The sequence below is a fragment of the Lutra lutra genome, chromosome 12 (genome assembly GCF_902655055.1).
Source record: "Lutra lutra chromosome 12, mLutLut1.2, whole genome shotgun sequence".
NCBI classification, from domain to species: Eukaryota; Metazoa; Chordata; class Mammalia; order Carnivora; family Mustelidae; genus Lutra; species Lutra lutra.
Window position 1 is genome coordinate 69,924,602 of NC_062289.1, and position 72,089 is coordinate 69,996,690.

The following is a 72,089-nucleotide window of genomic DNA, read 5'->3' on the forward strand; positions in this document are numbered from 1 at the left end:
AGAGGGAGGGCGTCTGGGTCAGCACAGGCTGGGACAGGGAACCTGCAAGCACAGACATCAGAATGAAGAGAAGTGTTAGGGTGCATGTGGTTGAGGAGCTGGGCCAGAGGGATCTATTAGGTTGGGGTGCCACCCTCTTGCCCTGGGGCCTGTCCCTACCTGTGCAGTGACAGAAGAGCACAAGGAGAACAGAGCTCCAGGCCATGATGACACAGCCTCTTCTTAGCTCACAGAGCTGAGATTGGCTGCCCTGTTTTGTCTTATCCCCTGTCCAAAAGGAGGGCCTGCTCATGCAAATGAGACCTACCCCTGTTTCTCCCTCCTGTGCATTTCCAGTTCTATGGGCCTTTGATAGGGAGAATTCCTGATGTACTAGATTTCCCCTGGTGGGCCTGGAGGAAGCAGCTTCTGGGACCTAACAGGCCCTGGTCCGAGGACTTATCCAGACTCAAGGAGACTACACCAGCCTGTCCCCACTAAAAACTAGAGATCCAGCCTTCAGGTCTCCTGTCAGTGGAAGACTGCCCTGCTGCGAGAAGCTCTCCTGCAGAAACCCTCAGACAGTCACACAGCGCCCCTTGTTGGTCTCTGGGAGAATCTCTTCTTCATTCCCATAGATGACCACCCTCTCCTTCACCTGCTTCTGTGAAACCTGTGTTCCCACCATGTGACATTGACCCTCCAAGGAAGGACAAATGTCCTGGTGCGCTGTCCGTGATCAAGCTTCGTCCATGAACTGGAGTCTAGCAGGAGGTATAAGTGCAGTCCTGACCCAGGAAAGCCTGTGAATCTCTGTGGAGCTGAGGACAAGACACAGGGATCAGAGAGAAGAAGGAATCTGTCCCCACAGGAGGGTTCAGAGGAGGTGGCCTGGATCTGGGTGCTGAGTGTAAACAAGAGCTTGCAGAGAGGACACAAATCTTCACAGAGGAGGACACCCAGTGTGAGAATGTTGAGCCCTTCCCGAGCAACACTGACAGGACACACAGGGGCTGTGGGGACAGAGCAGGGCCTGGGTATCCAGCAGGAACAATGGAGGGACCATTCTCTGACCTCCCCTCCATTTGCTGTGAGACCAGAAGCTGGGCTTCTAGTCAGTGCTGGTCATTAGGGATTTAGCTCTGTAGGAAGTTCTAGGACAGAACCTGGGACATGGAAGGGAACACCAGGAAGGTGGGTGGAAGAAGCAGACAGCAGAGGAAAAAGGGAAGGGAGAAATGTCGCATGTCTCCAGGTGTGACACAGGGAGTTAACCATATGGACCCTGGGCTGTGAGAGAAGGAGAGATGATCCAGAGTGTCAGGGTGATGGAGGGTGATTCCCATCTTGATGGGGATGCCCAGACTGACACAGGTGAGGTGAGGTAAGAGAGCAGTTGGGGCCTGCTGATAGTGTGTTGTCCCTCTGTCATATAGCGACCATGGTGTGACTGTGGAGAGGTGTGGAAACACCTCCTTTCCCCCCTAACCAGCACCCCAATGCCCTGGATAGCACAGTCTGACAGGGCCCTTGAAGGAAAGCTGGAGGCTATAAGGTGACAGACAGAATGAGGCTTTGTTTGGAAGCAAAGTAGGGCAAATGCTTCTCCCACCCCAGAATATTTTTCTCTTCAGGCCTAAAGGGGACTCCTTGTCTATGAGGGAGGAGGTGATAGAAGAAACAGGGCAGGACAGAGAAGCCCCAGAGTTTTGCTGGCTGAGGCCACACTTTTGGCATCCCCCCTCCCCTGCCCACAGATGTCTTGCTCTAGACACAGGTAGCATGGCAGGTGAGTTATTTTCATGATGCAACTTCTCCAGGTGTGGGCCTTTCCGTGTCAGTCTGAGCACCAGCCTGGGCAAGGATGCCTTGGGGTGAAGAATGAGGCAGGTAGGAGGGAGTGAGTCAGAACTGAGCCCCCATGCAGCTGTGGGGACACAGGGGCTGCAGTCACACTTCAGTGAAGACACTGCCTGCCAAGTGTGCAAGAATTATTAGAGTATTTCTCCAGTTACCTTGGACCAGAAGCTTGTCCTCACCAGCCCAGTCCTACAGCGGTACCTGCTGGGCTGAGACACCAAGTTCTCCAGGGCCTCTGACACCTGCCAGTGCTCCTGGAAAGATGTCTAGACTTTTGTAATTGGATGTAGAATGATGTCACTGCCCAGGGCAACAAAGTGAAGAAGTGTCCTCTGTGGTGTTCGAGCTGACAGTTTTTTGTTTTTGTTTTTGTTTTTTTAAACCAGGTCAGTAATGATCTCTGCATGGTTAAATACATGGTGCATTTCACACTGCTTATGTTAGCAGATATTTCAGGATTACCTGACATTGGGGTTTACCTCTTCCAGGAGCTTGGGTCATAATCAGTCTACCATCATCTTGAACCATGTAAAAGGCTAAACCTTTTCAGAGTACCAAGATGGTTCACATCTTGTAGTAATTCTACAAGGACTCATCTTCCAGTTTGACAGTTGTTGCTGTTGTTGTGGGTTAGATTCTCCTGTGAGGTCCCCTGAGCCTGCACTGCAAGGACTTAGGATGCCAGTCTCTGCCATGAGAATAGAATGGTGCCGGGGAAGTGGTTCTTCTGCTCCTGCTGACTTTTCTGGGTTCAAAGTTTCCTTGAAATTTAGCCTGAAAGATGCTTATATATATGACTCTCTTATTAATTCTTTTTAAATCAATTTTATAAATTTGATTAATATGAAGATTGGTATACACAGAACATTTCTGTAAAGGGAGCCCTCCTCAGTTGAGGGGTTCTTTTATCTCTCCTACACTGAAAACCCTCATGGACTAATGTGGAACTCATGGGGATTGAGTGTCTAATATCTGAATCCAAAGAACAGACATTTATTCAAAACCCTCCAACAAGCAGGGGGTGAGCAGTAGACATTTTGGGATTACACTGGGGGCAACCAGCTCATGGAAGGACAGAACTGAATGGAGATGGATTTGTGTGGTATTGGTTACGTGTTCACAATATTAAGTCATCCAACTGATGGATGTGGGCTCCTCTCACTTACTTAAATCTTCTTAGTATTTTCACCAATCCTTTGCACTTTTCAGCTTACAGGTTTTTTGCCTACTTGGTTAAGTTGACTCCTAAAAGTTCTATTCTTTTTTATGTTACCTTAAATTGAATTGGTTGTTGTTGTTGATGATGATGATGATGATGTTGTTTAATATCCTTGGGAGCTTCTTCACTGTCAATGTAGAGAAAATCACCTGGTTGTTGTGGGGAATTTACTACGTGAACTCCTGTAGTTGATGCTAAACAGATACAGCTTATGAGTGATAATAGAACTTGTTCCCTCTTTTGGAAGAGTAGGAACATGTAACCTAGCAGGCGGGACTATGAGAAGAAAGCTCTCAATCCATGAGCATGAAATGAGCTATCTCTGAATCACTCTGAAAACAGACTCTGAACCAGACTCTGAAAACAGGATGAGTGTAAAAACTAAACTGAAACTGCACTGCCTACAATACTTATGGATAAATCAGAAATGCGTAAAGTTTGTTTTTTTTTTTTTTTAATTTTTAGTTTCAGAAATAACTCATTAATATGTTCTAGAACTTACGTAGTTATTTGTGAAACATATTTTGGAAGCAGCATTTTCTGACTGGTGCAGGTAAAGAAGTAATAACGAAGCTCAGGAAGAAGTCCACTCTGTGTCTGATAGCCATTTGTATATCTTCATTGGAGAAGTGTCTGTTCATATCTTATGCCCAATTTTTGATATGATTATCTGTTTTGTGTGTGTTGAGTTTGAGGAGTTCTTTATAGATCCTGGATATCAACCTTTTGTCTGTACTGTCATTTGCAAATATCTTCTCCCATTCCGTGGGTTGCCTCTTTGTTTTCTTGACTGTTTCCTTTGCTGTGCAGAAGCTTTTGATTTTGATGAAGTCCCAAAAGTTTATTTTGGCTTTTGTTTCCTTTGCCTTTGGAGACATATCTTGAAAGAAGTTGCTGTGGTTGATATCGAAGAGATTAATGCCTATGTCCTCCTCTAGGATTCTGATGGATTCCTGTCTCATGTTGAGGTCTTTTATCCATTTCGAGTTTATCTTTGTTTATGGTGTAAGAGAATGGTCAAGTTTCATTCTTCCACATATAGCTGTCCACTTCTCTAATGAAGACATACAAATGGCTATCAGACGCATGAAAAAATGTTCATCAACACTAGCCATCAGGGAGATCCAAATTAAAACCACATTGAGATATCACCTTACACCAGTTAGAATGGCCAAAATTAGCAAGACAGGAAACAACATGTGTTGGAGGGGATGTGGAGAAAGGGGAACACTCTTACACTGTTGGTGGGAATGCAAGTTGGTTCAGGCACTTTGGAGAACAGTGTGGAGATTCCTGAAGAAATTAAAAATAGAGCTTCCCTATGACCCTGCAATTTCACTACTGGTGCAGTGAAAAGAAGGGCCATCTGTACCCCAATGTTTATAGCAGCAATGGCCACGGTCGCCAAACTGTGGAAAGAACCAAGATGCCCTTCAATGGACGAATGGATAAGGAAGATGTTGTCCCTATACACTATGGAGTATTATGCCTCCATCAGAAAGGATGAATACCCAACTTTTGTATCAACATGGATGGGACTGGAAGAGATTATGCTGAGTGAAATAAGTCAAGCAGAGAGAGTCAATTATCATATGGTTTCACTTATTTGTGGAACATAACAAATAGCATGGAGGACAAGGGGAGTTAAAGAGGAGAAGGGAGTGGGGGAAATTGGAAGGGGAGGTGAACTATGAGAGACTATGGACTCTGAAAAACAATATGAGGGGTTTGAAGGGGTGGGGGGTAGGAAGTTGGGGGAACCAGGTGGTAGGTATTAGAGAGGGCACAGATTGCATGGAGCATTGGGTGTGGTGCAAAAACAATGAATAATGTTATGCTGAAAATAAATTAAAAAAGAAAAAAGAAGTCCACTCTGTGCTTCTAAACCAGTGATTCTGTCAGGACAGAGAGGAGAGCTCTGCTTCCATCTCTCTGCCTCCTCAGGCTGTGGTCCCTTGGAGAGGACACAAACCTCCCCACACCCAGGCCCTCTCTGCTGGTTGACCAGCTCCCCACTCCCCACTCCAGCCTCCATCATCTCCAACTAACTTCCCCGTGGACCCAGACTCCTCTTTTTCTGAGAGTCAGTGACATCCAAAGATAACCTCTCAAGCTTTGACACCCACCATAGACAGTTGGATTATGTGAAGATGAAGGAAAAAAAATGTATTCCACTCCGGTGATTCAACATTATATTTACATTGGGACTGTGCAGTTAAAAGTATATACAATGCTTAGTATACATTATTTGAAGATAATTATACTTTTATTTTATTGATTCATATACTCCAAACCTGAGACTTTCTCAGTTATTTTTTAAATTTATACAAATATAGTGCATTTATTCTCTATAGTGAGAGCCAGATATTCATAAATACATCATTTCTACATGTAATATCAATAATTTGGCCAACATAAAAAATAAATAGATATTAGTAGGATCTGACATGTGCATGACCAAAGTTCAGGGATGCTTGCTAGAGGGTAATTCATGTTGAGGGGATGGGGATCATTGAAGTGAATCCTTAGGTGAGGAGATTGCCAAAAACCATCAGTCCTCCCCCAGATCTGTGTGTCTGGCCCACCTCTGAGATCCCCATGTGAGGAAGCAACTGAATGAGGACACTCAGGAAGACACATGGATCTTCTTCAGAACATTGGCCCCCATGGGATGATGCATCTTCTCTGTATAGGGTAGTTGTTTGTGACCAAATATCATTCCACATGTGGGTCCCATATGTGCTTCTCATCATGGGGAAGGGTAGGTATGAAAAGGGGAAGGTGGAAAAAGAAATAAGGAACAGATTCTCAGAAGGGATCGAGAGGAACATGGTACAGGGAAGATCTATGACTCAAATTGTTGGCAAAAGGGAAGATAGGTCCCTCAAGGAATTCCAAGTGAAGGTAGGATCACCCTGCTCCATCCATTGAGAAACAGAGTGGGATAGGGACTGTTCAATTCTCTTTGGGGTAGGCTATCAGAGTTTTAGGAATGCCATGGCACAGTAAGAAGGATCTAAGGAGGGAGGAGGATCTAAGGCATAAAGAAAGGACTCGCTCTGCCTAACTCGATTGCAGGTTCCCAGCATATAGTACCTGCTTCTCCAGAGAGGATTTGTCTGAGGAATCTGTGGAATGTGGTGGAATGACTGGCTGAGGGCATGAGGAAGCTGGACAGGCAGAGAGAACCAGCCAGAAAATTGATCTAGTCACTGGGACACCTGGGAATCTCAGTCAGTTAACTGTGCGACATGTGATTTTGGCTCAGGCCCTGACTTCAGGCTTGACCTCACCTCCAGTCTCTCTAAATAGTTAAATAAATAAATAAGAATAAATCTAAAGAAGAAGTAGAAGTAGGAGGAGGAGCAGGAAGAGGAGGAGGAGGAGGAGGAGGAGGAGATTGATCCAGGCACTGGTCAGGAAATTGTCAGCTCAGAGATGCCCTTGTGAGTTGAGCAAATTGTCATGTGTCACACACCTTGTGTCTTCCATTTTGTGGGAGTTCCACCCCCTTACTCCTCTCCAGACACCCCACAGCACTTCTCCCCATCAGAAGAACCTTGTTCCCACTGTACTCCCTGATATTTTGTCAGCTGGGCAGGGATCTCAATTGTGCTGAGTTGGGTGTTCCTGCTGCTCCAGACACCAAGGAGGGAGCAGGTGACTCTTCTGGAATCCCACATCAGGTAGGACTCAGATGACACCACCGCCTGCAGCTGAGGGAAGGTACTCTTCAATGAGCTGCATTTGGGTAACAGAGTGATCTCATGCAGACTGTATGTTGCAAAGGAACATGGAGACATGCAGGAAACATAATGCCACAGCTTCCTGAGGCCTACTCTGGGACTGGGAACACCAAGTTTCAGTCATTCTTCTCCTTTGTTCTTAGGAATATCTGTTGATGCAGCTATGCTTCTGCCAGCCCCCATGTCTAATCCCTGCATCACTCTGGGCTGGTGATGGTTCTAGTCACAGGAAGAAGGAGGTGGTGACTTGGCTTCCTCAGGTACTGAGGGAGACCAGCATCCAGTTTCTCCAGGGGGTTAAAGGCTCACAGTGGAGGAAAGTCACACACTTAGAAAGATCATTGCTCCCAGTCCTGCCAGAGCAGGCTAGGACCCTTCCAAGTGGAAGAGAGGGGAACATCAGTCTTCTCCCTTGTTGGTTCCTCTCCTCTTGATCTTCTCTCTCTGCTCATGTCCCCACTGCTTGTCTGAGACTGAGTATTAGTACAGGGAAAACCTGGGAGGGCTCTCTGACTACTGCTGGTACCAGTACATCATATAGCTGCCAACACTGATGCCCCTGTTCAGGGTGCTGATGAGTCTGACCTTTGTTCCTAGAGATGCCGAGAAGGAGGGTGGCTGGATCAGCACAGGCTGGGACAGAGAGACTGCAAAGGCAGTCACTCATTGGTGATGGTGCATTTATGCTGGAAGTTTCTGACGCATAGGCATTAATAGTATCTGGGAGTCTCCCTGAGAAGTCAGATGATGTCCCTACCTGAGCAGAGAGAGAAGATCAAGAGGAGGAAAGGAGTCCTAGTCATGGTGACACAGCCCCTAGAACCCACAGTGGAGCTGGCCTGTCACAGGCTTGTCTTATCCTCCCTACTCTTCCGAGGGAAATGAAAATGTTTTTTACGCAAATTTGCATCCCTTTCCAGACCCTCTCAGACTCCACTTGATTAGTGATTCAGTAGCAGAGATAGGACCTGAGGACAAGAAGTCTCAGGGAAGGGCCTGCTGTGAGTGGGATCCAGGAGAGGATGGAGGGAGCAACTGTGGGGACACCCACAGAATCATGCACAGGAGCCTCCACCAGGCCCTGAGGGACCAGGCTGGTGGTTCTCATCAGGGACCACAGGAGAGAGCTCAGCCACTGCCCAGCCCTGAAGCCAGGGGCTCCCGCAGCTGGGAGGGTCCCCTTTCAGTGCCCAGGGAGATTCACAACGCCCCCTGCTGGTTGCATTCCTAGCTGCAGCAGCTTCAGTGTCTGGAGTCCCTGACATCCAGAGCTGTTAAACAGCCATTCAACAATGACCCGAACAACTGTGTGAAACACTATTTTGGGTGTGATTGAAAGAACATGAGTACAATGTCTGCAATTTGAGAAGCTTCCAACATGAGGGTAAGTCATCAAGAAATAAGCACTCCTGGGAGGATGGGAATGTCCAGAAAACTGAAGTCCTACAAAAGGATGAGATTATCTCACCCCCTGGGACATTGAGAGAGCTCCTCCAAGGAAGGGCCTTCCAAGTTCATCTCAAGAGAGAAGTACCATGTCCTGCATGTGGAGTCATAGAAGGAAAACTCAAACCAACCCATGAATACACTCAAGCCAGGATGAGACATGGCAATTTCATAGAAGGAAATCCATCTGGTGACAATGTGAACCCGGAATGGGAGGATGGTCACAACAGTGCAGGACAGAACTTATGTGGTCTGGGAAGAACAACTGATGCAGGAAACAAGAGGCAGGGATGGAGGCAGCTGGGCTCAAAGGACATGCTCAGGATTGTGGAGCAGACGGAACTCGGGGAGAGAAGGAGGAATGTATGGTGTGAACTGGGGTTTTCTGCTTTGACTGACCCATTGGATGGTGCTGCTGTTTACTGCAGTGGAAAATTACATAGTAAGATGGTTGTCTGTTCATGAAAGAGTTGAAGATCTGGGAAACAAGCAGAAACACAGAATTTAAAGCTCAGAAATGGTGGACCCTGACCTTCAGTGGCAGTAAGCAATGACCACCACCTGATGCTGGTGTCCAGCTGGGGTGACCAGTCTCTGGGGCAGGTGTGGACACATAGGAGGAACAGGAGCCTGGGACAGAAACCCGGACACTGTTTCCATGTACAGAGTGGGTGACAGAAGTCCTGGAAGCAGAGTTTCTCAGTCCAGGTTGGATCCTATATTCAGTCCCTTCATCATTCCTGCAGCATGTGTGTCAGAGACGTCCTACCTTCTGCTCAGGCTCCGAAATAGTGAGCTGGGTGAAAGAATAAGATAAGACCAACCCCTCTTTGTCTTTCCCACATAAATGTTCCTGGGAGGGCTGAAGACAATGAAGATGAGTTTGGTGGTGATGTTTGCAGACTTTCACACCCCAGGGGCAGAAGGAGTCATTTAGGAGCATGAGTGTGAATGTCCAAGGTCAGGCTGAAGTACCTGGGACAGTGGGCATCATGAAGAAATGGGAACAAAGCAGAACCCAAACTTCTCACCCCACCTGCACATTTGTGGGAACTTCAGTCCGGAGAGGCAGAGCTACAGGCTCTCTCTCATCCCTTTCAGTCCCCAGGGGGAGGAGCACTGAATTCTGGTCACTAGTCTGCACCACTACTTCCTCTTCTTGTTGTCTGTCATGGGGAGGGGACTCTGAGGATCCACATGAGATCTAGGGGTACTGAGGTGAATGCAGCTGGTCCTGGGCCCAGACTCAGGCAGGAGCTGTTTCCATAGCTGCCATCACATGATGGACCCAGGGACAGGCCTGGGACAGGGACCCAGGGACAGGGACCGTGGTCCCCGCTGACAGACATGAGGGAACAGGAGCCCAGAGCAGAGCCCCCCACGCTTGCCTCCAGTGTGTTGTTCCCCTGCCTAGTCTCCACAGAAGACTGGTACACTCACCCTTCCTTAGGCTGCAGCTTCATGGCCTCTCTTGACAGAATCCCCCACTGTGTCTCCTCCCCAAGAGCTGTCTCCAACTGTCTCCATGGCTCCATGCTTCTCCACTATTAGAGTGAGGCAGGGTGTCAGCACTATCCCCAGGGCTGGGAGCAGAAAGAGAAAGATATCAGTGAACTTTCACCCAGGGACTACAGTGTGGGTCCCTAGAGCTTTGGTCTCTCTCTGTCTCTCTGTGTCTTGATCTCTGTCTCTCACCCCAGGTTGTTCCTCTGTCACCTGGGTCTCTGTCCACATTCCTGGTGGGGAGGGCACAGGTTCACTTTGTCCACCCATGAACTCTGTGGCCCCAGTCGTGTTGTATAATTTCCAGGTCTTTTAATAATAAACCTTTATTTTCAGTGTTTCCTGTGTTATAGCAGAAGGGTGTCTTACAGTCATAATAAGAACCACAAGGGTGGGTCCAACCACAGCACTGGTTATGAAGAGGCTGAAACCTGCACAAAACAGGAACTTCTGTTCCTGAAGGGAGAACACTGGCTCCCACCATTTGCGATTATTGACTTATTTGTTCAATTCCAGGCACAGCTCAGAAACATTACATTACTGACCACTAACCCCATGGGACACAACTCTGTCAGTGGGAAGAAGGGGCTCATGTGCAGTTTCTTTTCCCCTTTTGAAAAACACCTTTCAAACTACCATGTCCACACCTTGCTCCCCTCCCCCTTCAGTTAGGCAGGTTCATACCTTTGTAGAGCAGAGGATAGGATGAAGTCGTGCTGTGCCCTCTGTCATGGACCCCAGACTCCTAAATGAGTTTCTATGCAGGCACTAAGATGCTGTCGCTATGCTGTAGAGTTTCTTGGGCTGTGACAACCCAGCCACACAGTGCGGCCACCATCACAGTGCCCTGCACAAGAATGAAACCACCACAAATACAGTTGTTGCTTCACATATGCACCCTCCTCCTCCATCCTCACCTCCTGTCAATCCCTGGCTTCTTTACTGCCTCTGGATTCCTGCCTCATCCAAAATGTGATACAACCACAATTATACATAACGCAGCCTTTTAAATGTTCTTCTTTCCTAAGAAATGGGCCTTTAAAATTCATGCATATTTGCAGAATTGAGAGCTTATTTCCTTTTCATTTTGACTGATATCCTGTCATATTGGAGGACATATATGTTACCTCAAGCCTTGGTCATTTTATGAAAACCTGGTATAAAAATTAGTGTGCAGATTTTTGACTGCCTTGACGTGAGATTATGGATAGTTTCCATAAGCATTCACGTGAGCTTTTTTCCCTAGAAAGTGTGTGTGTGTCTGTGTGTGTGTCTCTGCGTGTGTGTGTTTCCCCCCTTTGGCTCTTATAATTTTGAGTTTGGCATTTTTTATATATTCCATACAAACATCAGATACTAACCAGAACTGGTCATCTGGTTAAAGTTAAACCAGAAATGATTCCAGCTGCACAGAGAGCTACAGCAGGAGCCTTGCTGAGGGACAATGCTGGCCTCATGACCTGAAAGAGTTCCATTTACTGAAAGATCAGAAGATGATAAATGAATGTACACTAGCTTAGAAGTAAATTGTTCAACTCATGAGGAAAAAAACTTTCTATTTCCTTTGAGGCCCTTTGTCTACAAATGGGTTCCTCTGAGTGACTGTGAGGGCAGAAAGGAGAGAAGCAGCCATCATTCCCAGGCAGTGCCCCAGGATCAATCTGTGCCAGGGTGTCAATTAAAGAATGAGAATCACAGGGGAAAACTAACCAGGCAGCTGCTGAGGTGCACATTCACTTTGCAAATGTATAAGTATATTTTTGTCTCACTTCCCCACAGGCCTGTGACACTGTATGACCTCTGAGACTAATGTCCCTTGTTGCACAGTAATACTCAGCCTTGGCCTCAGCCTGGAGTCCAGTGATGGTCAGGGTACCAGTGCTGCCAGACTTGGAGCCAGAGAATCGATCTGGAACCCCTGAAGGTCGATTGGTATTAGCATAGATAATGGTTCTGGGGGCTGTTCCTGGGAGCTGTTGTTGCCAGCTTACACCATAACCTCCAATATTGTTGCTGCTTCCAGTGCAGGAGATGGTGACCCTCCCACCCAGGGTCCCAGACACGGAGGGTGGCTGAGTCAGCACTGACTGGGCCCAGGACCCTGCAAGGGGAAGAGACACAGAGAGGGTGATGTTGTGGTCTGCAGACAAAGGGAGAAACAGGACCTCACATGTCCTCCTAGGGACTCTTCCCCTATACTCACATCCAGCCACCTGTGCAGTGAACTAAGAGTGTGAGGAGGAGAGGGGACCAGGCCAGGATGGAGGTCATCACCGATTCTGCCTTCTGTGGCCCCACAGCTGAGCCTCTTCAGTTCTCTCTCCCTCTTCATCTTGTGAGAGTGGGTGGGCCCATCTATGTAAATAAGACTCCCAGCTCTCTGAAACCTCACTGGTCCTAGATCAAGTCCATCTGCCTGAGGATGTCGTGGGTGTGGGCAGAGGAAGGTCTGTGTGGGGAAAGGGGTGGGGATGTTCCAGCTGTGAGCCCAGACACAGTCAGGACCAGATGGCAGGTCCCACATCTGATCACCTCTGAGCCCTGATAAATGGGACACAAACACCCCTTGGTGTCCAGACTCAGACACATCCTTGTGTGATATGTTGACCAGACATAACTGTAGTCCCTGTGCCTTGAGTTCAGCATGTTCAGGACAAAACAATTGCTCACTCAGCCACCCATGACAAATGAAGTTCTATTACCCACGATCAACTAGACTGGAAGTTTCTGTCCAAATTCCCATATCTGAGTGGAGGAGAGCTAAAGCTAAGTGGCATTATGTCCCTGGTATCACAGTCCTGTGGCCCGTTGTCAGAATGGAGGATTCTCTCAGCAGAAATCCAGCCTCTTTCAAGATGTCAGGGGGATGACTGAGTGAGTGACAGCCCAGCCTTGAGAAAACAGGGGATTGTGTCCCATATCCCCATGTGCCTTGAGCTCCAGGGGACAAACACTGAGGCTGGGACCCTATGTTCTCCACAGGGAAGGATTTATTTAGGCAGTGAGGACTAATTTGAGAGCAGACCCTTTAACAATTTTCTGGATTAGAAGTCCAGGTCCTCTTGAGTGACAGAGAGAAGATGAAAAATATGAAGGGTTCCATGCAGAACGATTTTCTGGTTATTCTTCTCCCTAGATATGGACCCTGGAGAATGGACTCTATAGCACAATCATTTCCAGTTTTCCCTGAAATCCTGACATGGAGATTTAGTTCAGACTGAAGAACCAGAGGGAGAGACTGAAGCCTGAGGGATGCGGGAGCAGAGAGGAGAAGAGCAGGAGGCAATGTGGGGGTTTGTCAGGGAGAGTCTGTAGGATCTGGTCCAAGTTCACGTGTAGCTGGTTCAGAGGGAGAAGAGTGTGTCTGTGACCATGGTTATCATCAGTGTATCAGCTGTGGATACATCAGCAGTGACACTAGGTCACACTTTATGGAATAAGATAGTGAAACTGGGGGCGCCTGGGTGGCTCAGTGGGTTAAGCCGCTGCCTTCAGCTCAGGTCATGATCCCAGGTCCTGGGTTCGAGCCCCACATCGGGCTTTCTGCTCAGCAGGGAGCCTGCTTCCTCCTCTCTCTCTGCCTGCCTCTCTGCTTACTTGTGATTTCTCTCTGTCAAATAAATAAATAAAATCTTTAAAAAAAAAGATAGTGAAACTGTGGATGAATGTTTCTGTATTGTAAATGTTCAGTTGTAGACACAGTACTTATTCCTGTTCATCTTCTCCAAATTGAGTGATGATGTGTAGTTAAGGTCTGATACATCAACTGTCTGTGTCTTCCTGGGATCTCCCCATTTGTCCACTCTACATGCATTATATGACACGATCTTTCCCTGTTGAATGATAGATCATTGTGCAGAAGAGAAGACCCTGCTATGTCTCTTCAGGTAAGTTTCTTTACTGAAAAGAGTATCAAAAACAAGATTATTGGGTCCGGAGGTTTTTGACCAACTTCCTCATTATGTGAGACACTGTAAGTAATGAAAGCTGCTCCCACTGTCAGGAATTGTAGCAAAGTAATCATCAGCCTCATCCCCAGGCTGCAGCCCAGAGGTGAGCAGAAGCCCTGCATTGACCAAGGCATCTTTGGAGCCAAAGATGTGGCTAAGGATCCCAGAGAAATGCTGAGCCTGAGTATTACCTCAGCAGACGCTCGGGAGGGCTTCCTGGCTGCTGCTGGAACCAGGATAAGGCAGAAGTCTCCACACTGTTCATGGTGCAGGTGAATCTGACTGGTGATCCCTGGGATGCAGAGAGAGAGAGAGGGCGGCTGAGTCAGCATAGACTGGGACAAGGAACCTGCAAACACATTTAAGGGTGATTCATCAGGGACCAGATTAAATTTATCCAAACTTCTTTTGTGTGTGTGTGTGTGTGTGTGTGTGTGTGTGTAATTTTATTTTATTTTATTTTTATAAACATATATTTTTATCCCCAGGGGTACAGGTCTGCGAATCACCAGGTTTACACACTTCACAGCACTCACCATAGCATATACCCTCCCCAATATCCATAACCCCACCCCCCCCTCCCAACCCCCTTCCCCCATCAACCCTCAGTTTGTTTTGTGAGATTAAGAGTCACTTATGGTTTGTCTCCCTCCCAATCCCATCTTGTTTCATTTACTCTTCTCCTACCCCCTCAACCCCCCATGTTGCATCTCCTCTCCCTCATATCAGGGAGATCATATGATAGTTATCTTTCTCTGATTGACTTATTTCGCTAAGCATGATACCCTCTAGTTCCATCCACGTCGTCGCAAATGGCAAGATTTCATTTCTTTTGATGGCTGCATAGTATTCCATTGTGTATATATACCACATCTTCTTTATCCATTCGTCTGTAGATGGACTCTAGGTTCTTTCCATAGTTTGGCTATTGTAGACATTGCTGCTATAAACATTCGGGTGCACATGCCTCTTCGGATCACTACGTTTGTATCTTTAGGGTAAATACCCAGCAGTGCAATTGCTGGGTCATAGGGTAGTTCTATTTTCAACATTTTGAGGAACCTCCATGCTGTTTTCCAGAGTGGTTGCACCAGCTTGCATTCCCACCAACAGTGTAGGAGGGTTCCCCTTTCTCCGCATCCTCGCCAGCATCTGTCAAATTTATCCAAACTTCTAAGCCAGAGTGGCTGACATAGGCTCATAAGTTGGTCTGTATCTCTGAGGCCAATCCATACTTGTGCAGTGACAGAGTAGGGCAAAGGGCTAAAAATCCAGGCCATGGTGTCACAGGTTCCAGTCCCCACAGTGGGATGGGCTATCCCCAATCTCCTTTCCTCCTCCATCCTCTGTCATAGGAGGGGCTGTCCATGCACATGGTGTCCATCCAATGACTGCCCAGCCCTTCCTTGAGCCCTGGTACTGGAGCTCAGCTCACACCACACACTAAGAGTGATAGCAGTTGGCTTCAGCCTTGGGGAGAGGGCTGAGATCACACACAGGTCCCTACTCAGTGGACTCAGCAAGGCCAGACAGTCCCCATCAGGGAGCACAGGCCCAGCCTCCAAGCACAGTTTCCTTTGGTTGAATGGTCCTCACTGAGCAGCTGTGTAAGGACCACAGAACAGGCCAACAGTGCCCCCTTTTGGTCCCTGGGCAAACAAATCAGAGCTCCAAAGACCTGAGAGTGGAGCTGATTGTTTCCTCTCAGGGTGGGGGCAGAGAAAGGAGCATGTACACAGCTGACTCTCCCCTCTTCAGGTCCCCATCCAGGCCCAGAGTCATGTGGCCTGAGTGTTGAGGGAAATGTCTGCAATGGTAACTATTGATTGGGCCCCTGCCTGGTTTTGGCTGCAGTGGTTGTCAGTGGAAGCCAGTCTGAGCCTGACAGCTTCACCCCCTGCCTCATGGACCTTCCACTGAAGAAGCAGCAAGAGTAGGGGAGGCAAATAGGGACCTCCCTACCTCACCTTCACCACTGGGTTCAGAGAGACCAGAGACTGTACTGCTGCACCCATGGATCAGGGTATGGAGCCTGATGGGATCCCAGGAAAAGGGAACCTGAGACAACAGGACAGAAGAGGAGGCAAGGACATGACTCAAAGGTCCCTTGGGTTTAGATGAAGAGTCCACTTGGTGGGTATAAACAGAGGGAGACAGAGATGACCTCTGCCTTAGTCTCAGGTCATGATCCCAAGGTCCCTGGATCAAGCCCCACATGGAGCTCTCTGCTCAGCAGGGAGCCTGCTTCCTCCTCTCTCTCTCTGCCTGCTTCTCTGCCTACTTGTGATCTCTGTCAAATAAATAAATAAAATCTAAAAAGAAGAAAGAAGAAGAAGAAGAAGAAGAAGGAGGAGGAGGAGGAGGAGGAGGAGGAGGAGGAGGAGGAGGAGGAGGAGGAGGAGGAGGAGAAGAAGAAGGAGAAGAATGAGGAGGAGGAGGAGGAGGAGGAGAAGAGTTCCAAGTGGATCCCTAACTCTGGAAGGCAGTAGGAAGCACTAAGAAAATTTAAGCAGAGGGACACTTTAAAACAAATTACTTAAAAAAAAAAATAACATGACCCAGGGGAAGAGGAACCTTGCAACAAGGGCATAAGCATTCAGAACCATGAGACTCAGGCAGAGAAGGGCCTGAGGATCCCAGCAAGGTAGGCTTTGTTTGGCCGGGTCAATGGGCTTGCTCACTGGTTCAGCATGATGTGTGGAGGCTCCTGGAAAGGAAGACAGGCCAGAGCTATGTGGCAAAGGGGGAGCAGGAAAGGCTGAGGGGCATGTGGATGGAGCGAAAATTGTTTCCCTTTGGAGGAGATCAGATGGGAAGTCTAATATGGGGCATTCTAACGTCTAGATGGCCTCCTTTAGCATTTCGCATGAAATCATGCTAATGATTTTTCTCACAGGAGGAGATAAATCTAAAGTTATTTTTTTTCAAATTTTATTTCTTAATTTATTTACAAATTTTTATTATTTTTATTTATTTTACTTTTTATTAGTTTCAGAGGCAGGGTTTCATGATTCATCACTTACATTCAACACCCAGTGGTCCTTCCATCAAATGCAAAGCTCATAATTTGCTACCCTTTAAAACATGAAAGAGCTCATCTTCAACACAGAAATTGCCCACCTTTTTTTGACATATCTTGGTGGAATCTGATTACTCTATTTTAAAAATGTTATTTAAAATCCATTGCCACTTTTCTGGCTGCATCAGTAAGATAGGAGTCAAATTTTGTGACCTGTGTTGATACTCTATTTATAAGAGAGTCATGAGTGTAATATTTTGAAAATTACAATCAGTCACATTTGGAGGATATTGACTGAAATGTCGCAGGGATTCTTCTATCCAATCTACCCAGTCTAGTCACAGTGTTGTGTCTGAGTCTGAAATATTTAACCTCAGAATGACTTTTCTTAGGTCCTGGAATGATTCCTAGGAAGTAAACATTTTCCTGAAATCCACTCCACATGTGCTTTTAGTGTGGCAATGGATAGGAGATGATTGTTTGGGATCATGATCTGATTGGTGGAGAGGGTTTGAAAATATAAGGAAGAGACTAGAACTTGGAAAAAAAGAAATGACACAAGACCTGAAGATATAACATAGCATTAATACAAAGGGAGCATTTTGGAAAGACACCGACAAGAAGAGCTCAAGGTGGGGAAAAACCAGGAGAGTTCAATTGTAACTCTTAATAGTTGGCTTTGTGTCCCAGAGGGGCAAAGTCATGGTGGAATCAGTGTCAGACAGACTGTGATTTCAATCCCTGTGACCAGGACTCTATGAGGTTGGGACACTCAGCAAGGACACAGAGGTGACCAAGGGAGCCTGGGAGCAGGTGGAGGCCTGTACGAAGTGTGTGGACAAAGGAAGCGGTTCCTGTACTTGTATCTGAGTCTGGTCCTCACTGGACAGAGGGACTGGTGGAGGAGAGGAGCCAGGTGTGGTGTGTTTGGATGTGGCCACACTGAAGTTTCTGGGAAATCCTTTACCTTATTCCTACCTCTTGGAATAGGAGGCCATCCTATGAGCAACATTTTTTCTGCTTTCTGCCTCTCATGAGTCCGCCTTAATTTCAGATCAGCACATTGTGCTTGGAAGTGAGGATATCTTGCCCTGGAATTGAATGGGTGCAGGGACAACAGACTGCTCAGGGGGACAATGCATAGTTTTATGGGATGGGAACAGCCAGGCCTGTGTCCTGTACCCCAGATACCACAGTCCATAGTCTATATCCCAACCCGAATTTCAAAAAGGGTGAACAAAATATAATATAAATAAATAAATAAAATCTAATTTGTCTGAAAAAAAAAAGAAGAAGAAAGCTGAAGGGAAGAGAATGCAGATGGTCAGGAGCTATTTGGTGAAACTTCCATCATTTTCCTCTCCTATTTGGACCCCAAATCTCTCAGCTACATGGTTAGTCAACAAAACATGTCCTGTATTACCTAAACCAATCAGACAATCCCCTCCCTGGTCACCATGTTGTCAGGGAAGACGGTGGAGTGATCTGGTCCAGTCATCCTGAAAGCTAGGGTTCTTGATCTGTGGGCCAGGGAGGTCCAGTTCCTCTCATCCAGAAGCTTTGTTCTGTGGTTATTACCTGGGACTGCAGAGACATTTCATCCCCATTTGGGAAGTCAGTTTGAGACACAATATATTTTCCTTGTGTGTCCTTTCTCTTTCCCTAGGTAATGTCAGCTTTCTGAGCATAGGGACCCACCCTGTATTTCCTGCACGGTAAGCTGAGCTCCTAGACCTAAGTCTGGAATGTAGTGAGGGATCTGGACATTTGGTATCCTGAGGCAGGCACAGGGGACTCTGTGGGTCTGGTGTCTGGCCTCACCCCTTGACATAAACTGAACTGTGTCCTCTCAAAATCTGATATGGAAACCCTAACTCATACTGTCATATTTGGAGACAAGGCATTGAAGGATGTAATTATGGGTAAATGAGGTCATAAGGTTGCTGTCCTAATAAATAGGGCTGGTGTCTTTATAAAAAGAGGTAGAGACTCTAGATTTGAGGATGCAGAGGAAAGATTATGTGAGAACCCAAAAACACTTGACCATATGCAAACCAAAGAGAAGACCTCAAAAAAAAAAAAAAATCAAAACTGATAACACGTTGAACTTGGACAATCAGCCTCCAGAACTGTGAGAAAATAATAATATATTGATTTATCCATCTAGGCTGTGTTATTACACCATGACAGCCCTCAATCATTAGCACAATCTTCAGGGAGTCTGTTCCTGGAGCAACCTAGCCAGCATCCAGAAATTTAGGTTCAGTTTTGCATAAAACATACGATGTGCATCTACAAGGGCAGGCTTCAGCAACAGAATTGAGAAGACCAGAATACATACTAAAGAAAGTTAACTGGGGCAGGTTTTAGACACCAGTTTTATGTCAAACAAAAAGGGAAGCAGTGGTCAAGGCAGAAGATTGGGTCTTCACATGGAAACCCCATCACTGTGAGGAGGGCAGGCTTTTTTCTCACTTCCCTACAGGTCTGGAGCACTGTGTGAGCACTGAGATTATTGTCCCATGCTGAGCAGTAATAGCCTTATCCCCAGCCTGGAGACCAGTGATGGTCAGGGTGCCCAAGCTGCCAGACCTGGAGCCAGAGAATCATTTGGGGATCTCAGAAGGTCTGCTATCATCACAATAGATGACGGTTTTGGGGGATGTGCCTGGGAGCTTTTGGTACCAGTTAGGAGCACAATTCCCAATGTTGGAGCTGCTTCCAGTGCAGGAGATGGTGACTGTCTGGCCCAGGGACCCAGACACAGAAGGTGGCTGAATTAGCAAAGACTGGGCCCAGGACCCTGCAAGGGGGAGAGATACGGAGGGAATGATGCTGGAGTATAGAGACAAGAGGAGGAAATAGAACAACATATGTCTTCCCAGGACCCCTTCCCCTTTCCCCACATCCAGTCACCTGTGCAGTGAGCAAGGAGGTTCAGTAGGAGAGGGCACCAGACAATGGTGGAAGTCATCGCAGATCCTGCCTTCTGTGTCCCCACAGCTGAACAGAGCCTCCTATAATCTACCCATCTTCATTCTATGGGAGAGGGAGGGCCTATCCATGCAAATGAGATCCTCAACTTTCTGACTCCTCAGTGACCTTGGGTCACATTCCTCTGCCTGAAGATGTGGGGCCAGGGAGCTGGATGGTCACAGATATGAAACTTGTCACAGGCAGTTCCAGATGGCAGGTCCCAGTGCTGATCACTGTGACCCCTCAGAAATGGGCCATGTGCGCCCCCTAGTGCCCAGCCTCCAGCACACCATTGTATGACAGGGGCCCCGAGTCCATCAAACACAGCTCCTGCCTCCCCACCCCTCTGCCCACTACCCCCTGCGTTAAGACCTGTCCAGGTGTTCCTGGTATCACATCATATCACCTCAGGGAAGTCTACATGCTCTACTCAGACGCTTCAGAATGAGTTTGTCTATGGTTCTCTTGGTTGTTTATGGGTCAGAGTTGAGGTGGTGTCTCTACACAGATTCCTTTTAGGTCAGAATTAAGTGAAGAGCACTGACTTGCCCCCATGAAGACATGCCTCTATTCATGGAGGACAAGCATTTTTTTCCTTTTATGTGATTTCTCACTTGTTAAAATTAGCAGTGTATTTCCAACATAACAAAATATTTCTTCAAAACCTATTTCCTTGGTGAACTGCACATACTTTGATTTTTTACCTGCTTTTTAAGCATCACCATTTTATTGGTATCCTCATTAATATAGGAGTTCAATCAAATATTCACACTTGTACATTGTCTATTTGTATGAGACTCAGATATATGGCTCTTTGAGTCAGGCTAACTCTGATTCCTACTCCCAGGACATAGAAGAAGGTGAGTGTGAGAGTACTGCCTGTGACCAGAGCCCTGTGAGGTGTAGACTCTCATCAATGACTCTGAGGTGACCTGGAAGATCACTTACTGGGATGGCAGAAGAAGGGGACCCTTCATGGAGTATGTGTCAAGAGTGATCTGTGCTAGACCTCTGAGACTGGTCCTCATCTGATAGGGGGACACATATAAGAGAAAACCACAGGTGGTCATGAGATGTCTTATGTTTTATAAGACATTAGAAATGTCTGGGGGTAGGAAATACAACTTTATGAGAAAGCAACCCATGGTCCCTGTCCCCTGGCTAGTTCTCAGTGCACAATACTAACAGGAACTAGTGGTGAGGGTGGACGGCATCATTGGTGGAGTGCTGAGTGATGTCTATGATGAGGAACCTTGAGTAAACATTCTAACATTTCCCTTTCTTATCTGGGCCCACATCTCCAAGGCATGTCAACACATGATTGATCCCAGCTCCAACTCCAGGGATGATCTTTGAGTTTCAACCAAGAAATCAGACAATTCCCATTCTGATATCACCGTGGTGATATCAAAGAAGATGGTGTGGATTTTCTGCCTGAGTCCTCCAGAAGGCTGGGATTCCTATTTAGTGGGTCCAGGAAGGCAGTTCTCTCATTCTGGAGACCTTGTTGAGAAGATGTGTTATGTGGGAATGCTGGTATATTTTATCCCTATGTGGAAATCAGCATGGGGAAAAGAGGGTCATGAGAAAGGAAATCTTGGATAACTATCTAAAAGAGCCTACCAAGAAGCCCCTAACCGCCCAACCCCCTCCTTGTTATCTGCAGAGGAATGCCCCGTGATAACACTGAGTAAGCAGAAGGCTGCTGATACTTTGCACATAGGGGTGAGCTTGGGGACTCATCCCTACACCCTTGCCCACAAAGCTTCTCCCAAAGGGCTCACACACATCCCATCCAGTTCCTAAAGGCAGCCTTAAAATCACACTCCATTCTTCAGTATCTCCTTCCTCCCCAAACTAGCTGAGTCAGCCCAATCTCCTCCAACAGCTGCAGCCTTTCCCATGGATCTCCTCCACCCTCTGCCTCATTCATGTTCAGTGAAGCATCTGGAGTTTTCTTCATTAACTTTATCAGATCCTGTGTCTTCTTGTCAAATCCTTAAGTGACTCCTATACCCACCCTGGCATCAAGAAATTTCTGTCAGTATGAGACAGTATCACAAAGTGTTGTTGGCAAGGAATAGACTTGGGAGAATGAGGACAGTTTGTAGACGATGTGTACTTAGATGCAGCACATGTCCGGGGAGTGAAGGACACACAGGGAATGGAGGGAGATTGCATCTTGATTACTCACAGATCTGGAACATTGTGGCCACATTGTCCCATGCCTGCTTTCAGAGGTCAGCTTCGTTTTAGGACAGGAAATAAAGGAACTTATTTTTCCATTCCTTGATAGACCTGAAGCTTGAGATTCTAATTGGGAGGAAATGAAACAAAAACTCCCAGGTCCAGGTCACATTTCTTACATGCTTCTAGGGTGTCAAACTGGATGCTTTTCTTGCCAGGCCATAATATTCATCCATGTACTGCTGCTGCTTCTGCTGTAAATTATAAATTTCTGGAGCTCAGACCCCGGTATTATGGACAGATGTGTCTGCAGAGCCTGGAAACCAGAACGAAAACAATATAAAATATGAGAGTGGTGTTGGGTGGTCCAGTTAGTTGAGTGCCCGGCATTTGATTTTAGCTCAGATGATAATCTCAGGGTCATGAGAGTCTGCTTGGTTATTCTCTCTCTTCATCTGTCCCTCACCTCACATTCTTGCTTCCTCTAAACAAACAAACAATCAAATAAATAATCTATCTTTAAAAAAATCTATATGGTGAGGGGATATTTGGGGACTCTGCTCACTTTATCCAAAGCCTATATCACTTGAGAATTCAGAGAATAAAATGTGGGACTGCCAACAAGGTTGCAAAAAGCTTTGAAATACTGAGTATGAGATGGCTTAAACCTGAGTATAAACAGAGTAATCTCCAGCTGTACCTGCACTCATTGTATGTATGGAGGGGGTGGGACTCATAGAAGCCCAGATATAAACTAATTTTTCATTTCCTCTCTTGATCAGATGAGGAAACACTGACAAAAAAAGAAGAATCAACCTAACATTGTCTGCATATAGAGATGAAATTGGCTGCTGTGCTCATGAAGCATGAATTTCATTTCTCCCCATGCCTGATGCACAAGAATGGTACTAGGAAATTTTCATTGTGCTGGTTCATGGTGTTCAGCTTCATCCTTAAGATGCAATCAAGAGTGACATGGAGACAATAAAGAGAACCAATATCCCAAGAGTATATATTTGTTGCTATGGGTCCAGAGTTTTGAGGACATATCTCAAGTGATGATGAGTCAAAATTATACCTTTCAGCCACATTGTGGTTGCTTCTTCCAGGGCAGTAGATAATGACTTTCTGTGCTGGGATCCCAGTCCCTGAGGAAGGCCAGGTCAGCAGGAAGAGGTGCTGTGAGCCCAGGGCAGGGTCCACACAGTGGAGGGAGTGAAGCACAGCTGGGGAGGGATGCCTCCATGAGCATGAGCATCAGGATCCCTTACCTGTGTTGTGTTAGGGACAGTGAGGAGGAGGCGAATCCAGAAGGTGGTGTAGACAATCCATAGTCTTGTTCCTTAGGTCCCACAACTAAGGCACAGTTGTCTCAGTCTATTTCTCAGTTCCATATCTATATCATAACCTCCAAATTTCTGGTCCCTTCCTGGGTCCTTTTCTCTGGAATAATCTACGATAAGTGTTGGGGAGCAGGGGAATCTGAATCCTGAGTCCAACAGAAGCTGTAAGAATCTGAGTCTTGAGGAAGCCTATGTCAGGAAACACAGAATTTCCCCCATAAGCATACTTCTCACTACATACACACCCACAAGTCCAGGCAAACGACATCCCATATGTTGTAGGGATACACCCACATGCTTTTATAACATAGTCCAGAGCATTTGTGGGAGGTGATCTATTCTATGATTAGTTTCTTCAGACAGTCTTCTCAGGAACTATGGGTGCAGGTTCCATTTGGAACATTTGGAAGTAAAATCAGAGCTTCTGAATCAGATCATGCCTTCTTCAGTAAAGTGCCTTTTAAAAAATATTTTATTTATTTATTTGACAGACAGAGATCACAAGTAGGCAGAGGTAGGCATGATCATGACCTGAGCCGATGGCAGAGGCTTTAACCCACTGAGACACCCAGGCATCCCTGTAAAGTGTCCTTTTGGTTACAATTCTCCAACAGGTCACAAGTCACAGGGTCCTTTACCAAGTTGAGGTGATGAACAGAACTATCAGCACAGACACACATTGTGGGTTTCTGCACAGACTCCGTGCCCATGTGCCCCCACTCCCAGGCCTTCTGCACCCACTCTTTGAATCAGCCCTCAAGACAGCAGGTCCACTACCCATCTATGTTGTAGGCAAAAGCAGTATGCCCATGCCATACCCAGATTCACTTCCTCTGACATCAAAACATTTCCTAAGCTTCCTCCTCCTCAGTCACAGTCAGGCCCTGTGGACAGAGTGCAGGATTATCCCAGGGCTAAAATCCAGTCACAGATTTTTTAGTGTTCCTTCTCCTTCTCCTCCTTCTCCTCCTTCTCCTCCTTCTTCCTCCTCCTCCTCCTCCTCATTCTCTTCTTCTTCTCCCTTCTCCTCCCCCTTCCCCTCCCCCTCCCCTCCCCTTCCTCCTCCTCCTCCTCCTCCTCCTCCTCCTCCTCCTCCTCCTCCTCCTCCTCCTCCTCCTCCTCCTCCTCCTCCTCCTCCTTCTTCTTCTTCTTCTTCTTCTTCTTCTTCTTCTTCTTCTTCTTCTTCTTCTTCTTCTTTTTTCTTTTTTCTGAACTTCCCCACCATTGCAAGTGCATATACTAGAAGTTTTTGCAACAAAGGTATCAGTCAGTTCTGGGAGAATTGTTATCTCCACCACATTGAATATTTGACCCACGAGAAAGATGTATTTGTAGTTTACTTATACCTTTAATGTTTCTTAGGAATATTTTATTTAGTTTTTAGTCCATAAAATTTTCAAATTCTCTCAGATTTATTCTTATATGTTTCGTGTTATTAATGTTATTGTAAATAGTAATACTTCTAATTTTCGTACTTGTTGGTTGATTCTAGAGTAGAAAACACAATTCCAACCTGCAAGTGGGGCCTGAATCCCAACCTCAAATTAAAACACTCATATTAGAAGCATCTCTGAGTCATTCTGCACTCTCCTGAGGGCATAGCCTGAATCAACTTTTCATCCTCATTTAAATTCTTCATTAAGAGCCATTTATCTCTGAGTATGAAATTTATCCAGTGCAACATTAACAGAGTGAGACTACACTAGCAATGGATTTGTCTAAATTTTAACTGAACCCAAACATGTGATACTGTCAGATGAGTGGTCTGAGGAAAATCCTGTACTGACAGATACTGACAGAAGAAATAACAATGGAAGTCACCCCTGAACCAGACTTGGTCAGAGTCACTGCTGTGGGTGGTACACCAGGTACACTAGCACACCTTCCCCCATGAACACTCAGTGTGGGACCCAAGAAAGTTGGTCTCTCTGTCTCTCTCTGTGTCTCACATCCCCAGCTCCTTATTCTGTCAGCTGAGTCTCTTTCCACATTCCTGGTGGGAGGGTTCAGGCTGGCTTTTCCACTGCCTATGACGTTTCTATGTGGCCCAAGGTCTGCTGTGTAATCCAGGTCTTGCAAATAATAAATCTTTATTGTTCAAAATTTCTTGATGGTTGCAGCTGAAGTGTGACTTACAACCATATATAAAACCACAAGCATGAACCTGACCATATCATTGGCTATGAAGAAGGTGAGACCCACATAAAATTTGACCTTCCCTTCCTGAAGGGAGAACACTGGCTTTCACCATCTCTGACCATTGATCTCACTGCTCAATTGCAGACACAAACCAGAAACATCATAATTATTGATCACTTATGCCATGGGACACAACTGCCTCATTTGGAGTAAGGGGCTCACATACAATCAGTTTTCTCTTTGGACCTACAGATTCCCCTCCTTTGCAAAGTCCCTCAAGTCAGGACCTTTCTGTGCCACCCCTTCAGTGAGATTAGTTCACAAATTTGTAGCAGCAGATGGTATAATGTCACACTGTGCAATCCATCATGGACACCCCATCTCCTAAATGACTTTGTATGCATGCACTAAGGTACTGTTACTCTGCCCTAGATTTTAGTGAGCTGTGATTATGTAGCAGTGTAATGTGACCATCATCACAGTGTCATGTACAAGAGTGACACCACCGTAAATGCAATTACTGTGCTTCACACATTCACCCTCTTCATCCTCCTTCCTCTAACTTTTCCTCTAACTTACAACTTTCTAACATTCCTCTAAATGCTTCCTCTTTCTTCCTCCTAACATTTTTAACTTTCTAACACTTCTAGATTCCTGCTCTACTAAACTGTAATACAATAACAACAATAAGAATGAACCTTTTATATGTTCTTCTTCCTTGAGAAATATGTATTTAAAATTCATGTATATTTTTTGACTCAAGAGTTACTTTATTTTAAATTTTGATTAAGATCCCAGTGAATGGGGGCGCCTGGGTGGCTCAGTGGGTTAAGCCGCTGCCTTCGGCTCAGGTCATGATCTCGGGGTCCTGGGATTGAGTCCCGCATCGGGCTCTTTGCTCAGCAGGGAGCCTGCTTTGCTTCCCTTCCTCTCTCTCTGCCTGCCTCTCTGCCTACTTGTGATCTCTCTGTGTCAAATAAATAAATAAAATCTTTAAAAAAAAAACCCCAGTGAATGAATATACAATATATTAGAGGACATTTTTGTTACCTCAAGTCTTAGTCATTATATAAAAGCTGGTATAAAAATCAGTGTGCAGATTTTTTTTGCTTTCACGCTTTGTGTTATGAACAGTTTCTATAAACATTCACCTGCAGGTGTTTCTCTAGAATGTTATCATTTTGTTTTGTTTTGTTTTGTTTTCTTAGTTTGTTTTCTTTGTTTACCTTTCAAGATTTTTGAGTATTTTTACTCAAAATTTTAAGTATTTCCTGCAAACATCAGAAAATGAACAAACTGGTCATCTGGTTATAGCTAAGGTAATCTTCTTTCCAGATGCAAACAGAGCTGACATACACATCAAGCCAGGCAAGGATGATGCTGAAGCCCAAAGAGAGACTCAGAGCCCACAGAAAATTTCATTTATTGACAATTCAGAAGAAAATTATTGAATGTACATAAGCTGAGAAGAAACTGTCCCAATTCCTGAAGACAAGGAATTTCTATTTCCTTTGAGACTCTTTGTGTAGAAATGGGCTGGCCTGGATGACTCTGAGGATAGAAAGAAGAGAAAGAACCTTACTCCCAAACAGTGTCCCTGGATGGACACCGGCCAAGAGTGTCAAAAAAAAAAAAAAAAAGAATAAGAAAAATCACAGCCAGAGCTGAGTAGCCAGGTGCTGTGTGGTTCATGCTTTTGGCAGAGAAGTAACTAGGAATGTGACTCAGTGTCCCATGGGCAAGAGAACCGTGTTAGCACTGAGAACCTTGAGCCACACTGAGTTGTAACAAACAGCCTTGAGTCCATTGATAATGATGGATCCCAGGCTTCCAGCCTTGGAGGCAAAAAATGGATCTCTGTCCCCTGAGAGTGAATTGTAATAGTAATTACCATGGATGAGGAGTTTGGGGTCATTCCATACATGATTTGGAGATGATACTAGGCCAGGAGATTATGACACTCTGACCCAGGGCCCCAGACACTGAGGGAAGCTGAGTCATCACAGACAAGACCAGGATCCTGGAAAAAGGACACATGTGCCTCTACTTAATTTTATCTCTGAAAATAAGTCATATTCTCTGGGCCCAAGGGTTTTGTCTCACTGCCTCATTGTCTGAGACACTGTGAGTGGGTATAGCTGCACCCAGTCCAGTGACCTACAGCACAGTAATAGTCAGCCTCGTCCTCAGACTGCAGCCCAGAGATGAGAAGAATTCCTGTATTAGTGGAGGAATCCATGGATCCAGACTCAAATGGGGACCCAGGTCCCCCGTGGAGGAAGATGAGAGCAGAGGAAGGAGGGAAAATCACATGTCCTCAGGTAGGACACAAGGAGGTGACCGACTGTACCTTAAGCTGTGAGAGAGGGAAGGATGTTCCAGAGTGTCAAGTGGTTGGAGGACGATACCCACAGAGATGGGGATGCCCTAACTTACATGGGTGAGATCAGGCAAGAGAGCAGGTGGGAGGCAGGTGATGTGTGTGTTGTCCTGTGTTATATGGTGATCATGGTGTGAAAGTGTGGAAAATTTATAATAATTCAGAGATAAGAAGGGCTGCAGTGACTGATACTCCAGGCTCTGAGGACTGCATTGTGGCCTGTAAGAACCTGACTGTAAAGAGGGGTGGCTCTCCCACAGACCCTTCCCTCCCAGGCAGGTGGCTTGTGGCAGAGGCACTGGTCTCTGTGCCTGTAGAGATATGCAAGGGACAAAACCTCTAATGCCCTGAGGCACCTCAGCTTCACATAATTTGGAGTCCACGTGGAAGAGGAGGCAGATGCAGGACAGCACAGCCCTTGTCCTGAGGATGGCAAACAGTAGCAAATGTCAGTTGCAGTGGCCCTGGAAGCGAAGGTCTCAGTTCTCCCTCCCAGGAAACCCTTCAGGTAGGACTCTAGGTAACTGACAGCCCCACTGCTCCTTTGTTGGTTGCAGGCAAATGTCAGCTGAGGGATCACTGAGTCTGGCTTTTTCTGGGGGAAGAAGGCTCCACAAATGCCCCTCAGGTGCCAGGACCTTCCACATCCCTGTTGACATGCACAGACCTGTGGCCCCAGGCTCTTCCTACCTGAGACTCCCTTCCATGTCTCCTTCCAGGGATCAGACCTATAGCTACAGGATCTCCCTCCAACTCCAACTCCATCCTCATTGATCCTTCACCAGCAGTCCCCTCTGAGGATCACATCATTTTCTTGTCCCTTTTTGTCATCTGATTATGACACATGTCAAACTCAGTTCTCTGAGGCTTCTCTGTGCATTAACAGTGAGAAGGGAGCATGATGACAGAAGTCCAGGCCTTGGGGACAGAGGTGTCTGAGTGCCAAGCTGGGGCTGAGTGGCCAGGCCTCTTTTGTCTTCTCCAGTGACCAAAAGGGGAGGACTACTTACATGAAATTTTTCCTCCTGGAGAATCTATTGTATCCTTGGTTCTTAGATTAGAGCCTGAAGATGAGCCTCAGAGTTTCTCCCAGGGGGGCACCAGGCAGGAAGCAACTGCTTGGATCTGGGACCACGGACCAGTGAGCATGACCCTCTGCCCAGCCAGATGGTCTACATTTTCTAAGTCCACAGAAGTACACACAGATGCTAATTCCTCAGCCTGGTGACATTGGGGAATTATAGAACAAGGAGCCCTCACTGAACAGAAACTTGGAAAGGCACTCTGTGCCCCCTACTTCGACTGGCCAAACCTTGGCTCTGGCTGGAAATGATGTTGGGGCAGGACCAACATTCAGCTCACTATCAGTCCACAAAATATCAATGGGCTATATGCCCTTGCTGTGACCCGACTTCCTCATATAGATGGATTTTTTAATTTCTCAAGGAGCACATGCTTTCCAAATTAGAAAAAAAATAAAGGCAATTTTACGAATATGTCACATATTTGTCATTAACTTTTCAAGGAGTTTTTAAATAACACTATTAATAAAGTGAACACTGCCATAGTTAATTAAGTGAAGACGCAAATTAGAAGAAATAAAAATTGTGGAGCATTGGTATCAGAAGAGAATGAACTCTCTCAGATAGCATTCACAATGAACTGTTCCAAATGTTTCTTCTCCTTCATCATCTTCACAGCGCACTGATTAGAAGCATCTGCCATGGGGAAAAGAACAGCACATGGGCTATGGATCCACCTCATTTTCTATCCAGATGAAGACATGTTCCATATTCTTTGGTCTCCATCATCAAATTACTGAATCAGAACATAATAATTAATGTCATTTGAATAAGAAGTATCTCACAAGGAGCAGTGAGCTCACTGAATCTCCCTGTTTGTGGATATATTTTGGACGTGAACCCCCTCCCCATAACTATAAACAGAGTAGAAAGGATGAAGCCTGGACTTTTGGGATCACACTGGAGAGATGGGACACACCCTGGTAAAGTTGAGAATGGGGCATATGACCAGGAACCACTGGAGAGGAGAATGGGGCCAGGGAGCCTCCCTTCCCATGGTGTTGTTGGCTACCCCCCCCCCGCACTTTCTCTATTGCCTCTAAGACTGAGCAGTTCTGACCCACGAGGAGGTTCTTGTTGCACTTCCCCCATTGGTTTAAATCACTGTGTAAGTATAACCATCAAAATACAGCACACAGTAATAGTCAGCCTCATCCTCAGGCAGGGCCCCTGTGATGGTGAGGCTGGCTTTGTCACCAGAGATGGATCTAGAGAAGAGGTCAGGGACCCCTGAGGGGTGGCTTTCTGTGTGGTAGATAATCATGTGAGGAGGCTGGCCTGGGGTCTGCTGGTACCAGCTTGGGTAGTGACCTGTCGAGACTGAACCAGAACTAAGGGCACAGGTAAGTGTGACTGTCCCTCCTGGAAAAATCGTTAGTGATGGCTCCGGGGTCACCACATTCTGAGAATCTGCTCCTAAAACCAAAAGGAGAAACAAGTTTTATTACTGGAGACAAGGGTCACCCCAAGAACCTGATTTTAAGTGCCCTTCAAGGATGAAGAGTACCTTCCCCTGACCTGAGCCATAAGTGAGGAGCCCAAGAAGAAGCACCATACAGGCCATGGTGGGGAAGTCACAGGATGCAGGCTCCTCAGACTCCTGGGCTAGAGTATGCTGTCCCTGGGCATTTTCATGCCTCTCTGACCCATTAAGAAGAGAAGGTGCTTCATGCAAATCAACTTCCCCTCTCTTCCTTCCCCAAGGTCACCCTGCTGTCCCCTGAAGGAGAATTTGAAAGAAGCATAAGCTGGGAACTCACACAAACCAATGATTGCAGGATTACTGGAATACTCATTGACAGGGATGACATCATTTGCCTAGTCAGCTCCCTGACGTCCCAGGTGACTTCAGCCAAGTCTCCTCTCTGAAAAGGCTGAGACAGAGGACATGGGTATATTCTCCAAATCTTAGCCCTGCTTCTAGTTCATTTCAAATCCACCCCAATCCTGGGAACACTTTCTGCTCTCTTCAGTGACATCCCTGATTTTCTGCTTTTTGGATCTTAGTGGTCACTCCTCCAACAGTGAATCCCCTGGGAATCTCAGAGTACCCATCTTGGGGGTGAAGGAAAAGGGTCTCCTCTGACTTAGCCCTTAAACCTTTTTCTGGAAAACATGGAGAAGCATAGCAGGCTTCACGGTGCATATACCAAATGACCCTCCAGGCTGAAGAATCCATTATTGTCTGTTCTAAGAAGCTGTCTAATCCATATAGTCCTTCAATGTAACTGTAGGCTTTGAGGAGGAAAGGTCAGAGAGTCACCATGAAATTCTGAAAAAACTGTCTGCATTGGGTATAACAAATAGAGACAAGTGTGACTCATGATCAGAAATAAAAATGATACTGTATACCTGACTGGCTCAGTTCATAAAACACAAAGTGCTTGATCTCAGGATTGTGAGTTAGAGCCCCACGTTGAGCTTACTGCTCACTTAAAAAGGAAATCAATGAAATAATAATAAAAAAGACACTGTGTAAACAAGTGGATGTGGCTAACGAAGAGCATTTTCATATATTTTTCCCTTGTGTTCTGCTGAGGGAGGAGTAGAAAGACCTAGAAGTCGGAGAAGAGTCTTGTAGTTAGGAGAACTGGCAGGAGGATTAAGGGGTTTAATGAGGCTCAGGGTTAATGTTTTTCTCAGGATGAGTTATAAATATGATTGGCATATTAGAATCAAAATGAGGCCTGTGTGATTCAGTTCTGAGGGCTCATGTCACTTCTGGGGATAGTCACCCACAGTGAGGACTTTGCTTCGTAAATGTGCATGGGCCAGTGATAGATTTTCCTGGTCTTCCTGACCAAAATGTAGACCTCTGATATCTCAGGAGCAGTCCATCAGTTTCCCCTGCAGATATCAGACACCATGCCACCCAGCCCATGCCATACTCCTCAACAGTCCTGGAAGGACTTTCTGAACTTTCAGGAGGACTTTTCTTTTCTTTTTCTTTCTTTTTTTTTAATTAATTAATTTATTTGACAGAGAGAGATCACAAGTAGGCAGAGAGGCTGGCAGAGAGAGAAGGGGAAGCAGGCTCCCTAGTGAGCAGAGAGCCCGATGCAGGACTCGATCCTGACCTAAGCTGAAAGCAGAGGCTTAACCAACTGAGCCACCAGGCACCCCGCCAGGTGGACTTTTCTGATGTCAACACCCAGGGTACTAGAATGATCAGGTCAGCTTTGGGGTTGAACCATTCATTTTTCCAGGTCATCAATACCCTCAGGTAGACATATAAGGGAATTATTTATGTTATGAGATATTTTAGGATTACCTGATAATCTGACTTTACTTCTGCTTTGTCCCTGGTTTCATTAATGAGACGTAATTCACTTGAATCAAGCTTAAGGCTTAAGACCAACAGAGAAGCCCATTCATTCCTCCCTGGGTGATAACTCTAACTGGGTTAGCCTTACAGGTTGACTTACTTGGTTATTGTTGTTGTCAGGGTCTCCTATTAGGTTCACCAGCTCCCACAGCATATATTTTGTCCTTATATATGTCTTTGTCACACAAATACTCTCTCAAGGACAACATGTTTCTTGTCTTCAATTATTGCCGTGGGTCCTCATTTATGCTTTAATAATTATTATATTTTATAATAATTAATTTGTATTAACTCTGATATATTTAAGATGTTTTCCTCAAATATTGTAAATTATCTAAGACAACTATTGATATTTAATAACATTTCTGTAAGTGATCTATAAAATTAATATGTTGCTGTCCACTGAAAATTTACTCTTCTGTTCCACTTCCTTCCTGAATGGATAACTGTTCATACTTTAAAGGATGTGTTGTAGTAAGATATATATATATATCTTATATATAGATATATATATAGATATATATCTATATATATATACACACACAAACACACACACACACACACACACATACATACACCACACATACATAGTATGTGGGTGTATATGTATATGATTTACATAGCTAATATATAAATTGTATATAAGATTTATATATTGTATATTATATGAATTATGTATTTATAAATTATTGTATATATTATTAATATATGTTTTATATTAAAATATATAAATTATATGTTATAAATGTGTATAAGATTTATATATTATATGCATATATACATGTATACATTATATATAAAATATAGAAATGCATTTATAATTCTATAACAGTATATATTATTATTATTATTACTAACAAGATCTTGCTTTTTGTGTTCTAATGTTCCAAGACCAGCATTTCCACATAATATGTAATTGGTGATCTTAGTTTAGCAATACATGTAGATCTGTCTCATTTTGATTCATAGTTAATCTTTACTCCATAGGATGATTTGGCATATTTTGGCCACTTTTCCAATGAGAAGCACTCAGGCTGGTTTCAATTATTTTTCGTTATGAGTGACTCTGAACTGGACATATTTGTATATTCATTATTAAGTATCTTAGGTAGATAATTTTTTAATACTTACTTTTAAAAAATATAATATTGAGTCAAAATATGTATATGCTTAATATTTTGATAAAATATTAAAAATATATTCCAAAATGGATCAAAACATTTGTAAACTTTGAGACCCATCTCATCCCCATATCTGCATGGATGGTTAACATTTAGTTTATACTGGAAGCCAGGTGTCTCATCATGGGATGCCAATATGTCATGATTATAGTTGTACCTGGATTTGGTGAAAACAATTTTAGGTTCTTCTTCCTCATCTGGGTCTCCCACTGCACCAAGTGCCACTATAATAGTACCCCCCAATGGTACTCTGCCTTGTCCTAGGGCTTGGCACCAGTGAGGGTCAGGGTAGATTTTCCTGGAAAGAGAAAACCTGAGAAATTGGTGGCATTCCAAGAGTGTTTATTGCTTGTATCCTAAATCAATTCACTGGGGACTTGGCCAGGCTTCTGCTGGAACCAATATGGCTAGTGAGCATTAGTGACTACTCCAGTGATGGAGTAGTAGGTGAGAGTGACTGTTTCTCCTGGAGACAGTCAGTGAGGGCTCCTTATTCACCACATCCTGAGAAATACTGGTCCTTGAAATGGAAATAAGCATGTTAGGAATGAAGAATAAAGGTGGAAGTATCTCTCCAAAGGCTGGCTTTGGAAATCTCCATGAACCTGGGCAGTGGGTAAGGAGGTAAGAGGAGGAGGAGAGGAATCTAGATCAGGGTGTGGACTTTCCATAGTTTCCCTGGCCTTACATCTGGTACTGGTCTGACATTGTCCTTTGTCTCCTCCTGATCTCCAAGGACAGAAGGGTGGTACTGGTGGTGCATTATGCAAATATGAGTCATTTGAATCTGGCACCACATGAACATAATCCTGTCTGCTGACTTCTGTCTCATTCTTGGTCCAAGTTCAAAGAAAACTCACCCTTTTTAGGGTCATGTAACTCTTCCAGACCCAAGAGGTCTCTTCTCCTCCATTATAAGCCCAAGTATTACTGACCCTACCTGGCCTCCTTTCAAATTTATACTTCAACATAATACTTTTAAATATGTGGTGATTGGGTGAAAACTCTTTCCTCAGCTAATAGCTTCTCTCCCAAAAAGAGGTCTTCATAGACCTCCTCTTAGGAGAATTCTGAGTTTATCTTCTGGGAGGAAGAGCTCTGAGGTTGTCCCCTGGGAGGAAGAAGCTGCTGTCACCTCTCACTCAGGGAGTGAACAGGAATGCAGGGCCCAGTCAGGTGGAACAAATTCAGTTGATTTCAGGCCTTGCCAGCTCTGGGAAGGTCCACAGAACCCCCTAGTGACATCCTTAAGAGTCTACTCATGGCAGAGGGAATTAGAAAGGATATAGTTCATTTGTGCTTTCCAAAAAGAAGTAACAAGTGTTTTCTATTCTTGAGGTTGTTCAGAGAAGGTTCTTTATTAATCCCTTCTATTGTATTTTCAGTTCTATAATTTCTATTTGGTATGTTTTGATGACGTCTATTCAAGTTCCACATTTCTATTTTTCTATTTTTTTCCAAGAGCATCTATAGCTGTTCATCAGACTGATTTTGTGATTGTTGCCTGAATATATCCATCATCTAATTTCAGCAACTGAGTAGCCCTGGTGGTAGTGGAAGTAAATTCTATCTCATTCAAGGTTTGATTTGAATGGTTCTTTTAAAATTCAATTAATTAACTTATAGTGTATTATTTGTTTCAAAGTTAGAGTTTAATGACTCATCAGTTGCACACAACGACTAGTGCATGTTACAGCAAGTGCCTTCCTTCTTTAATGCCTTATTTCCCTAAATTCCTTCCTTAATGTCCATCACACAGTTACCTCATCCCACACCCACCTCCCCTCCAGCAACCCTCCATTTAATATAGTTGAATCTTTTATCATTTGTCTCTCTCTCTGATTTAGTCTCATTTTATTATTCCCTCTATCCCCCTATGATCCTTTTTGTTTCTCAAATTCCACATATAAATGAAATTAAATGATAATTTTCTTTCTCTAGTTGACTTGTTTCACTTATCTTAACGCCCATTAGTTCCATCTAGTCAAGGAATGGTTAAGATTCCACTTTCTTGATGGCTGTGTAATATTCAATTATTCATTTTGATGTAATTATTACCCATCATTATATACTTTATAACTATATATAATATAATTATACAAGTATAATTATATTATAAAATGATTATATACTATCCATCATTATATAATTATATATTTTATACACACACACACACACACACACACACACACACAAAATGGAATATTACACAGCCATCAAGAAAGTGGAATCTTAAATTTTATATATATATTAAAATTATGTTCATATTTATATTATATATAATATTTTATATATATAATATATAAATATTATAATAATTATATATTATATGTTATATAATAATTATATAATTATATAATAATATTATAATAATTATATATTATATGTTATGTTTAATTACATATTATATGGCATTATAATTATAATTACATTATAAACAATCTTAAATCTTACATATATATGCATATTTAAATTTTATTTATATTTTTATGCATTCATCTGTTGAGGGATATATGGACTATTTCCATAGTTTAGCTATTGCATATATTGCTGCTGTAAATATTGGGGTGTAAGTGCTCCTTTCATCACTATATTTGTAACCTTTGTGTAAATACCTAGGAGTGCAATTGCTTTGTCATAAAATAGCTCAATTTTTTTAAAGATTTTATTTATTTCTTTGACAGATCACAAGTAGGCAGAGAGGCAGGGAGAGAGAGAGTGGGAAGCAGGCTCCCCACTGAGCAGAGAGCCTGATGTGGGGCTTGATCCCAGGACCCTGGGATCATGACCTGAGCCAAAGGCAGAGGCTTTAACTCACTGAGCCACGCAGGCACCACAAGATAGCTCAATTTTTTAACTTCTTACCTGCCTGAGCCATCCAGGCAACCTTATTTTTAACTTCTTGAGGATACTACATACTGTTTTCCAGAGTGGCTGTACTAGCTTGCAATCCTACCAGTACTGTAAGAGGTTCCCCCTTTGCCAATATCTGTCATTTCCTGTCTTAATTGTAGCCATTCTGACTGATGTGTGGTATTATCTCTTCGGGGTTTTGATTTGAATTTCCCCGATGTGGAAGATTTTTCACGTGTCTGCTGGTCATTTCTATGTCTTCTTTGGAGAAATATCTTTTCATGGTTTCTGACAATTTCTTGGCTGGATTATTTGTTTTTGATTTGTTTGATAAGTTTGATAATGTATACTAGCTGGTCCTTGAAATGGAAATAGAAATTTTTGGATGCTAGCCCATTATCTAATAAGATATTTTCAAATATCCACCCCCCTTCTATAGGTTGTCTTTTGTTTTTGTTGATACTGTCCTTTCCTGTGCAAAAGCTTTTTATCTTCATTTTTGTAATTGTTTCCCTTGCCATTGAAGACATGGCATGCAACAAGTTGCTATGACCGAGGTCAGAGAGGTTGCTGCCTGTATTCTCCTCTAGGATTTTGTTGGATTCCTGTCTCACTTTTAGGTATTTAATCCATTTTGAGTTTATTTTTCTGTATACTGTAAGAAAATGGTTCAGTTTCTTTCTTCTACATGTGGCTGTCCATTTTTCCCAACATCATTTGTTGAAAGAGACTGCCCCCCCCAACTTTGGATTTTCTATCTATCCTATTTTGTCAAAGATTAGTTGCCCATTGAGTTGAGAGTCAATGTCTGGTTCTCTATACTGCTCCATTGATTATGTAACTGTTTTTCTGCCAGTACAGTACTAGCTTGGGGATTACAGCTTGCCGCTTCCAGTTGGTGACGGGAGAAGAATTAGGCACAAACAAGTCAGCTGCAAGAGATTGGGAGCAGGGGACAACAGTTGAAAAGGACTGCTGCCTCGAGCAACTCCACAGTCTCACTTTTATTAGATAGAAAAAATAGCCAACAGAAGGACTAATGAAGTTCAAACGTTAGTCACATCTTGTGGACCAGCATGGAGGAGGATAAAGTTTATAGTTAACCAATCTTTTTAATTTTGGCCATTCTAACTGGGGTAAGGTAGAATCTCAATGTGGTTTTGATTTGAAACTCCCTGATGGCTAGTGATGATGAACATTTTTTCGTGTGTCTGATAGCCATTTCTATGTCTTCATTGGAGAAGTGTCTGTTCATGTCTTCTGCCCATTTGTTGACAGGATTAACTCTTTTGTGTGTGTTGAATTTGAGAAGTTCTTTATAGATCCTGGATATCAGACCTTTGTCTGTATTGCCATTTGTGAATATCTTTCCCTATTTCATATGTTGGCTCTTTGTTTTGTTGATTGTTTCCATTGCTGTGCAGAAGCTTTTGATCTTGATGAAGTCCCCAAAATTCATTTTTGCTTTTGTTTCTTTTGCCTTTGGAGACATATCTTGAAAGAAGTTGCTGTGGCTGATGTCGAAGAAGTTGCTGCCTATGTTCTCCTCTAGGATTCTGATAGATTCCTGCCTCACGCTGAGGTCTTTAATGTATTTCGAGTTTATCTTTGTGTATGGTGAATGGTTGAGTTTCATTCTTCTACACATAGCTGTCCAATTTTCCCAACACCATTTATTTAAGAGACTGTCTTTTTCCACTGTATATTTTTTCCTGCTTTGTCAAAGATTATTTGACCATAGCATTGAGGGGCCATATCTGGGCTCTACCTTGTTTCACTGGTCTATGTGTCTGTTTTTTTGCCAGTACCATGCTGTCTTGGTGATCACAGCTTTGTAGTATAGTGAAAAATAGGGGACCTCATTTCATCGGGTCCCTTCAAATTAGCTAGATAAGTACCAAATCATTATGAATAACAATGATTTAAACTGCAGCGATTGAAAAAAATTGCTGGACTTGTATAAATAGAAAAGCAACAACTTTCTTTTTTTTAATTTTTATTTTTAATTTTTTTTTTATTTTAATCATTTTTTTTAATTTATTTTCAGCATAACAGTATTCATTGTTTTTGTACCACACCCAGTGCTCCATGCAATCCGTGCCCTCTCTAATACCCACCACCTGGTTCCCCCAACCTCCCACCCCCCCACCTCTTTAAACCCTTCAGATTGTTTTTCAGAGTCCATAGTCTCTCATTGTTCACCTCCCCTTCCAATTTCCCCCAACTCCCTTCTCCTAACTCCCCATGTCCTCCATGCTATTTGTTATGCTCCACAAATAAGTGAAACCATATGATAATTGACTCTCTCTGCTTAACTTATTTCACTCAGCATCATCTCTTCCAGTCCCGTTAATGTTGATAAAAAAGTTGGGCATTCATCCTTTCTGATGGAGGCATAATACTCCATAGTGTATATGGACCACATCTTCCTTATTCGTCTATTGAAGGGCATCTTGGTTCTTTCCACAGTTTGGCGACCGTGGCCATTGCTGCTATAAACATTGGGGTACAGATGGCCCTTCTTTTCACTACATCTGTATCTTTGGGGTAAATAACCAGTAGTGCAATGGCAGGGTCATAGGGAAGCTCTATTTTTAATTTCTTGAAGAATCTCCACATTGTTCTCGAAAAAGCAACAACTTTCTGTAAGGTAGGAGGTGCAGAGAAGTGAATCTGAGGAGGTGTATCCCAAGATAAAAAGCAGGGGGAGGGAGCTGCAGTATGCTGGCTACCAGAAAATGATATAGCCTGGCAGCAAAAGTTGGATCTATAGAAATTTCTTCATGTGAGATATGTCCCACCCAGAAGTGTGTGCAGATAGTGAAATTAGACCAAATCCTAGGTGCAACAATGTGGTCTCAGGATCCAAGGGTCACGGAAATAACAATGGTGCTGAGCCAGCTGAGTTCCAAAGCATTGGAGTGCTGAAACCTGTTAGGGTCAGTGGAACAAGGAAGGAACTCTCAGCTCAGTTCAACAGAAATCAGGAACCAAGGCATGATCAGGCGTGCTCTCCATGTGATGATCTGCAAAGGGCAGAGACAAGATGCCCCCTCTGCCTTCCTGGGAAGATCAGTGTGGCAAGCGCCAAAGGAATCTACAGCATGGCACACATAAAAATGAACACCAGTTACCCCTGAGTTTTTACTGAAGAGAGGGAACCACAATCTTTCAGCTCCAGGGCCAGATGTCAAGGACATGGTCATTTTTATTTTCACCTTCTCAGGAGATATGGAAAGTCTTGAGGGGACAAGGCCACATAGATCAAGCAGAAGCAGCCCACACTGACTGACATACTCTGGTACAGGGTGGTGCAAATCTGCCCAGGCAACAGACACTTGGGAATCAGGTCAGAAGTCTCCTCCCTCCAAAGACAAGCTGGAAGAACAGGTAAACACCAAGTTTACAGGGCACACAGGACTTAAAAACTCCAGCACTAGGGGAAAATATTATATAGAATTCAAAGGTTTTTTTTTTCTTATGATCTGTTAATATTTCAGTTTAATTTTTTCTTTTATTTTTTTCTTTTATTCCTTTTTAACTAGTCTCTTATTTTATCTAGTCTTTTTTTTCTTAAATATTTTTAACTTTATTTTTTATATTTATATTTTATGGACATATTCTTCATTTTTGGGTTCCCTTCAGAGTTATCAATTTTATTTTTGTATATATAAAGTTTGATCTCTTTATAATTTGGGGATTTATTGTCTTCTAACAAACAGACCAGAATACACCCACAACCAGGTGGATCACCATGTTTTGTCCACCTATGACATTATATTTTCTCTCCCTCCTTTTTTTTTTTTTTTTGCTTCTGATCTCTTTGGATAAGTGTAGTGTGTATTTCACTAGATTGTGGTTGTTATTTTTAATTTTGTTCTCTTTCTCGTGTATTATATTCTGGAGAAAGTGGCAAGAAGGGGAATTCACAATAAAAGAAATAACAGGAGGTAACCAGAGGTAATACTCTCTGCCACAGATTTAATCAGTATGGATAAAATTAAAATATCAGGGCTGGAATTCAGGATAACAATAATAAAATTATGGGCTTGCCTTGAAAAAAAACATAAAAGACATTAGAAAATATCTTAGCACAGAAATAAAATATAATCAGATTTCACTATAAAATGCTGTAACTGAGATGCAGCTGACATTGGATGCTCTAAAAGCTAGGGTAAATGATGCAGAAGAGAATGTAAATTACATAGAGGCCAAATTGATGGAAAGAAATAAAGATGAGGAAAGGAGAGAAAACTACTAATGGACCATGAGTGGAGGCTTCAAGATATCAGGGATGACAAAAAGTTAATTTATATTGGAATTATTGGATTCCCTGAGAAAGAAGAAAGAGAGAGGGAGAGGGACAAAAGGTGTATTTGAGTAAATCATGTCTGAGAACTTCCCTAATATGGGGAAGTAAATAGGCATTCAATTCCAGGAGGTAGAGGAGACACCTCTCAAAGTCAATAAAAATATATCAACACCCCAACATACAATGGTCAAGCTTGTAAATTTCAGAGACATAGAGAAAATCCCAAGAGCAGCTCAAGAAAGAGTTTCTTAACCTACAAGAGTAGAAATATTAGGCCTGCAGAAGACCTATCCACAGAGACCTGGCAGTCCAGAAAGGACTAGATGATATAATCAAGGTAATATGAGAAATCATAAAGCCAAGAATACTTTTCCAGTAATGTTGCCATTCAGAATAGAAGGAGAAATAAAGAGCTTCCAGGATAAACAGAAACTGAAGGAATATGTGATCACTAAAAGAACCTTGTATGAAATAGTAAAGAGGATCCTGTAAATGAATAGATTTTCCAAAAATAACATAGACCAGGAAGAATCAGAGACAGTTTACAGAAACAGGGATAATGCAGATAATACAATGGCACTAAATTAATATATTTTAATAGTCACTGAGAATATAAATTGGCCAAATGCTCTAAACAAAAGACACTGGGTATCAGATTGGACATAAAAAGAAAAGCCAAGGGGTGCCTGGGTGGCTCAGTTGGTTAAGCATTTGCCTTCAGCTCAGTTCATGATCTCAGGGTCCAGGGATCAAGCCCCACATCAGTCTCTCTGCTCAGTGGGGAGCCTGCTTCTCCCTCTACCCCTGCTACTCTGCTTGTTTGTGCTCTTGCTCTCTCTGTCAAATAAATAAATAAAATCTTTAAAAAAAAAGTAAAATCCATCCATATGCTCTCCACAAGATGCTCCTTTTGTTTTTCTTACTTTTTTTTTCCTTTCATGATTTCTTTTTTATTTTGGACTCTATTTTTTTTAATTAACATGTAAAGCATTATTCGTTTGGGGGTACAGGTCTGTGATTCATCAGTCTTACACAATTCACAGTGCTCACCATAGCATATACCCTCCCCAATGCCAATCACCAGCCACCACCTCTCCACCACCCCTCTCCAATCCAGCATCCCTCAGTTTGTTTCCAGATATTAACAATCTCTTATGGTTTGTGTACCTCTGTGGTTCCATATTGTTTCATTTTTCCCACCATTCCCCTATGATCTTCTGTCTTGTTTCTCAAATTCCTCATATCTGTGAGATCATATGATAATTGCCTTTCTCTAATTTATTTATTTTGCTTAGCATAATAGCCTCTAGTTCCAGCCATGTTGTTACAAATGGCAAGATTTCTTTCTTTTCTTTTTTCCCCCTGATGGCTATATAATATTCCATTGTATATATATACACCACATCTTCTTTATCCATTCATCTACTGATGGACATTTGGGCTCCTTCCATACTTTGGTTATTGTGAATATTGCTGCTATAAACACTGAGGTGCACCTGTTCCTTTGTATCACTACATTTGTATCTTTAGAGTAAATATCCAGTAGTGCAATTTTTAGGTCATAGAGTAGCTCTATGTTCAACTTTTTGAGGAACCTCTGTACTGTTTTCCAGAGTGACTGCACCAGCTTGCATTTCCACCAACAGTGTAGGAGGGCTGCTCTTTCTCCACATCCTCACCATCATCCATAATTTCCTAACTTTTTAAATTTTAGCCATTCTGGTTGAGGTGTTATCTCACTGTGGTTATGATTTGTATTTCCCTCATGCTGAGTGATGTGTAGCACTTCTTCATGGATCTGTTGCCCCATTTGGATGTCTTCTTTGCAGAAATATCTGTTCATGTCTTCTGCCCATTTCTTGGTTGGATTATTTGTTCTTTGGGTATTGAGTTTGATAAGTTTTTTATGGATGTTGGATACTAGTCCTTTATCTGATATGTCATTTGGAAATATCTACTCCCATTCTGTATGTTGTCTTTTGATTTTCTTGACCCTTTCCCTTGCTGTGCAAACCTTTTTTATCTCCTTTTTATAGATTTATTTATTTATTTATCTGACAGAGAAAGATCACAAGTAGGCAGAGAGGCAGGCAGAGAGAGAGAAGCAGGTTCCCCGCTGAGCAGAGAGTCCAATGCAGGACTTGATCTCAGGACCCCAAGATCACGACCTGAGCTGAAGGCAGAGGGACAAGCCACTGAGCCACCCAGATGCCCCCACAACATTTTTATCTTGATAAAGTCCCAATAGCTCATTTTTGTCCTTGCTTCCCTTGCCTTTGGTGATGTTTCTAGGAAGAATTTGCTGTGGCTGAGGTCAAAGAGATTGCTGTATGTGTTCTCCTCAAGGATTTTGATTGATCCCTGTCTCACATTGAGGTCTCTCATCCAATTTGAGGTTGTTTTTGTGTGCGGTGTAAGGAAATGGTCCAGTTTCATTCTTCTGGATGTGGCTGTCCAGTTTTTCCAACACCATTTGTTGAAAAGACTGTCTCTTTTCCATCAGACATTCTTTCCTGCTTTATTGAAGATGAGTTGACTGTAGAGCTGAGGGTCCATTTCTGAGTTCTGTCTTCTGTTTTATTGCTCTATAGGGCTGTTTTCCTACCAGTACCATAGTGTCTTGATGATTACAGCTTTATAGAGATTGAAGTCTCTATTTGTGATGTCACCAAATTTGGTTTATTTTCAAAATCCTTCTGGCTATTTGGGGTCTTTTATGGTTCATACAAATTTTAGGATTATTTGGTCCATTTCTTTGAAAAAAAAAAGGGTGATGGTATTTTGATAAGCATTGGACTCAATGCTCTAGGTAGCATAGATATTTTCACAATGTTTGGTCTTCCAACCCATGAACATGGAGTGTTTTTCCATTTCTTTGTGTCTTCCTCAATTTCTTTCATAAGTATTCTATAGTTTTCTGAGTACATATTCTTTGCCTCTTTGGATAGATTTATTTCTATATATCTTATGGTCTTGGGTGCAATTGTAAATGTGACCAATTCCTTAATTCCTATTTTGTCTGTCTTCTTGTTGGTGTATAGAAATGCAACTGATTTGTGTGAATTAATTTGATATTCTGACACTTCACTGAATTCATGTATTAGTTCCAGGCGTTTTGGGGTGGAGTTTTTTGGAAGAACTAACACCATCTCCAGATAGAAAAATAGGGTATGAAAAATGTTTTCATGCTATTGGACATCGAAATAAAGCTGTGATGGCAGTCCTTATATAAAACACATTAGATTTTAAACCAAAGGTTGTGGAATGCCTGCGTGGCTCAAATGGTTAAGTGTCTGCTTATGGCTCAAGTCATGGTCTTAAGGTCATGGGACTGAGCCCCATGTCAGACTCCCTGCTCAATGGGGTGCCTCCTTCTCTCTCTCTCTACACCTCTCCCCCTGCTTGTGTTCTCTCTCTCTCTATCTCTCAAATGCATAAATAAAATCTTAAAGAAATAAATAAACCAAAGTCTGTAATAAGAGATGAGGAAAGACACTATATCATAATTAGAAGGTCTATACATCAAGATGATCAAACAATTGCAAGTATTTATGACCTAACATGAAATCGGCCAATTATATAAGCCAATTAAAAAAATTATAGAAATGCATTGACAATAATACAATAATAGGCAACTTTAACACCCCTTCCCTACAATGCATATATCATCTAAGCAACAGATCAATAAGGAGGAAGGAGTCAAGATGGCAGAGAAGTAGCAGGCTGAGACTACTTCAGGTAGCAGGATATCAGCAGGTAAGCTTATCTAAGGATTGCAAACACCCACAAACCAACGTGAGTCAAAGAGAAGAACAGCAATTCCAGAAACAGAATATCAACCACTTTCTGAAAGGATCTCTTATGATTTGGTCAAAGCGTATTTTCCTCAGGACTTGCCACCCTTTTAGTATTTTACTTGCTCCTTCATATACTCTTATCTGGGCAAAATGACAAGGCGGAAAATTTCACCACAAAAAAAAAAAAGAACAAGAGGCAGCACCATGTGAAGTGTGTAAACCTGGCGATTCGCAGACCTGTACCCCTGGGGATAAAAATATATGTTTATAAAGCTGTAAAAAAAAAAAAAAGAAAGAAAGAAAAAAGAAAGGATGAATACCCAAGTTTTGTAGCAACATGGACGGGACTGGAAGAGATTATGCTGAGTGAAATAAGTCAAGCAGAGAGAGTCAATTATCATATGGTTTCACTTATTTGTGGAGCATAACAAATAGCATGGAGGACAAGGGGAGATGGAGAGGAAAAGGGAGTTGAGGGAAATTGGAAGGAGAAGTGAACCATGAGAGACTATGGACTCTGAAAAATGATCTGAGAATTTTGAAGGGGTGGGGGATGGGAGGTTGGGGGCACCAGGTGGTGGGTATTGTAGAGGACACGGATTGCATGGAGCACTGGGTGTGGTGCAAAAATATTGAATACTGTTATGCTGAAAAAATAAAATAAAATAAAATAAAAAGAGGCAGCACCAAAGGCTAGGGACCTAATCAATACAGACATTGGTAATATGTCAGATATAGAGTTCAGAATGACGATTCTCAAGGTTCTAGCTGAGCTCGAAAAAGGCATGGAAGATATTAGAGAAACCCTCTCAGGAGATATAAAAGGCCTTTCTGGAGAAATAAAAGAACTAAAATCTAACCAAGTTGAAATCAAAAAAGCTATTAATGAGGTGCAATCAAAAATGGAGGCTCTCACTGCTAGGATAAATGAGGCAGAAGAAAGAATTAGCGATATAGAAGACCAAATGACAGAGAATAAAGAAGCTGAGCAAAAGAGGGACAAACAGCTAATGGACAATGAGGGGAGAATTCGAGAGATAAGTGACACCATAAGATGAAACAACATTAGAATAATTGGGATTCCAGAAGAAGAAGAAAGAGAGAGGGGAGCAGAAGGTATACTAGAGAAAATTATTGGAGAGAATTTCCCTAATATGGCAAAGGGAACAAGCATCAAAATCCAGGAGGTTCAGAGAACCCCCCTCAAAATCAATAAGAATAGGTCCACACCCCATCACCTAATAGTAAAATTTACAAGTCTTAGTGACAAAGAGAAAATCCAAAAGCAGCCCGGGAAAAGAAGTCAGTAACATACAATGGTAAAAATATTAGATTGGCAGCAGATTTATCCACAGAGACCTGGCAGACCAGAAAGAGCTGGCATGATATATTCAGAGCATTAAATGAGAAAAACATGCAGCCAAGAATACTATATCCAGCTAGGCTATCATTGAAAATAGAAGGAGAGATAAAAAGCTTCCAGGACAAACAAAAACTGAAAGAATTTGCAAACACCAAGCCAGCTCTACAGGAGATATTGAAAGAAGTCCTCCAAGCAAAGAGAGACCCTAAAAGTAGTATATCAGAATGGAACAGAGACAATTTACAGTACAGTCACCTTACAGGCAATACAATGGCATGAAATTCATATCTCTCAATAGTTACCCTGAATGTTAATGGGCTAAATGCCCCAATCAAAAGACACAGGTTATCAGAATGGATAAAAAAACAAAACCCATCTATATGTTGCCTACAAGAAACTCATTTTAGTCCTGAAGACATCTCCAGATTTAAAGTGAGGGGGTGGAAAACAATTTACCATGCTAATGGACAGCAGAAGAAAGCAGGGATGGCAATCCTTATATCAGATCAACTAGATTTTAAGCCAAAGACTATAATAAGAGATGAGGAAGGACACTATATCATACTCAAAGGGTCTGTCCAACAAGAAGATCTAACAAGTTTAAATATGTATGCCTCTAACGTGGGAGCACCCAAATATATAAGCCAATTAATAACAAAATCAAAGAAACACAACAACAATAATACAATAATAGTAGGGGACTTTAACACTCCCCTCACTGAAATGGACAGATCATCCAAGCAAAAGATCAGCAAGGAAATAAAGGCCTTAAATGACACACTCGATCAGATAGACATCACAGATATATTCAAAACATTTCATCCCAAAGCAACAGAATACACATTCTTCTCTAGTGCACATGGAACATTCTCCAGAATAGATCACATCCTCGGTCCTAAATCAGGTCTCAACCTGTATCAAAAGATTGGGATCATTCCATGCGTATTTTCAGACATCAATGCTGTGAAGCGAGAACTCAATCACAAGAGGAAATTTGAAAAGAACCCAAGTACATGGAGACTAAACAACATCCTTCTAAAGAATGAATGGGTCAACCAGGAAATTAAAGAATTGAAAAAATTCATGGAAACCAATGATAATGAAAACACAACTGTTCAAAATCTGTGGGACACAACAAAGGCAGTCCTGAGAGGAAAATATATAGTGGTACAAGCCTTTCTCAAGAAATAAGAAAGGTCTCAAGTACACAACCTAACCCTACACCTAAAGGAGCTGGAGAAAGAACAAGAAAGAAACCCTAAACCCAGAAGGAGAAGATAAATCATAAAGATCAGAGCAGAAATCAATGAAATAGAAACAAAAAAAAATAATAGAACAAATCAACGAAACTAGGAACTAGTTCTTTGAAAGAATTAATAAGATTGATAAACCCCTGGCCAGACTGCTCAAAAAGAAAAGAGAAAGGACCCAAATAAATAAAATCATGAATGCAAGAGGAGAGATCACAACAAACACCAAAGAAATACAGACAATTATAAGAACATACTATGAGCAACTCTACGCCAACAAATTTGACAATCTGGAAGAAATGGATGCATTTCTAGAGACACATAAACTACCACAACTGAACCAGGAAGAAATAGAAAACATGAACAGACTCAGAACCAGTAAGGAGATTGAAACAGTCATCAAATATCTCCAAACACACAAAAGCCCAGGGCCAGACAGCCTCCCGGCGAAATTCTACCAAACATTTAAAGAAGAACTAATTCCTATTCTCCTGAAACTGTTCCAAAAACAGAAATGAAAGGAAAACTTCCAAACTCATTTTATGAGGCCAGCATCACCTTGATCCCAAAATCAGACAAGGATCCCATCAAAAAAAAAGAACTATAGACCAATATCCTTGATGAACACAGAGGCAAAAATTCTCGCCAAAAAACAAGCCAATAGGATTCAACAGTACATTAAAAGGATTATTCACCACGACCAAGTGGGATTTATTCCAGGGCTGCAAGGTTGGTTCAACATCCGCAAATCAATCAATGTGATACAACACATTAATAAAAGAAAGAAAAAGAACCATATGATACTCTCAATAGATGCTGAAAAAGCATTTAACAAAATACAGCATCCCTTCCTTATCAAAACTCTTCAAAGTGTAGGGATAGAGGGCACATACCTCAATATTATCAAAGCCTTCTATGAAAACCCACAGCAAATATCATTCTCAATGGAGAAAAACTGAAAGCTTTTCTACTAAGGTCAGGAACATGGCAGGGATGTCCATTATCACCACTGCTATTCAACATAGTAGTAGAGGTCCTAGCCTCAGCAATCAGACAACAAAAGGAAATTAAAGGCATCCAAATCACCAAAGAAGAAGTCAAACTATCACTCTTCACAGATGGTATGATACCCTATGTGGAAAACCCAAAAGACTCCACTCCAAAACTGCTAGAACTTGTACAGGAATTCAGTAAAGTGTCAGGATATAAAGTCAATGCACAGAAATCAGTTGCATTTCTCTACACCAACGACAAGACAGAAGAAAGAGAAATTAAGGAGTCAATCCCATTTACTATTGCACCCAAAACTATAAGATAGCTAGGAATTAACCTAACCAAAGAGGCTAAGAATCTATACTCAGAAAACTATAAAGTACTCATGAAAGAAATTGAGGAAGACACAAAGAAATGGAAAAATGTTCCATGCTCCTGGATTGGAAGAATAAATATTGTGAAAATGTCTATGCTACCTAAAGCAATCTACACAGTTAATGCAATTCCTATCAAAATACCATGCATTTTTTTCAAAGAAATGGAACAAATAATCCTAAAATTTATATGGAACCGGAGAAGACTTCAAATAACTAAAGGAATATTGAAAAAGAAAGCCAAAGTTGGTAGCATCACAATTCTGGACTTCGAGCTCTATTACAAAGCTGTCATCATCAAGACAGCATGGTACTGGCACAAAAACAGACACATAGATCAATGGAACAGAATAGAGAGCCCAGAAATAGACCCTCAACTCTATGGTCAACTCATCTTCGACAAAGCAGGAAAGAATGTCCAATGGAAAAAAGACAGCCTCTTCAATAAATGGTGTTGGGAAAATTGGACAGCCACATGCAGAAAAATGAAATTGGATCATTTCCTTACACCACACACAAAAATAGACTCAAAATGGATGAAGGACCTCAATTTGAGAAAGGAATCCATCCAAATCCTTGAGGAGAACACAGGCAGCAACCTCTTCGACCTCAGCCAGAGCAACATCTCCTAGGAACATCACCAAAGGCAAGGGAAGCAAGGGCAAAAATGAACTATTGGGATTTTATCAAGATCAAAAGCTTTTGCACAGCAAAGGAAACAGTGAACAAAACCAAAAGACAACTGACAGAATGGGAGAAGATATTTGCCAATGACAGATCAGATAAAGGGCTAGTGTCCAAAATCTATAAAGAACTTAGCAAACTCAACACCCAAAGAACAAATAATCCAATCAAGAAATGGGCAGAAGACATGAACAGACATTTCTGCAAAGAAGACATCCAGATGGCCAACAGACACATGAAAAAGTGCTCCATATCACTCGGCATCGGGGAAATACAAATCAAAACCACAATGAGATATCACCTCACACCAGTCAGAATGGCTAAAATTAACAAGTCAGGAAATGACAGATGCTGGCGAGGATGTGGAGAAAGGTGAACCCTCCTACACTTGGTGGGAATGCAAGCTGGTGCAACCACTCTGGAAAAAACATGGAGGTTCCTCAAAATGTAGAAAATAGAGCTACCCTATTACCCAGCAATTGCACTACTGGGTATTTACCCTAAAGATACAAACATAGTGATCCGAAGGGGTACGTGCACCCGAATGTTTCTAGCAGCAATGTCTACGATAGCCAAACTATGGAAATAACCTAGATGTCCATCAATAGATAAATGAATAAAGAACATGTGGTATATATACACAGTGGAATACTATGCAGCCATCAAAAAAAAATGAAATCTTGCCATTTGCCACGATGTGGATGGAACTAGGGGGTATCATGCTTAGCTAAATAAGTCAATCAGAGAAAGACAACTATCATATGATCTCCCTGATATGAGGAAGTGGAGATGCAACATGGGGGGTAGGAGAAGTTGAAATGAAAGGGTGTAGGAGAAGATTAAATGAAACAAGATGGGATTGGGAGGGAGAAAAACGATAAGTGACTTGTAATCTCACAAAACAAACTGCGGGGTGCTGGGGGGAGGGTGGTTGGTAGAGGGGGTTGGCGTCATGGACATTGGGGAGGGTATGTGCTAAGATGAGTGCTGTGAAGTGTGTAAATCTGGCGATTCACAGACCTGTACCTCTGGGAATAAAATTATATTATATGTTTATAAAAAATAAAAATTTTAAAAAAAGATCAATAAGGAAATGAGGGATTTGAATGACACACTGGACCAAATGGACTTCACAGGTGTATTCAGAATATTGCATCCTAAAGCAAGAGAGTACCCTTTCTTCTCATATGCGGATGGAACATTCTCCAGAATATATCACATCCTGGGTCACAAATCAGGTCTCAACCAATACCAAAATATTGGGATCACCCCTTGCATATTTTTAGATCATAATGCTTTGAAACCTGAACCCAATCATAAAAGGAAATTTGGAAAGAACTCAAATACATGGAAGCTAAAGAGCATCCTAACAAAGAACACGTGTGTCAACCAGGAAATTAAAGAAGGGGTTAAAAATAAAGGAAACACATGAAAATGAAAATATAGCTGTTCAACATATTTGGGATGCAGAAAAGGTGGACCTATGAGGGAAATATATAACAATATAAGCCTTTCTGAAGAAACAAGTCTCAAATACAGAAGCTAAACTTACACTGAAAGGAGCTAGAGAAAGAAGAGCAAATAAATCCCACAGAAGAAGAGAAACAACTAAGATTAGAGCAGAAGAATATTAGAACAGATCAATGAAACTAGAAGTTGATTTTTTGAAAGAATTAATAAGATGGATAAACCCATATCCAGACTTATCAAAGAGAAATAAAAAAGGACCAGAAAAACAAAATCAATAATGAAAGAGGAGAGATCACAACCAACATAAAATAATTGTATATCTATATTATGAGCAAATAAATGTACTACCATATTATGAGCCACTATATGTCAAAAACTAGGAAGAGGAACTAAAACCTATTCTTCTGAAGATTAAAAAAAAAAAAAGAAATAGAACAAAAAATTCCAAACTCATTTTATGAGGCCAACATTACGTGGATCCTAAAACCAGACAAAGACTCTAATGAAGAGAATTATAGATTAATATCCCTAATGTGCACTGATGCCAAAATTCTCACCAAGATGCTAGTTAATGAGATCCAACAGTACATTAAAGTAATATTCATCATGACAAAATGGGATTTATTTCAGGGCTATGGGGGTTGTTAAATATCTGTAAATCAATGTATGTGACACATCACGTTAATAGAAGAAAGGACAAGAACCATATGATCTTCACAATTGATGCAGAAAAACATTTGACAAAATACAATATCCTTCCTTGACTAAATCTCTCCAAAGTGTAGGGGTAGAGAGAAGAATAACTCAATATAGCAAAAAGCCATCTATGAAAATCCCACAGAGAATATCAGTCTCATTGGGAGAGAAACTTGGAGCTTATCCCCTAAGGTAGGGCACATAGTGGGAATGTCCACTATCACAATCATTGCTCAAAATAGTACTACAAGTCCTAGCCTCACCAATCAGAGAACAAAAAGAACATAAACTGCATTGATATTGGCAAAAAAGTAGTCAAAATCTCACTCCTCACATAAAACATGATATTTAGTGTCAAAAACTCAAAAGACTCCACCCAATAATTGATAGAGCTCATACAGCAATTCAGCAACATTGTAGTATATAAAGTCAATGCACAAAAATCAGTTGCATTCCTATAGACCAATAATGTAACATAATAAAGAGAAATTAAGGAGTTGATCCCATTTAAAATTACCGCAAAACCATATGATAACTATGAATAAAACTAACAAAAAGGCAAATGATCTATATGAGAAAACTATAGAACACTCATGAAAGAAATTGAGGAAGACACTAAGAAATGGAAAAGCATTCACTGCTCATGCAATAGAAGAATAAAAATTGTTAAAATGCCTATGCTACCCAGAGCCATCTACACATTCAATGCGATCCTTTCTTAAATACCATCCACATTTTTCACAGAGCTGAAGGAAATAATCTTAAAATATGTATGAAACCAGAGAAGACCTCAGATTGCCAGAGAAATGTTGAAAATGAAAACCCAAACCATTGGCATCACAATATCAAGCTTACATCTCTATTACAGAGCTATAATCATCATGACAGTATGGTGATGGCACAAAAACAAACAGATAATCAATGTAATGCAGAAACCCCAGAAATGGACCCTCAGCTCTATGGTCATTTATTCTTTGGAAAATCAGGAAATAATATCCAATGCAAAAAAAGACAGTCTCTTCAATAAATGGTGCTTGGAATATTGGAGAGCTATGTACAGAAGAATAAAATTGGACCATTATCTTACACCATACACACACATAAATTCAAAATGGATGAAAGACCAGACTGTAAGATAGGAGTATATCAAAATCCTAAAGAAGAACACAGGCAGCAACCCCTTCCATCTCAGCCACAGAAGTTTTTGCTAGAAACTTCTCAAAATGCAAGGGAAATATAAAAGAACTATTGGGACTTCATAAAGTTAAAAGGCTGCCCTGATGTCAACAGAAACAGTCAACAAAAGTAAAAGTTAAACTGCAGAACTGGAGCGATATTTGCAAAGGACACACAGATAAAGGGCTGGTATCCAAGATCTATAAAGAATTTACCAAACCCAACACCCAAAAAACAATCCAGCCCAGAAATGGATAGGAGACCTGAGAAGACATTTCTCTGAAGAAGAATTACCAATGGCCAATAGACATATGAAAAAATGCTCCACATCACTTGACATTAGGGGAATACAAATCAAGATCCCAAATAGATACCACCACACATCAGTCAGAATGGCTAAAATTAATAAGGCAAGGAGCAATAAATGTTGGTGATATTTGAAATAGATGATAATTTAAATCCTTATAGAAAGAAATAGAACAGCCTTACATACACTTGATACATAAAATACAGAAAAATAAAATTGCATAATATTTTGAAATATTGATACATATGTTCTAAATAACATGTCAATAGTGAGATTCTATTATCAGATTAATATATACATGCACAGTGACCATCGTGTGTTATTGCAGATATAGAGTCCATATTGATAAATGCTCTAAGATATCATATTAATAAATTAAAAAGTGTAAATGCCATGATCTCACTAGACCTTGAACATTCCTTTGACTAAGTTGAAATCAAAGCCCTAATAAAAGCCACATAAAAGGGGCACCTGGGTGGCTCAGTGGGTTAAGCCGCTGCCTTCGGCTCAGGTCATGATCTCAGGGTCCTGGGATCAAGTCCCATGTCGGGCTCTCTGCTCAGCAGGGAGCCTGCTTCCCTTCCTCTCTCTCTGCCTGCCTCTCTGCCTTCTTGTGATCTCTCTCTGTCAAATAAATAAATAAAATCTTTTTTTAAAAAAAGCCACATAAAAGAGAAACAGAGACACTCATTGAAATAAAACATGCTCTCCCACACAGATAGAAATCATTCCTACAACCAGGCAATTAGCTAGTGGGATGGCTAAAGGGAGTACATTTCTACAAGTTCAGGAATGGGAAATATGACCAAACTGTTATTATTCAACGTCTTTCTGCAAGTATTACACAATGGAAGTGAACAAGAAAAATTACTGGTTGGATCTCAGTAATGATGGAAATAGACACAGAGTTATTTCAAAAGGCCTACAATATGATTCAGCCATAGATACCGCAAGGCCGGTGCAATAGTGACAGAAAAATTAACCCCAGTGAGCAAAAAGAACAGGCATTTCTATTGAAGACTATTAAGAGGACTATATATGTATGAAAACTTCTAGAAATAAGTAATTGGTGAAGAATTGAGATCCTGGATTCCTCAGAAGATGAGTGATATCACTACACTGGACCTCCTACACCCAGTCCATTAACTTCTGTAAAAGGAGACTCTGTGCCCCCAGTCTGATGGGGGAGATGAACTTTCTTTGTCCTGTGAGATTCTTTGTCTAGGAAGGGGCTGCAGTGAGTGTCTTTGTGGACATTGGGAGGGAGAACCCATGATTCCTAGGTTGTCCCACTGAATGGACCTTGGACACTTGTTTTCAAAAGCAGAATTAGCAGAAGCGGAAGACATAGCCTGGCCTGAGTAGGTGCATGAGCCTCCCCGTCCAAGAAGATGAGAAAGGGGTTCTGGGTTCCATTTTCATGGGCCTGGGACTTTGATTAACCCTGACATGCTGTCACAAGGGTGAGGGGACAGTGAGGAATGGCATCATCCTTAGAACTCAGCCCTGTGATGATCCGCTAGTCAGAGTTGCTAGGCATGGTGTCAGACAATGGACCAGCACTTCCAGAAGGTCTAACCCATTAGATGAGGATTTGGTCCCCCATTCATGGGAGCTTTTGTTACCAGGACACATTTTGGACACTCCTGATGTGTCCGGATTCAGATAGAGGTGGATGCTGTGACCCTGTTTCTATCCTGAGCTATCATGGACTGTCTCTTCAGGACAGTCTGCCCCTGGAACCCAGGAATTTGTGCTCAGTTTGAGGAAATCACACAATATATTGTTCCCAAGGACAGGCTTCAAGGGAAATTTTAAGAGACTGTGGAAAGACTTTGTGGACATATTCCTTAAGATGAGTCTGGTACTCAAGTTTATATCAAGATAGCAGCAGCCTACTTATCCAAAAAGTTGGAGTTGCATAGGAAGCCCCATTGCTGCAGGGGCAGCAGGTTTTTGTCTCACTTCCCTACACACCTGAAACATTGTGTGAACTCCGAGGCTAGGATCATATGACTGGCAGTAATAATCAGCTTAATTTTAAGCCTAGAGCCCAGTGAGGATCAGAGAGCCTTAGTCACCAGCACTGGAGCCAGAAAATCGGTCAGGGATACCTGAGGGTTAATTGCTACCAGCATGTTTGAGTTGTTAAGAGCCTTTCCTGGGAGCTCTCAGTATGAATTTGCAACAAAACTATGGATGTACGTGCTTCCAGTGCAGGAGATGATGACATTCTGGACCAGGTTCCCAGTAACTGAGGACAGCCTAGGACCCTGAAAGTGAGAGAGACTCAGAGACAGTATTGCTCACTTCAGGAGACAAGAAGAAGAACAAGAACTCCCATATTTTCCCAGGGATCTTTCTCTTGTTCCCATATACTGTAACATGTGCAGTAGGCAATGAACTTGAGGAGGAGAACCATAGTGGATGAGGATGAGGATGAGGCCATAGTGGAAGCCATCACTGATCCTGCCTTCTGAGGTCCCAAAATGGAGCTGAAATTCCCCTAATCTCTCCCTTCTCTTCTTCAGCGTCTGAGAGGGGGAGGGCCCAACTATGCAAAGGAGACCCCAGCTTTCTCACCCCTCGCTCACTTTGGGTTAGGTTCCTCTGTCTGACAATATCAGGGGCAAGGGCAGGGGAGAAGCTGTGTGGGGACTGGAGGGTGGCCACAGCTGTGAGCCCTGAGCAGAGGGCACAGGTTGTGCCAGTTGGCAGATCCCTGCTCTGATTAACCCTTGAACCTCAGAATCAGATGACTGGATCCCCCTGAGATCCAGGCCCAGACCCAGCATTGTGTGATATGGTGACAAAACAGGCCATCAGAGAGAACTCCTGCCTCCCCACTGCACTGTCCACTGTCACCTTCCTAAGTGACATGCCATGTGCTTCCTTATAGGGCCTCCCATCACCTCAGGAGACAATTTTGCTCCACTCTCATTCCACATAGTGGAGCTCACTTGGTTGCTCTAGAGTCAGGACTGAGGTGGAGACTCTTGTAGACAGAAGAGATGAGGATCAGGTCCAGAGCAGTGATGGTTAGACACAGACACATGGCCAGTTCTGTGCAGGAAGCTGATTTCTTTCTTCTTGGCTGATTCCCTTCTGGTTTCCTGAATTATCCTTTCCCAGAAGTTCCCTCAGCACTGAGGAAACAGGGACATGAGGAAAATTATTTTATATTTTGAAATCTGCAGGTGATCCTACATCCATGGATTCTTTCATTTCTCCCCATAGGTAGGGATTAGTTATTTGTGAAGGAGGAGAAAAATCAATATACTCTGTGTACAAATACTGAAAATTAGGATAAACACAGCACTTTTTGAAAAAATGTATTAATTTTACTTTCATATTAAAAGGACTGATTTGGCATGTCGGAAGCAGAAATGCAGAGCCTGGGGTTGACAGCAGGAAGGAGTATATGAGGGTTTGAAGGCAGCTCTATTTTCTGTTCATTCTCCTCCCTAGAGATGGAGACTGGACAAAGGAAAATAGAGCAAGATCATTTTCAGTGTTCTCTGAAATCCTGTGTGGATAATCAATTCAGACCTCAAGAGTCAGAAACAGAACCTGAAGGCTTGAGGTGAAGGGGATCAGAGAGGAGAAGAGGAAGGAGAGTGTGGGGAGTGTTGTCATGGAGAGTCAGTAAGATCTGGTCCAAACTAATGAATAACTCTTTCAGAGATAGCAGACTATGTCTGTGACCAGGGTTATTGTCAATACATCGCTGTGGATACATCAGTTTGACTCAAGGTCACATTTTATGGAGTAAGATGGTGAAACTGATTGTGGATAATGTTCACTGGGCAGTACGTATTCATTCTCCAGACCTTGTGGGGATGTAGATCTGGACTCTTACCTGATCCACTAGTATAATCCTTGGATGCCCAATTTTCTCTTACTTTTCTTTCAAAATAAGTGTTTGTTTCCCTTATTTAATGACAGATCTTTCTGCAGATAAGTGCCCCCCACCCCTTGCATGTTACTCCAGATAAGTTTCTTACTGGGGAAAAAAAAAAAGTTCACACCATTATCCATGTGCATAGGGATTTATGTCTCACTTCCCTATTATCCAAGACACTGTGAGTAATGGTAGCTTCTACCAGTGCCATGAACTGTAGCACAGTAATCATCAGCATCATCCTCAGGCTGCATCCCAGAGGTGAAGAGAAGCCCTGCACTGGCCGAGGCATCTTTAGATTCAGAGAAGCGACTGGGGACCCTGTAGCATTGGTACTTATATGAGTCTGTTTAGCAGTAAGGGAGATACCAGGGAGGGCTCCCTTTCTTCTGCTGGAACTAGGTTATAGCACAGTTGTCAACACTGAAGTCATTCCTCAGGGTTCAGGTGAGTCTAGCTGATGATCCCAGGGATGCAGGGAGGGAATACAACTGAGTCAGCACAGGCTGCGAGAGGGAACCTGCAAACACAGGCACTCATGGATTGTGTGGAACAGAAACCAAGGTACATTTCCTCATGCCTCTAAGATAGTGTGGCTGATAAAGGCTGGAGGATTGTCCTCCTCCCCAAGTCCTGTCTGTACCTGTGCAGTGATAGGGGATAATGAGGTCAGGAATTCAGGCCATGGTGACCCAGGCTGATAGGATATAACAAGTAGAAACATGTGTGTCTTATGATCAGAAATGAAAAGGACACTTTGTGCCTGACTGGCTCAGTCCACATAGCATGTGATGTTTGATTGCAGGGTCGTGAGTTCAAGTCCCATATTGAGCATAAAATTTACCTAAAAAAAATAACTAAATGAAATGTGTAAAAAAAGAATGAAAATAGAGGATGCTGTGTGAATAAGTGGATGTGACTATCAAGGTGCATTTTCCATTCCCTTTCCCTTCAAACTGAGGAGCAGAAGTACCTAGCAGACTGGAGAAGGGCCTAGTAGTTAGGAGGCCTAATAGGAGGGTGATGGGGATGGATGAGGCTCAAGGCTGGTACTTATCCCCGGATGAGTTACAAATCATTGGCAGTCATTTTGGAATCATTAGTAAATTGTTGGTTTGATAAACCTTGCAGGATACCTTCCCTGGCTCTTTGAATGTGTTTGAGAACTGCAGCTTATATAACAGAAAAATACTCATACTTAATAATTTTCTAAATGCACTGACTGGATACTTTAGAGACCAAGTGTACCCTCATAGCTATTCAAATTTTGAAGGGAGGGCGAGTATTGATATGCAAGAAAAAAATGAATTGGAAAACTGGAAATATGAACCATATCCTTTCATAAGTCACTATAAAGTATTGGCATAAATGATAAATATATATACCAAATGACAAATGAAATGATTGCAGATAAAGGGCTCATTCACATACTGCAGATTTCATCAAGACCACATTTAGAAGTCATAGTTAGCAGCCAGCACCCTGAAGGTGGTCACCTGGACACATTATCCGCGGCTTTCCCCAGACACCAGTGTCTCATTCACTTTCCCACAAGGGAGATCTGGATGGAGATCTGCATCCAGAGAAGAATGGCTGGATTGTTGGGTTGGAAATGAGAGAAGAACCCAGGATGCCAGGAGCCCTCACACACAGAAGGATGATAGAGAAACACCCCGTATGGGTCCTGAGTGGTCCTGCCTGAATCAAATAGGAGCTTTCTCTGGGCAGGGTTTGTATCTGAGAAGACATGCTGATACAGTCTGATCATGAGCTCTAGAGATCACTGTCACTTGTGGTGTGTCTGGTGACTTCACTGTTCTTTCCACAGAGTATCAGGGAAGCAGTATTTGGTCAGAAGGAGCTCTATCTTGTTTGGGGCTTCTGACATATGGCTCTGTATCTCTTCACATCCGGTCCCCCATAATCCATGTTCCTGATCACTAGAGACTGCACATAACTGGTCTCAGTCACAGTCCTCCCTGGTGAGCAAGGTTATTTTTTTTTTTCTGAGATAACATGAATCTAGTGGCTCATGTGTTGAATCATTTATGCTACTATCAACTATGCTCATGAAAGAGATTATCCCCTAATTTTCATATCCAATACTCTTCCTATTATTTGGTACACTCTCTGCTGATTTTCTACAGTGAGAATGAGTTTAGGATATATATTCTCTCTTTTAATATATATATATTTAAACCATCTTTAATTTTTTATATTTTAAAGATTTTATTTATTTATTTGAGAAAGAGAATGAGAGAGAGAGCATGAGGAAGGAGGGTCCGAGGGAGAAGCAAACTCCTCGCTGAGGAGGAAACCTGATGCAGGACTCCAGGATCATGACCTGGGGAGAAGACAGATGCTTAACCAACTGGGCAACACAGGCACCCCTTAAATCATATTTTAAACAGAGATTTAGACCCTGTGGATGGCAGAACCAGCTCCATCTGTCTCAAGACCATGGAACGAGGGTCAGAAGGAGACACAAATAATGGGATGACAGTCACCTGTGCCCAGATCATAGAAGCAAAAGACAGAGCCAATGCCCTTCTTCACTTCCCCACACTTTCACTTTCCCCTAAAGGAAACTCTCTATTTAATCAGTAAGCAAGTGAAGAGAATAAACCAGGTCACGGTGGAGAAGCCCTTAAACTGTACTTGTCAAGACTTGATTGTTGCCATGGAGACTGTCCCTCCCCTGCTGAGTCCTACCATTTTTGCAGGGACCGTTGCAGCTCAAGTTCAGGAACTCAATTTATTTTTGTTGTAGAATCATCCTATTCATCTATCTTTCCATGAAAATCAGGTCAGGACAGTTTACTCCGTGAAACAGTGGAGGATGGAATATGAAGCATGTGTGATTCAGAGCTAAGGGCTGTTGTGTTTCCTGGGAGCCCATGTGCAGGAAATTCACACACAGTGAGGACTCCACTTGCCCAAGTGTTCAGGGGTCCAGTGATAGATTTTCCTGGTCTACATGACCAAATCCCTGAGCTCTCAGAAGCAGCCCACCAGTGCCCCTTGCTGGCCTAAGACACCAAGCTTCCCGCCCCCAGCCCATGTCACACTCCAACGAAGCAATCCTGGAAGGACTTTTTGACCTTTCAGGTGAACCTTTCTGATGTCAACCCCCAGGACAGTAGAATGAGCAGGTCAGTTCTCTTGGGTTCAGCTATTCATTTTTCCAGGTCATCAACACCCTCAGATAAACAGCTAAGTAAATATTTATGTTAAATGGTATTTCAGAATTATCTGATTATCTGACTTTTCTTCTTCCTTGTCCCTGGTTTCATTACTAGAACCTAATTTACTTGATTTAAGCTCAAGGCTTGAATTTTTCCAGAGAAGTTCATTCATGCCATCCTGATAATAATTCTATCTGGGTTACCCTTACAGATGGACTTACTTGGTTATTGTTCTTGTTGTCAGGGTCTCCTCTTATGTTCACCAGGCCCCACAGTATGTGACTCGTATTCGTATCTGTCTTTGCCAAAAGAATGTTTTGCTGTGGGGGACAACATTATTTTGTCCTTGATAACTTCTGTGGATACTCATTTACCCTTTAATAATGTTTTATTCTTATCATAATTATTTTGTATTAACTCTGTGATGTATTTAAGATTTTGGAAATCTAATTTTGTAAATCATCTCAGTACAAGGATTGGTATTTATGTATTCTATAAAATTAATATGATGTCATCCACTGAAAACACACTCTCCTGTTCCACTGCCACTTACTTCCTAAATGGATAACTGTTCATACTTTAAAGGATGTGCTGTAGAATCTCTCTCTCTCTCTCTCTCTCTGTGTGTGTATATACATATATTAAACATATATATATTTAGTGTATATATATATATATATATATATACTAAAATAATATATATTATTACTAGATTACTACATTATGAGGTCTTGATTTTGTGTTCCATTTGACCATGACCAGGATATCCACATAAATAATAATTGGTGATCTTTGTTCAAAGGTACATGTAGGTTTCTATGATTTGGATTCATAGTTCATCTTTATTCCATAAGATGATTTATTGTAATTTGGCCTCTTTTCCAATGACAACCATTCATGTCAGTTTCAGTTATTTGTCATTATCAGTGACTCTGACAGGACGTACTTGTGTATTCATTCTTAAGCGTCATAGTTCTGTAATTTTCTTTAATAATTGTTTTCTAAATATAATGATTCAAACCATGTATTTAAATAATATTTTGATTAAAATTTTTGAAAATTAAGTTCCTGAATTGATTCACCAATTTGTCATTTCACCATCAATGTGTAAGATTTTCTATTAGGCCATATATGATAACAGATAATACATCAGTCTGAAACAATATTTGCCAATTTTATAAATGAGAAATAATTTCATTTTCAATCTGCATTTCTTCACTTATTATGGACACTTCCATATTTGCATACATTAACATTGGGTGTATTGCTGTCCTAGTACTACCATAACAAAACACACAGACTAGGTGTCTTAACAGAAGAAATGTATCTTCTTCCTCTTCTAGAGGCTAGAAGTCCAAATTCCAAAAGTTAGGGACTTGTCCCCTCTGAAACTAATAGGGGAATCCTTCCTTGTCCCTTCATGCTTTCAGTGGTTTGAGGACAATTTTTAGCTTTCCCTGGCTTTCAGGTCAAACTTCAATCTCTGACTCCTTCTATCCATGTAGACTTCTCATCTCCATATGGATGAATAGTTATAAGGACACCAGTTGCATAGGATTATGAGGCCAGCATCTTAACTAATTATATCTACAGCAATCCTTTTTTCAAATAAAGTCATATTATTGGGTTAAATGTTTTAGAACTTCAACATACCTACTTTGGGTTGACAATTTTCATGTAGAATTTTAGAGAATAATCATTTCCAAAAAAGTTTATATTCGTTTATTGTCTTACAAATTATGTGATTTACTTGCTTTGCATTGAAATGGAAACTAATTAAAAAAAACCTTGATCAACACACAAAACGATGGTTTCCTTCATTTGTTCTGAGCTGGCAAAAAATATTGCAGATTTTTCTGATGGAAATGTATTTGGCTTAAATTCTTAGTTCTGATTTAGCAGATAGTGTTGCTTCTCTAATACAAAATAAATGAATTCTGCTTTTGTGTACCAGTTCCTGCCAAGACGTTCATATTTTTTCTCCACTTTAAGACTCAAACATGAATATTAATCAGTTCAGACCTATCCCAACCTCATCCCTGCATTGACGGTTAACATTTAGTTTATCCTGATAAGTCAAGTGTCTGGTCATGGGATGCCAATATCACACCATCACAGTTGTACCCACACTTGGTGAAAGTTTTATCTTCCTTCCTCACTGGGTCTGTCACTGCAACAAGCACCACTCTGAGAGTAGCCACCAGTGGTGTTCAGCCTTGTCCTCAGGCTAAAGCACATAGAACAGTCAGGGGAGCTTAGCTCCAAAAGAGGGAACCTGAAAACTTGGTGGGGGTCCAGGACTGTTTATTGCTTATATCCTAAACCAATGTCCTGGGGACTTGAGCAAGCATCTGCTGGCAGTATGGAGAGTGAGCATTGCTAACTGCTCCAGTGCTGGAGAAAAAAGTCACAGTCACTGTCCCTCCTGGGGAACATAGTCAGTGAGGGTTTCCAAGTAACCACAGCCTGAGAACGTGTCCCTATTATAAAAATAGATACATGTTAGGAATGGAGAATAAAGGCAGAGGGATCCCTCCAAAGGCTGACCTCTGAAATCTCCATGAAAAAGGGCAATATGTGAGGAGGGGAGGTGAAAGAGAAGAGTGCAGGTCATGGTATGGATTTTCCACAGATCCCCTGACCTTACAGCTGTTGCTGGTCTCTGGGATGTGTCCTTTAATCTCCTCCTGAGCTTTTGTGGTAAAGTGTGTTTGGCAGTGCATTATGTAAATGAGTCCATAATGCCCTTTGATTCTAGGTTCTCAGTTCAGCTAATAGCTTCCCCTCCGCCCCCAAGAGGATGTCTGGGTGGTCGAGAGCTCTGAGTTTGTGCCCTGTGAGGAAGCAGCTGCTGTCACCTCTCACTCAGGCAGTTAGCAGGTGCACAAGGACCAGTCAGGTGGAACCATTTCAGTTGGTTTCAGGGTTTGCCAGCACTGAGCAGGTTCATAGCGCCCCCTGGTGACATCCTCAGGAGACTATCCATGATGTTGGGAATTACACGGAAGGATGTAGCTTATTTGTGCTTTCAATATACAAAGAAATAATAAATGTTACCTACTTTTAAGATTGTTCAGAGAGTTTCCTTTATTAATTTCTCTTATTATATTTTTCATTTCTGTATTTGCATTTTTTTTGTTTTGTTGAGTTTTTTTTTTATTTTCAGTGTAACAGTATTCATTGTTTTTGCACCACACCCAGTGCTCCATGCAATCCGTGCCCTCTCTAATACACACCACCTGGTTCCCCTAACCTCCCACCCCCTGCCCCTTCAAAACCCTCAGATTGTTTTTCAGAGTCCATAGTCTCTCATGGTTCACCTCCCCTTCCAATTTCCCTCAACTCCCTTCTCCTCTCCATCTCCCCTTGTTCTCCATGCTATTTGTTATGCTCCACAAATAAGTGAAACCATATGATAATTGACTCTCTCTGCTTGACTTATTTCACTGAGTTCTATTCAATACTACATTTCTTCTCCATTTGTTCCAAGAGTGTAGCGGCTTATCATATAGATTTTAGGATTGTTGCTGAAAAATATATATCCTGTAATTTCAGCAACTGAGTAACCCTAGTGTTAGTGACAGTAAATTCTTCTTTCTCTCTCAAGGATTCATTTTCCTGATTCTTTGTTATTTTAAATCAAACAAACCTATAGTGCATTATTAGTTTCAGAGGTTGAGTTTAGTGATTCATCAGTTGCATATAAAACCTAGTGCTCATTACATTAAGTGCTCTCCTTAAGGCCCAGTACCCAGTTGCCTATCCTCCTACTCCCTCCCCTGCAGCGACCTTCAGGAATTTTTTTTTCCTATAGTTAAGAACCCCCTATGGTTTTTCTCCCTATTTGATTTCATCTTGTTTAATTTTTCCTTGACTTCCCCCATGATCCTCTGAAGTGTTTCTTAAATTCCACATATAAGTGAAGTCATATGATAACCGTCTTTCTCTATTTTACTTATTTAGTTCCCTTTAGTTCTATCCACATTGTTGCAAATGGTAAAATTTACATTATATATATATATATATATATATATATATATATATATATATAGTATATCACATCTTTATCCATTCATCTGTCAATGGATATCTACACTTTTTCCACATTTTAGTATTAGTGGACATTGCTGCTATGAACACTGTGGTGGTTCAGGTGCCCTTTCGGATCACTATGTTTGTAACCTTTGTGTAAAAACCTAGAATTGCAATTGTTGGGTCCTAGAGTACCTGCATTTTTAACATTTTGTTGAACCTCCTTACTGTTTTTACAATTGGCTGTAACAGGTTGCTGTCCCTCCAGCAGTATAAGAGGGTTTCCCTTTTTCTGCATCCTTTCCAACATCTGTTATTTCCTAACCTGTTAGTTTCAGCCATTCTGACTGTTGTGAGGTGATATCGTATTGTGGTTTTTATTTGTATTTCCCTAATGCTCAGTAATGTTGGATTTTTTTTCATATGCCTGTTAGCCATTTCTATGTTTTCTTTGGGTGAATGTCTGTTCATATCCTCTTCCCATTTATTGACTGGATTCTTTGTTTTCTGGGGTGGTTAGTTTGGTAAGTTCTCTATAGATTTTGGATTCAAGCCCTTTATCTGATAAGACATTTACAAATATCTTCTCCTGTTTCGTAGGCTGTCTTTTTGTTTTGACTACTGTTTCCTTTGCTGGGCAAAACCTTTTATCTTGATGAAGTCCCAGTAGTTCATTTTTGCAATTGTTCCCCTTGTCTTTGAAGTCTTTCTTGTGGCCAAGGTCAAAGAGGTTGTTGCCAGCATTTTTCTCAAGGATTTTGATGGATCCTATCTCACATTGAGGTCTTTGATCCATTTTGAGATTGTTTTTTGTGATTGGTGTAAGAAAATGGTCCGATTTCGTTCTTCCCTATGTGACTGTCCAATTATCCCAACATCAATTGTTGAGGAAGCTTCCCCCCACAATTGGACTATCTCTCTTGCTTTATCAAAGATTAGTTGTCCTTAGAGTTGAGGGTCCATTTCCAGGTTCTTTATTCTGTTCCTTTGATCTATGTGCCTGTTTTTGTACCAGTAATATACTATTTGATCATTACAGCGTTTTAATATACCTTAATTCCTGAAACTGATGACACCATCTTCAGTTTTCTTTTTCAGCATTCCTTTGGCTATCCAGGCTCCTTTTTGTTCCATACAAGTTTTAGGGTTACTTGTTCCAGCTCTGTGTAAAATGTTGATGATATATTGATAGAGATTTTGTTGAATATGTAGATTCTATGTGTAGCACACATAATTTGGCAATCCATTTCTTTGTGTCTTCTGCAATTACTTTCATATTTTTTGTGTGTTTGTTTGTTTGTTTTTGCTTTTGTTTTTATTATTATTATTATTATCATTATTTTAGTTTTCACAGTACAGAAAATTTACCTCTTTGGTTAGATTGTTCCTGGTTATCTTATGGATTTTGGTGTAATTGAAAATGGGATCAGTTTCTTAATTTCTCTTTCTTCTGTCTCATTACTAGTCTATAGAAATGCAACTGGTTTATGTGTCCTGATTTTATACCCTGCTACATTGCTGAAAACTGAAGAGGAAGAAATCAGAGAGGGAGAAAAACCATGAGAGATTCTTAACTATGGAAAAGGTACTGAGGGATGCTGGAGGGGAGTGGGGAGGGAGATGGGGCACCAGGGTGATGGGTATTAAGTTAGACATGTGATGTGATAAACACTGGGTATTATATCCAACTGATAAATTACTTTATTTTATTATTATTATTATTATTATTATTTTAATTTATTTTCAGCATAACAGTATTCATTGTTTTTACACCACACCCAGTGCTCCATGCAATACATGCCCTCCCCAATACCCACCATGTGGATCCCCCAACCTCCCACCCCCTGCCCCTTCAAAACCCTCAGATTGTTTTTCAGAGTCCATAGTCTCTCAAGGTTCACTTCCCCTTCGAATTTCCCTCAACTCTCTTCTCCTCTCCATTTCCCCATGTCCTCCATGTTATTTGTTATGCTCCACAAATAAGTGAAACCATATGATAATTGACTCTCTCTGCTTGACTTCTTTCACTCAGCATAATCTTCCAGTCCCGTCCATGTTGCTACAAAATTTGGGTATTCATCCTTTTTTTTTTTAATTTGTTTGACAGAGAGAGAGATCACAAGTAGGCAGAGAGGCAGGCAGAGAGAGAGAGGAGGAAGCAGGCTCCCTGCTGAGCAGAGAGCACAATGCAGGGCTCGATCCCAGGATCCTGAGATCATGACCTGAGCTGAAGGCAGAGGCTTAACCCACTGAGCCACCCAGGTGCCCCGGTATTCATCCTTTCTGATGGAGGCACAATACTCCATAGTGTATAGGGACAACATCTTCCTTATCCATTTGTCCGTTGAAGGGCATCTTGGTTCTTTCCACAGTTTGGCGACCATGGCCACTGCTGCTATAAACATTGGGGTACAGATGGACCTTCTTTTCACTACATCTGTATCTTTGCAGTAAATACCCAGTAGTGTAATGGCAGGGTCATAGGGAAGTTCTATTTTTAATTTCTTGAGGAATCTCCACACTGTTCTCCAAAGTGGCTGCACCAGCTTGCATTCCCACCAACAGTGTAAGAGGGTTCCCCTTTCTCCACATCCTCTCCAACACCTGAAACTAATGATGCACTACATCTGAAACTAATGAAACTAACGGTGGCAAGCAGAACATAATTAAAATAGAATATAGAAAAAGAATTCCTGGTGGTGGGTATTAAGGAGGGCACGTACTGCATGGAGCACTGGGTGTGGTGCATAAACAATGAATCTTGGAACACTGAGAAAGTAGAATAGAATAGAATAGAATAGAATAGAATAGAATAGAATAGAATAATGAAATAAATGAATTCCTGTAGGAGTTCCAGCAATTTTAGGGTGGAGTCTTTTTGGTTTTCCTAATAGAGTATCATGTCATTTACAATGGGTTAAAGTTTGACTTCTTCCTTGCTGATTTGGATGGCTTTTATTTCTTTTTATTGTCAATTGCTGAGACTAGGATTTCCAGTTCTGTGTTGAATAACAGTGGTAAGAGTGGACATCCCTGTTGTGTTTCTGACCTGAGGGGAAAATCTTTGTTTTTCCCCATTGAGATGATAGTCACTGTGGGCTTTTCATAGGTGCATTTTATGATATCGAGGTATGTTCCTTCTATCCCTACACTATGGAGAGTTCTGTCAAGAAAGGATGCTGTATTTTGTCAAATGTTTTTCTGCACCAACTGAGAAGATCATATGGTTTATGTTCTTTATTTTATTAATGTGGTGTATCATATTGATTTCCCAATGTTGACCCACTCTTGAAGCCCAGGAATAAGTCCAACTTATCCATGGTGAATTATTTTTTTAGTGTACTGTTGGATCCTATTACCCAATATCTTGTTTAAAATATTTGCATCCAAGCAGAGAGAGTCAATTATCATATGGTTTCACTTATTTGTGGAGCATAACAAATAGCATGGAGGACATGGGGAGTTAGGAGAAGGCATTTGGAGGAAATTGGAAGGGGAGGTGAACAATGAGAGACTATGGACTCTGAAAAACAATCTGAAGGGTTTGAAGAGGTGGGGGGGTGGGAGGTTTGGGGAACCAGGTGGTGGGTATTAGAGAGGGCACGACTGCATGGAGCACTGGGTGTGGTACAAAAACAATGAATACTGTTATGCTGAAAATAAATAAAAAATGATTAAAATATAAAAAAATAAATAAATAAAGAGATCCCTATTAGACCCCCCAAAAAATGAAGATCTCTTTAAACCCCAAGAAAAAATTATTGAAATCTTGAAAGAGTTGCTGCTATACCTTATAATCTATTGTGAAATAGTAATAAATATGGTGGAATTGAAAAAAAAAGAATATTTGCATCCATGTTCATAAGGGATATTGCTCTGTATTCTCTTTTTTCATGGGATCTTTGTCTTTGTTTGGGGATCAAGGAAATTCTGGATTCATAGAATGGGTTTGGAGGTTTTCATTCCATTTATAATTTATAGAACATTTTCCGAAGAATAGGTATTAATTCTCCTTTAAGTGTTTGGTAGAATTCCCCTGGGAAGCCATGCAGCCCTGGACTGTTGTTTGTTGGGAGATTTTTGGTTACTAATCCAAACCCCTTGCTAGATATAGGTCTTTTCAGATTTTCTATTTCTTCCTGTTTCAGTTTTGGTAGCTTATGCTTCTAGGAATGCATCCATGTCATCCAGATTGCCCAATTCGTTGGCATATAATTGCCATACTATTTTGTTATAATTATTTGTATTTCTAAAGTGCTCAGTGCTTTCTCTTTTCTTTCATTCATGATTTTATTTATTAGGGATATATATATATATCTGACTAGGGGTTTAGCAATGTTACTAATTCTTTAAGAGAACTAATCCTTATTTTGTTAATCTGCTCTGTGGTATTTTTAATTTTAATTCTGTATCATTGATTTCTTTTCTAATCTTTATTTCCGTTTCTGTGCTGGATTTAGGCTTTATTTGCTATTCTTTTTCTGGCTTCTTTAGGTGTAAGGTTATATTGTATATTTGAGACCTTTCTTACTTCTTGAGGTCTGAAATGTGCTATACTTCAGAGGGCTTATTTGTTGATGCATTTGAATCAGAAATATCTCACAATGAGCAGTGAGGTCTCTGAGTCTCATCGTGTTTGAGTCCCCTTCCCATCAATCTAGGCAGAGAGGAAGAGAGGAATCCTGGTATTGAAGGGTCACACTGGAGAGAGTAACACACCCTAGGATAAATGGGATGGAGGACAAGCCCATGAACCACTGGGCAGGATAATTGGAACAGGGATCCTCACTTCCCATGGTGGTGGTGAATTTCCCCCCAAACACTTCCTCTCCTGCTTCTGTGGGCTGAGTCATTCTGACCACATGAGAGATTCTGGATGCACTTTCCCATATATTTAAACCACTGTGTAAATACCACCACCCACATAGAGCATACAGCGATAGTCAGCCTCATCCTCAGGCTGAGCCCCAATGATGTTAAGGGTAGTTTTATTCTCAGATATGGATCCACAGATGTGATCAGGGACCTCAGAGGGATGGCTATTTGTCTGGCAGATAAGGAGAGCCTGGTCTGGGCTCTGTTAATATCAGCCAGTTTAGTAACTGGTAGGGACTGGCCCAGATGTAGGACCAAAAATGAGTATGATGTTTCTCTTAGAGACACTGATAGTGATGGCTCTTTGGTCACCACAATCTGATAATCTTTCCCTAAAATCAAGAGAGATAGTTCCTGTTATGGGAGACAAGAATCACCCTGAGAAATTACTTTTATGTGGCCCCCCATAGATCTAGAGTCTCTTGCTCTACTGTAAGCCATTAGAGAGGACACTGAGAAATACATAAGACAGGCCATCATGGGGACCCTCACTGTACATGTCCTTTTTGGACTTCTAAGCTGGTGCGGGGTGTCTCTGGGGTCTTTTCATGTATTTCATAGAAAACAATATCCTCTTTCTCCAAAACCCAGTGTCACCATGATGTCCCCTTGGGGAGATCATGAAAGAGGCAGATGCTGGGAGCTCACACAGACCAGTGCCTTTAGGGTGACTGTGATACTGAATGACAGGGTGTGGTCCTTCACCAAAGGGGCTCCCCTGGAACTTTTGTTGACTCAGAATCAAGTTTCTTTGCTGGAAATCCTGAAAACAGTATGAGGATATGGGTGTGTTCTCCACCTCCTGTTATTGCTTCTAGTTCATCCCAAATCTAAACCCATGCCTGGAACTTTTCCCTTCCCACTGAAATCCCTAATTCTGTCATTTGTGAAAGATTAGTGGGCCCTCTTTTTTCCAGTCACAAATCCAGTGGAAAAATCACAGAGCCATATGTGGCTGTGTGAAGGGAAATTGTCCATTATTGACACAGTCCTTGAAAATGTCTCCAATAGTAGCTGTGGGGGACCAGTGATGGAGTTCACATGCAGAGTTGCATTGTCAGACTCAGAATACCAGCTGTCTTCTGTTCCAAGAAGCCATCAATAATGTGGGTCACTTCAAAGTTCCTGCAATGTTTTAGAATAAAAGTAATAATCTCACCAATAAATTAGGGCATTTCTCTCATCATTAGATGATAAATTAGGAAAACATGAGACTCATAATCAGAAATAGAAATGACATTGTGTCTGAATCAGTTGGTGTGATCATCATGGAACATTTAAATCCCCTTTGTTGAACAGTATCCTATGGAGCAGAAGGATTGGGGAGAGCAAGTGAGGATATTAAGATTGAGGAGAAGGAGAAAGATAACATTTCTCCAGTTATCTTTGAAGTTCAGCAACAAAATCAGTGTTCATCAAAATGGGAAATAAAATATTATTTTATATTAATTTAAGAATCACTGACAGATTTTTGGAGCATAGAAATAACACAGAGGTTATGGGGAGATGGAGAGGAGAAGGGAGTAGAGGGAAATTGGAGGGGCAGATGAACCATGAGAGACTATGAACTCTGAAAAACAGTCTGAGGGTTTTGAAGGGGCAGGAGGTGGGAAGTTGGGTCAGCCTGGTGGTGGGTATTATGGAGGGCACGTATTGCATGGAGCACTGGGTGTGTGCATGAACAATGAATTCTGGTACACTGAAAAGAAATTAAAAAATAAAAGAATCTCTGGCACATTGTGTGTTTCATGTAATCCATGAGTTTACTATTTGCATTTCTGATTGTGTTTAAGAGCTGAATTCATATTACACAAAGATTCCTCATCAAATATTTTAATCCTTCAAAGAAAGGATTCTTTGATATAGTGTAGAAAAGTATGTAATATTTTTGCATCAAATTTGAAAATAAGGACAATTTAAAACTATAGAGAAAAATAATGAATTGCAGAAAATATTTGAAATATCTGAATAACACAATAACATCTTCTGTAGTTTCTATAAAGTATAGAAATAAATTACCAATAACATATTATTTAGAAATAACAATGAAAATCCTGACAGTGTGAGAGCTAAAGCATTTACTATATATTCCATCATGAATAAATTGGGAGATAACAGTAATCAGCAAGACTCCCTGACATTTGTAAGGGTCCCTGAGCCAGCCCTAGAGAGGATAGACCCCTAGTGGCCCTTGGATTGGTCACCTGGACCCAGAGAAAAGCTTTCTCTGGGCTGTGCTCTTCATTGCTGAGGGTTGGACTGATTCACATGTTCACCAGGCTCTAGAGTATCAGTGAATCCTGGTCCACTGGGTCCATAACTTCACGTTCTTATCACACATTGTGTCAGGGAAGCACCTCTGGAAACTCACAAGCTCTCTCTCTGCTCAAGACTTCTGACATATGACTCCGTGGGTCTTACTTGCTTTCCCCAAGGTCTGTGTGCACATCATCAAGAGATTTTAGTCATCTTCAGTCCTCCCTGGGTTTAGGTGAATGTCTGTCTGCATACCATGGATTTACTTGTACTTATCAGCTGTGTTCATAGGATGCTGTGCATGCTGGTTTACGTTTCATTGTTTTCCTAGTGTCAGAATATGTATTTGGGCTACATTCTCTCTCCCACTCTTTTAAATAAGTAAAGAACATACATATAACATATATAGTATATAATTTGTGACATATATAAAACTCAATACCTATCATAATATAGTGCATATATTTATATATAATATAAAATATTTTATATTATATGTGATACCTACATATTATTGCAGCATCTACAACTTATGAATCAAAATATAATATAATGCATGATATACTTAACACATATGTTTGTATAGTGTTTACATATTTTATGTAATAAGGTTTTATAATATATAACATTTATAAATAATGATTAGTGGTTAAGTAAATTTTATTTTTCTCTAACATAGACTCAGTTATTATGAGGGATAGAATAGCATAGTCCAAATTAGGACTCTACAGGAGAGCTAAAGACTACAAGGAGACAGAAACAATAAGGTGTTGACCATCCTGTGTGATGATGGGAGCAAATCAGTGCAAAGGACACCCGTCTGCATTTTTTCTCTCAGCCCTGAAGGGAACTTCCTGTCTATGAGGGAGTAGGTGAAGGAGAAATCAGGACAGGAGAGAGAAGCCCCAGAGCTCTGCTCCTTGTGGACATTAACATCTTCCCCTCCCAGGGGTCTCTTGTCCTATACCCAGGTATATGCCAGGTGCCCTCTGCTGGACTCAGATGCTTAGTCCACCAACCCCTCTGACACCACCCAGCACTCCTGGAAATGCGTCCAGACTGGACTACAGGATAATGCCAATGTCACTGCCCAGGGCAGCAGTAGAATGAGAAGATGCCCCTGTGGTGTTTGGGGCTGAGATTTTTTTTTCTTTTCTTTTCTTTCTTTCTTTCTTTTTTTCTTTTTTTTTTTCAAATAAAAATTGCTCTCCAAACAGCTAAATACATGAT

General features: G+C 41.8%; 1 long non-coding RNA gene and 2 gene segments (V, D, J or C); all 3 read right to left on the bottom strand.

Annotated features, from left to right (window-relative positions):
* The window catches only part of LOC125081794 (probable non-functional immunoglobulin lambda variable 11-55), a 12,401-nt gene extending 12,196 nt beyond the window's left edge, over window positions 1–205 (bottom strand). The window contains 2 exon segments of the V gene segment in view: window positions 1–42; window positions 160–205. The exon segment at window positions 1–42 is cut by the window's left edge and continues 297 nt beyond it. Of these exon segments, the coding sequence occupies window positions 1–42; window positions 160–205 (88 nt within the window).
* A 19,220-nt stretch (window positions 206–19,425) lies between these two features.
* LOC125081659 (uncharacterized) lies at window positions 19,426–19,717 on the bottom strand. The gene is made up of 2 exons (XR_007121770.1): window positions 19,639–19,717; window positions 19,426–19,525 (listed from the first exon to the last, which is right to left on the bottom strand). It is a non-coding gene; the product is annotated as an uncharacterized LOC125081659 (long non-coding RNA).
* A 10,208-nt stretch (window positions 19,718–29,925) lies between these two features.
* Window positions 29,926–30,501, bottom strand: LOC125081795 (immunoglobulin lambda variable 8-61-like). The segment is given in 2 exon segments: window positions 29,926–30,245; window positions 30,348–30,501. Coding segments are annotated over 2 exon segments (366 nt in total).
* Window positions 30,502–72,089: the final 41,588 nt, after the last annotated feature.